The sequence below is a fragment of the Papaver somniferum genome, chromosome 5 (assembly GCF_003573695.1).
Source record: "Papaver somniferum cultivar HN1 chromosome 5, ASM357369v1, whole genome shotgun sequence".
NCBI classification, from domain to species: Eukaryota; Viridiplantae; Streptophyta; class Magnoliopsida; order Ranunculales; family Papaveraceae; genus Papaver; species Papaver somniferum.
This window is the reverse complement of record NC_039362.1, coordinates 117,838,352-117,910,440: the sequence shown is the minus strand read 5'-3', so window position 1 is coordinate 117,910,440 and position 72,089 is coordinate 117,838,352. Positions and strand designations below refer to the sequence as shown.

At 37.2% G+C, this 72,089-nt stretch overlaps 3 protein-coding genes and 1 long non-coding RNA gene across 4 annotated transcripts in view; 2 read left to right on the top strand and 2 right to left on the bottom strand.

Annotated features, from left to right (window-relative positions):
* Positions 1–20,278: 20,278 nt before the first annotated feature.
* LOC113282501 lies at positions 20,279–23,584 on the top strand. Its single transcript, XR_003326983.1, has 3 exons — positions 20,279–22,039; positions 22,732–22,813; positions 23,349–23,584. It is a non-coding gene; the product is annotated as an uncharacterized LOC113282501 (long non-coding RNA).
* An 11,560-nt stretch (positions 23,585–35,144) lies between these two features.
* On the top strand, positions 35,145–36,038 carry LOC113279509. The gene has a single exon (XM_026528205.1). It carries the CDS (start codon positions 35,145–35,147, stop codon positions 36,036–36,038), a length of 894 nt encoding a protein of 297 aa, XP_026383990.1.
* A 7,980-nt stretch (positions 36,039–44,018) lies between these two features.
* Positions 44,019–49,174, bottom strand: LOC113282500 (potassium transporter 6-like). Its single transcript, XM_026531523.1, has 8 exons — positions 48,571–49,174; positions 47,984–48,476; positions 47,841–47,894; positions 46,157–46,417; positions 46,008–46,060; positions 45,705–45,828; positions 45,364–45,618; positions 44,019–45,222 (listed from the first exon to the last, which is right to left on the bottom strand). The coding sequence occupies exons 1-8, from the start codon at positions 48,613–48,615 to the stop codon at positions 44,162–44,164; spliced, it is 2,346 nt and encodes a 781-aa protein (XP_026387308.1). The 5' UTR covers positions 48,616–49,174; the 3' UTR covers positions 44,019–44,161.
* Positions 49,175–66,406: 17,232 nt separating this feature from the next.
* Positions 66,407–72,089, bottom strand: part of LOC113279508 — a 17,105-nt gene continuing 11,422 nt past the window's right edge. The window contains exons 7-8 of the mRNA XM_026528204.1: positions 67,488–67,809; positions 66,407–67,176 (exon numbers count right to left, since the gene is read on the bottom strand). Coding sequence (XP_026383989.1) covers positions 66,407–67,176; positions 67,488–67,809 — 1,092 coding nt within the window. The remainder of the gene's footprint in view (positions 67,177–67,487; positions 67,810–72,089) is intronic.

Sequence of the window (72,089 nt, the reverse complement as noted above, 5' to 3'; positions counted from 1 at the left end):
CTTAGCACTTCTTGGGAGGTAACCCAATCTCATGCGACACGGTAATATCTTTCCTTAACTCTTTTGCTTCAAATGGTAACAGTTTCTCCTTGTTCATATGCTTTTAATTTTATCTTTAGAACATTGAGGACAATGTTAGATTTAAGTTTGGGGGATGGGAGAACTTTTTTGCACTTTTGAAACTTCTAGCGTCACATGGTATCCGGTTAGCTAAGTTTACATACTGTTTCTCACCGAAAAGATAGAAATTGGAATGCTAGAGATAACAACTTATTGAGACATTAGAGAAAAAGACATTGAGATCCTTGAAATTCAGGAGAGAACTTGTTCCTTTTAGAGGGTAACCGTGATGGACCTAACCATACATGATGGAAAGGAAAGTAGGTCATGGAAATGCCAGAAAGACAAAGCAACCTCACAATGTAGTCTTAGTTACTGGATTGCGACTCTCTCTCAGTAGAAACTTATCATCATTAACAAGCGGAGCGACATCAAAATCTATGAAGAAAGTTGAAGACGTTTTAGGTTTAGAAGCAACAATAGAAGTGAATAATTCAAAAATCAAAGTTGAAGTTAAGAGCAAATGATATAAGTTGTTAGAATCCATGATACCAAGACATCACAAGTTGCGAAGATCCAAGTTTTGAAAGTACTTCTCTCATGGCCATGTAAATTTTTGTCTTGTAATTTTTTGTTTTCATCAAAAAAAAAATGAAACATCATTACGTTCTTTTTGTTCAATAAGGCCATAGGGAAGAAGAAATTTATAAGTCAAGCAAGAAATCGAAGAGAAGAGTTAATTGTCAAGGTTCTATGAGGTTCGAGAGTTTATCATCAACAGTTGAAGACCGAAGAAGACGTTATTTCTACTGAGCACTGTGAGAGAGTCGAAGAAAGATGCATTTTGGTTGCTTTGTTAGTCTGCTTTCAATCTGGCACAAAATCTTTCTAGCACTGGTTTAACTCATCACACGTAATTAGTCCAGCTGTGTAGCAGATGTCCCTCTCATTTTTATCTCTCTCCTAATCTTATCCAGCTGTAAAGCAGCGGACGCATCTTACAATGTTTATCTAGCTGTGTAGCGGATATCTCTTTATCTAGCAGTGGTGTGGATGTGTCTCCCCTTTTCTTCAGTCAGCTTTAGAGCTGACACCTTTAATTTCTCTGGCATTCTACTTACTTGGAGATAGGTTGAGAATATGTATGTCCTCATAGCTCTTTGGATACTTGTGACCAATTAGGAGTAAAGTTTTGTGGGTACACCTCTGGTAAACCCTCCGGAGACAACACTCTGCCGCTAGGGCCACCTAGCGGTTTAACGGCCTGCTGCACGTGCTAAGTGTAGTCTTTTTATCTTTTCAAAAATAAATTTTGCTCGAGGACTAGCAATAATAAGTTTGGGGTATTTGATAGACACATTTTTGTGTTTAATTTGATCTCAATACTATATATTGTTGGCACTCGAGTTTGTACTAATTTTGGTGTTTTATGTGTTTGTAGGCACCTTTGGAATATAAACATTTTTTGGAAAATTCGGCTCGAAAAGTTGGTAAAAGCCCCGGAGGACACGTGTTATTCGGACTCTCACCGTTGGATAAGGGGCACCTCAATTACTAAGGGGCACCCCAGGTCACCCCAAAGGCAGCTGCTATTCGCACCCCAGTTCTGGTTAGGGGGGGACATCTTCTTCCCAAATTCAAAAACCAAAAATTGGCGGGAAAAAAATACTATCAACTGGCAGATGTTTTGTTGGAATTTTTGAACGTGTTCTAGGGCGATTCAATGGCTGATTTTTGGTAGGAAGTTGTGATATGTCCTAGCAAACACGTTTTGGGCTTTTGGTTCGATCAAATTTGGCCAGAATTAGCTGGATAATTCACGGAATGCAAAACAGGGAAACACGGGTTGGACACGGGATTGGAGAAGATTTGAGCGTGTTCTGCTCATGCATGAGGGCTCTAGCCAACATTGTGGGTCGTGTGTAAACATTTCTAGAGTGACCAGGATGGAAATCTACGCGTGAGAAGCTAAATCAGGGAAGAAAATATTCCCAGAATATTTTTTCATCAAACCGAGTTAAGAGAGAATTATCTCGAGTTATAGCGAGACTTCTTGATCCTGTGGAGTATATATAGAGTGTGGGGACTCATAGAAGAGGTGTCGAGAGTTTGGGGTCGATAGAGAGCTCAGGAGCGAGAAATCAAGAGTTGATGAAACTCTGTTTGCTGCTGCTGATGATGAAGAACACCAAGAACACGAAGACCAGACTCGCAAGGACAGTGGTTTATCAACAGTGTCTAAGACGCACAGCCGTGGGTCGCAGTGCAGTCTAAACAGCAGCAGCACTTGTGTTTTATCATTCATTCTGTGACGCTTTTTGTGCGTCGCAGATTACAGTTTTACACCATTTTCTCCTTTTCTCTCCATTGTAAACACCATTTGAGCTATAAAAATATATTTTGAGCGTGTTTTCATCATGAGGAGCTAAAACCCAAAACTGGGACGACGGAGGAGGCTGAATTTCATCCTTGGGGTAATTTTTTTTTTTATGACTTTTGCATTAATCTAAAATTGAAATATGATTTGAATTAATTGGTTGTTATTTAATTTGATGATGTATGCTTAGCTTAGTTGTTTTGATACATCATGCTTAGGACTTACAATCAATGTTTTAAGAATCTATCTTGGCAAAATCAGAGTCTATGTTAATTTTATTGAGTTTTATTTGTCAAAGAATATATGAATGAACCTTGTGTAGTGAATTCAGCCAAATCCTTAGTCCCAGTACCTCTCACCCATTGTTAATATTTTTGTATATATATTTTTATTAAATCTAAAAATTCCATTTCCTTCACAAGTCTGAAACGAATCTTTTTACCACTATCACTACAACAACTTTTAAAAAAAAATCGTACTCAGTTCTACCAAACACAAATTTCGGTTCTACCTCCAAGTGGCTACTAGGATCGATCACACTAGTTTCCATAAAATGGCTAACTAAGTACTAGGATCGGTTACCACTTATTTATGGTACTTACTTGTGATCAGTTGCACAAGTTATAGGATCGGTTACACCAATTATTAAAACTTTTTAACCTACTACAAGGATCGATTACACATCTTGTGATTAGTCCCACCAAGTTCTAGGATCGGTTACCCAATGACTAGGAATGGTCACACCAATTACAAATATCGATCATACCATCTCAGGTGATTACTTAAGATTGGTTTCACTAATAAAAGTCATACCGATACATAAGTCAGGCATTGTGAATAGTTTTACCAAGATACATAAACAAGTTATGAGCGGTTATACTAAACACACATATTGGTAATCCAAAGATTTGCAATGAATAACAATACCAATAAGCCTAGCAATTTCCCTTTCGATTCACAAAACAAGTTTATGAATTGTACTTCCTTTAAACGAATGTAAAATATTGTTTCCTAAGACTAAATCTTCACCCATACCCATACATAATCACAATAGCATTCATACGATTATATCGATGTCTTATATACGAAGTTCAAAAGATAGGCGTTATACTTCTTATTATAGTTCCTTAATACTACGTCTAACTAGAGTATAATCATTCATAGCTTCGCAGTTATGTTTTCAATATAGCACGACTTGAAAGATACGTTAGGAATGAAACAGTTCAAGTCAAAATATTACTAACCTCAAGAGGAAGGATGATATCGTCGATGTAGCTCTTTACTTCTTCACATTCTTCAAGTCTTCGAGTAATACTTGTAAGTCTGATATCCTTATAACTTTCTAGCTAACCTATACGAAGTTGACTCTAGTAAATAATTAAGTGACTCTTTAAATGAGTTTTGGTTCGCTAAAATATGACAATCAAACTTGACATACCAACGCTTGGTGGGTCCAACCGAGGAATGCTCTAACAATCTCCCCCTTTGTCAATTTTAGTGACAAAAATTTTACATCATGTGTATAAACAAATTACATGAATTTATTATACATACGCTTGATTCCAAGTTTCAACAACACAATAACCTGCATATATTCAATCCAAAAATGCCGATGTTGACATTATAATAACAAAGCTAATACTACCCCTAAAGGTGAGATAGGTAGATTTTCAATCTGCACATCTTTGTGTTTGTGGGTGGAAACTATTTCTGATGATTTTGGAAATTTTGGGTATGGAGGAGAAATGAATCTAAACCCTAAACAATGTACTGCACGGGAGTAATTTTGATTCGAGATATCAATCTGTACAATCCTGGACTAAACCAAGAAATGGTCGTTCCAGGCTTGCTTCGGTCACAAAGTGAAGGAGAAGGGTTGGTCTTAGGGAGGGAAGCGAAGAGAGTGTTGAGACCAGAATAGTTAATTCTGAAGATGTGGATTATTTTTATGACTTGTATCAGAAAGTGGAACTGGCTTGCAGAGTGAAAATCTGTCATTTCTTAGTGATTTCTGGATACTATGTTGTTGCCGACCAAAAAACTTATTCTTTGGTGGAAATAGGTGAAACCTATTTATACAAGTCGTAATAAAACGTACCCTGGTCTCGTAGGAAGTGGAAACGATTGAGTGGTGGAAGAATGGAGTAACGTGTAACCGTCAGAAATTATGCTTCCATGATGAAGGAAGTGGATCCGTTTACACCATTACTTCTTGCCATCACTAACCGTCCCGCTTCATGACACTTTCCTGTAATGGGCGTATTGCACGCTGCACGCTGTAAACCGCCAGACCAATATCCCGATGAGTATCCCCCAGTTTGTGACATGTTTGATGTCTCGAATGTTTTCTTGGAAAACATGTAGCACTTTGCTACGTGTGGCAAGTCAAAATCAAGAGACTTACCGCAGGAAAATAACATGTGATGATATTAAGCTCGTCTTGGCTGGTCGCCTAAAACTTGCCACAAGTCCGTCAGTTCGGTGGCGAACTTGGATGGCTGAGATTTCATCTCATGAGGAAGGGTAGCCGTTGATTATGGCTACCTTCTGTTGGCGCCTGGTAATGGCACAGTGCTGTTTTTGGTGTATGCCAGTGGTACTGCGACATGACTGGCATAACTTGTGCATACCAGTGGCACGGTGGTGTAAGTGGCGTCTGGGGTAGCCATGACCACTAGATTTAGGCGGTTGGTTGCCTAAAACTTGCCACAAGTCTGTCAGTTCGGTGGCGAACTTGGATGGCTGAGATTGCATCTCATGAGGAAGGGTAGCCGTTGATTATGGCTACCTTCTGTTGGCGCCTGATAATGGTATAGTGGCGTTTTTGGTGTATGCCAGTGGTACTCGGTTTTGGAGGAGTCGTTCCAGGTATTCACGCGTGATGAAGTTGGATGGATGGTCCCTTTCCCTTGGGCGTTCAGGAGCAACACGAGTTTCTTCATTCATGTGGGCCCGAGTGGAAACACATGTTCCAGGTGTATCGAAGGCATCCCTTGTTGGCTCCAGGGGTTGCCGTGGATCTTGTGGCAATCGTTCAGTTAAAGTTTTGAGGAAAGTGAGTACCTCTTTCTGAGTTGCTTCCATATCCGCTTGAGTCTTAGCAAGAACTTCCCTCCTCTCCATCAAATCTGCGATGGTAATGGGAGATGGTCCTCCTCTTGCTCCTCCAGCTCCTCGTCCTGATGAAGGAGTGGAAGTTGTTGCTCTGGTGACCGCCGGAGGCGTCGTACTTGAGGAGATGTCGGGATTCGCCGCTGCTCTGGCTCTGGTGATAGGAGGCTTTACACTTACTGGAATATCTCCTGCTCCGCTGACGTTGGTGGTAGAAGAGACGAATCCACGGGATGTATTGACCACAGTAGCTCTACTGACAGGTACATCGATACCGAGAGTGTTATCCATACTAGCTCCCTCAGAATTGATTGCTGATCCAGACCTAAGTGCTACCATCTTGAAATGGATTGATGATTGAATTGGACCTATGATCTATCCTTTTCGAAATTGACAAAATTGAATCATATTTTGAAGGAATTGACTTCACAACCGAGAGATTAATCTCCCACTGTGGTCGCCAATTGTTTATGGGTGAAAACTATTTCTGCCGGTTTTGGTAATTTGGGGTGTGTGGATGAGAAATGAATCTAAACCCTAAACAAATGCACTGCGCAGGAGTGCTTTTGATTCGAGAAATCAATCCGTACAATTCTGTCCTAAACCAAGAAATGGTCGTTCCAGACTTGCTTCGGTCACAAAGTGAAGGAGATGGGACTGATCTTAGGAAGGGAAGCGAAGAAGGTGTTGAGATTGTGAAGGTGTTGGCTATGTATGACTTGTATCATAAAGCTGAACTGGCTTGCAGAATGTAAGCTATCAGTTATGGTGTTGGAATACGTTGTATCCACACTTGATTTCTGTTTCGTCTCTTGTCTTGTGGAAATAGGGAGGAGAACCTATTTATACAATTCATTGAGCCTAACCCTCGTCTCTCGTGGGAAGTGGAGGAAGTGGAGTGATGGAGTAGTGGAGTCGTGCGTTAATGCCACACGACCAGTCTTGCCCACTTCTCCCATCATCACTAACCGTCCATGTCTTCCTGACACGTTCTTGTGATGGCGCGTTGCACGGTGCACGCTGTAAACCGCCAGACTAATACCCCAGTATGTATCCCCCAGTTTGTAACATGCTTGATGTATCGAATGTGTGGATCGTGGGACCCACAGAAAGTAGCATGTGATGCTAGATTAAATAACTAAGTTATTTAGGAAGTCGATATTTATGAAATATCGTGTGTATTCTATGCATGTAATGCATCGAATATATTCAGCATGTACAAAGCATCGCTGTTTTAAGCTTAACGGAGTAAGTCGCGGATTAAGCGTCTTGAAATAGCATCACATCCAGCCATCTTCGAGTGATCGTTTGGAGGTTGCATGGGCAAGCTACGCTTTGACCGATCACTCTATGTGGAAGAGTGGCGAACGGTGATTATTGTGATGCTTCATTGGTCTCCTAACTCCTGTCTTAGGTTGTCCGTCCAAGCTGGCGAAGTTGGACGGACGAGATGACTTGCGACCCACATCTGTGACCGTCGGATTAGGGTTTAGGAGGTTCGCAAGCACCTACTTTCAGCTTGGTCGAATCCATGCATGGGAGATGTTTTTGGCAAGACCGACCGGGCATGCGTGTAGACGGATTTGCCGGTGTACATGTATGTACCTCACTGTCCCATGGAGATGTGATCTAAGCCACTCAATTTTTCCGGCAAAGTTGAGTGGTCGAGATCGGTTTGCAATTGGAAACCGCGCGACCATGCCTAGTTTGGGCGCACGAATCGAGGCGTATAGCCATGGTAGGCCTTGGCCGATTGGTCACACACGTAGACGAGCCCACGGTGATTGTATTGACATGCATGGGACCCTTTGAATCTACATCTACACCCTCCATCTATGCCTGCGAAGATGGATGGTCGTGACTGATTTGCGACACATGTGATATGCCGCAAACCCTAATTAGGGTTTCGTGTGCACGCTACTTTGGCTGGACGAATTTTCAAGCTATGCTACTTGTCTGGGGTGGCCGACCATGTGGGTCCCACATTGGGCCGGTGGTGAACATGCCAATACCTGTCTGATGGCTATGGATCTGATTTAAGCCATCCAAACATGCCGGTGAAGTTAGATGGTCGTGATCGATTTAAGACCCTTAGTGGAATTTCCTGCGACCTTTAAAGCATCACGCCGACCGAACTTTGATCAAGCGTTCGCTCCTCCCTGGCTAGGTCGTGAGAAAGTCGGTCAGGTAAGGAAAGGGTGGGACCGCCGGTGTGCATGACAATGCTTGTCCAACCGGTCATGGGATGATCCACGCCGTCCAAACATGCCGGTGAAGTTGGACGGTCGTGGCTATTTTGAGACCGATATTGGCGGCCTTTATTCGTGGGAACCTTCTCCAAAACGGTTTCACCAGTTCGACCATCCTTTTCCAGGCTGGCGTTTGATGACTGTTTTGGAGGCATGACATGCGTCCGACCGACCAGAGCATAAACGGGCCCGCTGGTGGTCATTAAGGTGGTAGCCTGCTCCTGCTGAGGATCGTCTAGGCTGGTTAAATCATGCGGCCAACTTGCGTGGTCGTGATTATATCTGAGACTGACATGGATAGTCCAGATGCTCGATCGGGCTAGTATAACACACCAAGAGATGTATGCTTAATCGGGCTAGTATAACACACCGAGAGTTGTAGCCTGTACGGGTATTTCGTGCATGCCTCATTATTGACACTTGGAGATTCGTGTTACTCTGCTGAGAGCAACACTCAGTCGTCATTCCGCACCAATAATGAGAGTTCAGTGAGAACAACACAGGAAATACAAGGATAATCATGCATTAATTAATAACGCTATAAAGTCACAGAGTATATGGGATTTTTGCTACATGCTCCATCTTAGATAAATTTGTATATTTAATTCACAGAATACTGGGATTGTTGCCACATGCTCCATTCTAGGTGAATTAGTAAAATGAAGAAGTATTCATCACTTATCAGTGGCTTTCTCCTTTGCAGGATGTCAGTGTATAAGTTTGGTTTTACAATTTTAGCCCTGAACTAAAATCCACCATTAACAGGTCGAAATCTTCCGGAGCCATTGGGTGAAATAGATGAGTTGAGAGACGTTTCGTTGCCGATGTGTTGATATCAAGTCTTCAAGGACTTCGTTCCAAGCGACATCCTTTGAACCATCCTCTGAATCTTGGACTATTGCATGGAACGGTATGCAGTGAGCAGTCCCCAGTTATACTTCTGTTAGATACGATGGCGTGGACGGATATGTGAATGTATCTCTGTGGATTTCTTTTAGAGTCTTTGATGGTTGTCAGGATGGACTGCAGTGAGCAGTCCCCAGTCGCACTTCTCTTTAGTTTCTGAAGTTGTTTTTTACGAGCAGGCTTGGGATCCGCCGCGGCCTCGTAAAGTGTTGCAGGCGCCTTCTAGACAAAGAGGTGATGATATTCTTACGCTACACCCTTGAAGAGTAGATGACCTTGCCGTGGTTATGACTTTTGGGTTGACCACGTCTCCTGAGCTTTGATAATGAAGGGATTCCGTGTAGAGCCTTAGTCCCCAAGTTTGGGTGTACACGTTTCTATCTTGTATGGTCGGTGAGTTGACCATGATAAAAATACCATTTTGCATCCGTACTGGCGACTCTAATACTTCTTCCATGTGAAACTAAAATATGGAGAAGTATGGATTACCTTTGTAGTGGTTGTTGTTATGGTAAACCTCTGGCTGGTATCAACAAACGAGCAACAACAGTTCTTGGAAATAGACGTAATCCGAAGAGACTACATTGTCGTGGAAACAAAATAAGTTGGAAGGAATTGCATGGGCGTCCGTGGAAGCAAAGGGATTGGATGGATGCGTAAGCGAGTAACTGCCCACGACCACGAGCTTTGGAGAGATTGATCAAAAAGTGGCCACAACGAACCTTGGCTGGTTGTGATCACGGTCCTTGACAGGGAGGAGTGGCGACTTCTGGAGAGAATGTTGAAGCGGAGAGGCTTATCGAGAGAATGTTGAAGCGGCTTCTGGAGAGAAACGTTGAAGCGGAGCGACTTCTGGCTCTAGAAGCGGAACGGCTTCTCGAGATAATGTTGAAGCGGCTTCTGGAGCGAAACGTTGAAGCGGAGCGGCTTCTAGCTCTGGAAGCGGAGCGGATTCTCGAGAGAATGTTGAAGCGGATTCTGGAGAGAAACATTGAAGCAGACCGGCTTCTGGAGAAAATGTTGAAGCGACTTCTGGCTCTAGAAGCGGAGCGGCTTGTCAAGAGAATGTTGAAGCGGCTTCTGGAGCGAAACATTGAAGCGGAGCGGCTTCTGTAGAGAATGTTGAAGCGGAGCGGCTTCTGGAGAAAATGTTGAAGCGACTTCTGGAGCGAAACGTTGAAGCGGAGCGACTGCTGGCTCTGGAAGCAGAGCAGCTTCTCGAGAGAATGTTGAAGCGGCTTCTGGAGCGAAACATTGAAGCGGAGCGGCTTCTGGCTCTGGAAGCGGAGCGACTTCTCGAGATAATGTTGAAGCGGCTTCTGGAGCGAAACTTTGAAGCGGAGCGGCTTCTGGCTCTGGAAGCGGAGCGACTTCTCGAGAGAATGTTGAAGCGACTTATGGAGAGAAATGTTGAAGCGGAGCGGCTTCTCGAGAGAATGTTGAAGCGGCTTCTCGAGAGAATGTTGAAGCGACTTCTGGAGCGAATCATTGAAGCGGAGCAGCTTCTGGCTCTGGTAATAAGAGGCGTCACGTCATAGGGGATGCTTCTGGGATTGTTGGTGTCGGTGGTAGAGGATGTAACTCCATGGTGTTGGTCATTCCCTTTTTGCTCTCGTCCGATACGGCCACATACTCTATTCTCTTAGGGGTCTCTTCCACAAAACTGAATTTTCAGGTTGCAAATCCAAGTTTATTATGTGACGCAATCCTGGATGCGAGAAGTCCCAAGTCGTCCTTTATTGTCTGAGCAAATTACCTTCAGGTCACTTGTATCGGAAACTATCAAAAACAGCGTCATGGCTCGGTTTGGCATGTGCACTTGAGGAGGAGATTCGCCAGGTGAGTCGCAATACGATCTCTAGCAAGAACTTCCTGTCTTTCCATCAAATCAACAATGGTAATGGGGAATCGGCTTTCTCTGGCTCCTCTGGTCTCTCGTCCTGATGGTGGAGCAGCAACGACTCTGGTGACGGTTGGAGGTGTCACACTTGAAGAAACGTTGGGGGCGGAGGCTCTGGCTCTGGTGATCGGAGGTGTAACGCCTGAAGGAACATTTTCCACGCCGCTAGTGTTGACATGTGGCGTATTAATGCCACTGGAAGGAACGTTAATACCGAGTATGATTTCAGCGCTAGTGTTTTCAGGGTTTGTTGCTGATCCGGACCTGAGTTCTACCATCTTGAGATCGGGATTTAAAAAATAAAATTGGAAATTGATATTGTAACCGAGAGATTAATCTCCCACTGTGGTCACCAATTTTTTGTGGGTGGAAACTGTTTCTGCTGATATTGGTAATTTTGGGTGTGTGGAGGAGAAACGAATCTAAACCCTAAACAATGCACTGCACGGGAGTATTTTTGATTCGAGAGATCAATCTGTACAATCCTGGCCTAAACCAAAAAATGGCCGTTCCAGACTTGCTTCGGTCACAAAGTAAAGGAGAAGGGTTGGTCTTAGGGAGTGAAGCGAAGAGAGTGTTGAGACAAGAATGGTTAATTATGAAGATGTGTCTTGTTTTTATGACTTGTATCAGAAAGTTGAACTGGCTTGCAGAGTGAAAAGCTATCAGTTCTTGGTGATTTCTGGATACTATGTTGTTGCCGACCAAAAACTTGTTCTTTGGTGGAAATAGGTGAAACCTATTTATACAAGTCGTAATAAAACGTACCCTGGTCTCGTAGGAAGTGGAAACGATTGACTGGTGGAAGAGTGGAGTAACGTGTAACCGTCAGAAATTATGCTTCCATGTTGAGGAAGTGGATCCGTTTACACCATTACTTCTTGCCATCACTAACCGTCCCGCTTCATGACACTTTCCTGTAATGGGCGTATTGCACGCCGCACGCTGTAAACCGCCAGACCAATACCCTGATGAGTATCCCCCATTTTGTGACATGTTTGATGTCTCAAGTGTTTTCGTGGAAAACATGTAGCACTTTGCTACGTGTGGCAAGTCAAAATCAAGAGACTTTCCGCAGGAAAATAACATGTGATGTATTAAGCTCGTCTTGGCTGGTCGCCTAAAACTTGCCACAAGTCCGTCAGTTCGGTGGCGAACTTGGATGGCTGAGATTGCATCTCATGAGGAAGGGTAGCCGTTGATTATGGATACCTTCTATTGGCGCCTGGTAATGGCACAGTGGTGTTTTTGGTGTATGCCAGTGGTACTGCGGCATGACTGGCATAACTCGTGCATACCAGTGGCACGGTGGTGTAAGTGGCGCCTGGGGTAGACATGGCCACTAGATTTAGGCGGCTGGTTTCCTAAAACTTGCCACAAGTCTGTCAGTTCGGTGGCGAACTTGGATGGCTGAGATTGCATCTCATGAGGAAGGGTAGCCGTTGATTTATGACTACCTTCTGTTGGCGCCTGATAATGGTACAGTGGCGTTTTTGGTGTATGCCGGTGGTACTGCGGCATGACTGGCATAGCTCGTGCATACCAGTGGCACGGTGGTGTAAGTGGCGCCTGGCGTATCCATGGCCACTAGATTTAGGCGGCTGGTCGCCTAAAACTTGCCACAAGTCTGTCAGTTCGGTGGCGAACTTGGATGACTGAGATTGCATCTCATGAGGAAGGGTAGCCGTTGATTATGGCTACCTTCTGTTGGCGCCTGATAATGGTACAGTGGCACCTTTAGCGCATGACAGTGGTACTGCGGCATGGATGGCATAGTTCGTGCATGCCAGTGGCACGGTGGAATGGCTGGCATAGTTTGTGCATGCCAGCGGCACGATGTAGCGCCTGGCGTATCCATGGCCACTAAATTTTGGCGTATTGGTGTTAGACTCAAATGTGGTGTGGAAACATCAGTTTCAGTGGCCACATCAATCCCAATGCTCTGTGGAACATTGTTTTGGCTCGATTGGCGTAGCAACTTCGCCTAAATTAGGGTTTGGCATGCCGAAACCCTAATTAGCGCATAATGCATGCGACATGTGGCCGTGGATGGCATGTGCACTTGGCATGCCTGTTTGGCATGTGCGCCTGACATGCTCGTTTTGGCATGTTTGGCATGCCATGCGCCTTGCATGCTCGTTTTGTTATGTTTGGCATGCCGTTAGCATGTTGACGCGTTTTTGGGAAGCCATCTTAGTATGGCTACCTCTTGACATAATTTTCACTTCTTTTAAAGCTGTGGCAGGTTTAGAGCAACCTGATTGGTCAATAATTGGGCGTGGCCACTCTTTTGGTTCGCGTGGCAGGTTTAATGCGACCTGATTGGTCGATGAAAGTAGGGGGCCGGCCAAGCATGGGCGTGGTCACCCTTTTGGTGCGCATGGCAGGTTTAATGCGACCTGATTGGTCGATGAAAGTAGGGGGCCGTCCAAGCATGGGTGTGGACACCCTTTTGGTGCGCGTGTCAGGTTTAATGCGACTTGATTGGTCGATGGGAGTAGGGCCGACAAGTATGGGTCCAGCCACAACTCATGGACGTGTGGCGAGTTTAAAGCGACCTGATTGGTCGACAAAGGAACAAGGGCTGGTTAGGTAGCATGGGGCGTGGACAAGTGGCGTCGGCTAGCCTATGGCGTGGGCATGCTCCCTCTCATTGCTGCTCCTACTCCGCGGCTCCATTATTCTTTGCTTTCTGACTGAGTATTTCGTGCAAGGGACTTAACCTTGGTACTTGGAAATCCGTGCTACTCTGCTGCGAGTGAACACAAATCCGTCATGCCATACCGATATTAAGGATTCTGTCGGGGAACATAGCACAGGAAAAGTACTCAGTGAGTCTTACATTAATAAGTAATATATGCAAGGCGCCGAAATTTACAAAGCATCTGGGATTGTTGCTACATGCGCCAGTCTGGATAAATTTCATGAAAATATATTGAACGGCTCAATAAATGTGCCAGTGGAGAGATTGACACTCTTGGCTTCGTTTCCTCGCAGAGTGACTGTAAAGACCCTCAAGCTCGTCAACGCTAATTGACTGGTTTAACGATGATCAAGATACAATTAAGCCGATAGTGACTCGATTAGTTAATATAGAACTTAATTATTAGAAATTAATCAAACAACGATTTAGATACGAAACTAGTATCGTTAGATAGATCTCGAAAAGATACGTAGAATGAACTACTCGAACGTGTCATTCGGATTTATCACTGGAATAATACAAAGGGTAAAATTGTCATTTCTAGGATAAACACTTTTAATACAACTTAGAAACGTTGTGGCTTCCTTATCGAAGCAAGTGGGTGTCCTAGTTTTCACTCTGGTCTTATCGACACCAAACCGAGAAGATAAATCGTTATTCTTCTTCTTCATTCTTTTCTTTTCTTCTCTTCCTGCTTCTTTATTCTCTTTCCTTCTTCTCCTGTTCTTCTACTTCTGTGGGTTTGAGAGAATCAAATGGAAGTTCTGCGTTCGGCGGATTATAGAATCAACCTAATTGGATTAGTAAACTCTTAGTTATGTTAAATATAGAGAATGAGATACCATAATGGACTTAGAACTATTAGTTAGACGTGTATGAGCCTTGTATGAGCCTTTTGGCTAAACTCTCAGAGTGCTTCTTTGATTAACAGTTAGTTATTAACATCGATCGATTCAAAGGACGAACCAGTGGATCGTGGATCTCGAGGTAGGCGTCGCCTGTCATCGAAAGAGGTGGGAATACTTTTAACTCTTTTGAAACTATTGTTGTTTCTTTTACAAAAGTTTATGTTTAACAAACTCATGCATTGTCCGTTTGTGCATTCCATGTATTGTTTAGTTTGCATTACGAATGTTTTGTTGATTCTTTGAATCTTTCCACGATTTGGAAAGGACTTGTAATTTTTTGTTTGTCATTAAGAATTTTTATGGGAAATGAGAATTTCCACTTGTGGTATATTGGATACGCTCCTTCGAATTTTATATCTACATGAATTCAACTTTTATGCTTAAATTTGGTCATCATTAATGGGTGATAAAAATAGCTATTTGGTGTGGAACAACCCGACATCAATATTATACATTGTTTGAAGAAGGAGTTTGTCCATATACATGTTTGCGTATTTCCAGTGACTTAGTCACTTTGATGTTTGGGAATACATGTTTTGTTTTCCAAATCTTGCTCATGATTTCTTTAAAGTTAAATGTTATTCCTGCTGGGCACCCCTTCTAGGGATGATGTGCTCACCCATTCCCACTTTCAATTTCAGAGACAGATCAGAGTTGCGCAGCGAAAGCTTCGAGGAGTTGAGTCCGTTAGTTGGTTAACTTCTGATATGTTTATTATGCTGTATATTCTATTTGTAAACCGAATGACTATTGTATATGTATCATTTGTGAGAAGTTATTATACATAAATATTTCGGAGCGGGGCTGGTTTGGGTTAAGTTTTGTAGCAGATTTCTTAATGGAATGTTTAAGTAAACGATTTAGATTCTTAGTGCCTCTTTATTTAGTTAATCTCTTGGATTAGTCAGCTGCTAGTTAATCTCTTTATTTAGTTAATCTCTTGGATTAGTCAGCTTTTATGCTTAAATTTGGTCATCATTAATGGGTGATATCAATAGCTATTCGGTGTGGAACAACCCGTCATCAATATTATACATTGTTTGAAGAAGAAGTTTGTCCATATACATGTTTGAGTATTTCCAGTGACTTAGTCACTTTGATGTTTGGGAAAACATGTTTTTTTTCCAAATCTTGCTCATGATTTCTTTAAAGTTAAATGTTATTCCTTCTGGGCATCGCTTCTAGGGATGATGTGCTCATCCATTCCCACTTTCAGTTTCAGAGACAGATCAGAGTTGCGCAGCGAAAGCTTTGAGGAGTTGAGTCCGTTAGTTGGTTAACTTCTGATATGTTTATTATGCTGTATATTCTATTTGTAAACCGATTGACTATTGTATATGTATCATTTGTGAGAAGTTATTGTATATAAATATTTCTGAGCGGGGCAAGTTTGGGTTAAGTTTTGTAGCAGATTTCTTAATTGAATGTTTAAGTAAACGATTTAGGTTCTTAGTGCCTCTTTATTTAGTTAATCTCTTGGATTAGTCAGCTGCTAGTTAATCTCTTTATTTAATTAATCTCTTGGATTAGTCAGCTTTTATGCTTAAATTTGGTCATCATTAATGGGTGATATCAATAGCTATTCGGTGTGGAACAACCCGACATCAATATTATACATTGTTTGAAGAATGAGTTTGTCCATATACATGTTTGAGTATTTCCAGTGACTTAGTCACTTTGATGTTTGGGAAAACATGTTTTGTTTTCCAAATCTTGCTCATGATTTCTTTAAAGTTAAATGTTATTCCTGCTGGGCACCCCTTCTAGGGATGATGTCCTCACCCATTCCCACTTTCAGTTTCAGAGACAGATCAGAGTTGCGCAGCGAAAGCTTCGAGGAGTTGAGTCCGTTAGTTGGTTAACTTCTGATATGTTTATTATGTTGTATATTCTATTTGTAAACCGAATGACTATTGCATATGTATCATTCGTGAGAAGTTATTACATATAAATATTTCTGAGCGGGGCTAGTTTGGGTTAAGTTTTGTAGCAGATTTCTTAATTGAATGTTTAAGTAAACGATTTAGATTCTTAGTGCCTTTTTATTTAGTTAATCTCTTGGATTAGTCAGCTGCTAGCTTTGGGGGCGCTATAGTGTTGGTATCAGAGCTCACTATTAGATCTTATATGGGAAAGGATAGAAATAGCCAGTGCTAGTTAGAGAACTAGATTAGTTTAGAACTGGGTTGGGTTTGTGAGATAAATCTTTATCACTAAAAGCTATTAGTAACTAAAAATTTATTTGATTGATTGATTTGTTTGCTTGATTGATTGCTTGTTTATGTAATGAAGTAAAAATTGTAAGGTACACCAATAACTTTAGTTAATAAAGGTTAGGTAATAATCCGTAAATTAGGAATATTGATAAATCTTGAAAATCACTTAGAAACTTATTGGGTATGTTGACTTATATATAGAATCAACAGTTTATAATTACATAAATTTTAATAGTATTTTTGGGACTCAATAATATTTATAAGAGTTGTTAGAATAATAGTTCAACCGTCAGTGTTAACAATAAAAATAATTATTACGATTAAATTGCTATGGGAAATTATTAACGCTTATCTACGGTGACAAATTAGAAATATACGTTTTGCTTTTAAACTAGATAGTTAATATGATACTTATTAGGTGTTAGATTTAAGAAAGCGAGGATATAATGTATAAAATGAAAAAGACTCAACTTGTTGGTAATCTTGTACCTAAACTATCTTAGTCTAACCAATGATTCAGTCTGTCTCTAAAATGAGATATATATACATGAAATAGTAATAATAGCATTCAGATGCTTAATGTAATATTAGAATTACAAGAAAATAAATTCGTATATTAATAGGATACTTTACATTAATAACAAAATCTAAAGACTATTAGGATATATTCTAATTTTATGTAAACTAAAATTTAGATCATATTAAATTACCAACGCCAATATTTAACAACTTATAGAATACAAATTTAATATGAATAAACAAAATCTATTATATCAATCTTTACGTGAACGTATAATTATATTTAAAAGAAATTAAGACTTAGTGTACCAACTGGACTATTAACTTAAGAATAATGAGATAATAATACAGTTGATAATAGTATGCGAATAAATAGACTAGTAGGAAATTTAGAGTAGATTATATTTGGAAAATTTATATATATGGTAATACAGTAAAGTTAAAATTATAAAATATTACAAATTGACGTGAAATCGAATTTGAAATACTTATATTGATAAAATAAATAAATAAAAATAGAAGGAAATAAACTTTGATGCTTAAATTGCTTAGAATGATGGAAACTATTAATATATATTATATTATGATGTAAATTTATCATACTTACACCAATTACAATAGAAGTTAGAGAATAATTAATCTTAATAAATTAATAATTAGTTAATCCAGCACTGGGGAATAGTGAAGGTTGTGTTTTCTTTGTTCGTAGGAAGGCATTGTTGGGCTTAGCCAACCTTGACAGGGCAACTGCATTCAGAGATGACCGATCATAGAAGCTTGGTATAATTCTTTAGGAAACCGATAAATATAATTTCACTTAGAAAGACTCGTAGGATTCTTCCTTGAGATTAGAAACAAATATCTTATAAAATAGAAATTGATCTAAGAAAAAATTAGACTTCCTTATTTGATAGAATTTAAATCAGTATAGTTGAACCTAGAGCCACAAATTTTAGTCGTAGAAAACCATATAGGTTTGTGCTTTGTTTCTTGTTGTCTACGCTTAGACAAGTGGCAGAATCATTCTATAAGGTGGGGAGTTTTGAAGACTAGAAGGAGGGTTTGATTTTCGAGGACGACACTGAATAAGGTGGGGAGAATGTAAAGACCCTCAAGCTCGTCAACGCTAATTGAATGGTTTAGCGATGATTAAGATACGATTAAGCCGATAGTGACTCGATTAGTTAATATAGAACTTAATTATTAGAAATTAATCTAACAACGATTTAGATACGAAACTAGTATCGTTAGATAGATCTCGAAAAGATACGCAGAATGGACTACTCGAACGTATCATTCGGATACCATACAAATAAGATATCACTGGAATAGTACAAAGGGTAAAATTATCATTTCTCGGATAAACACTTTTAATTAGCAGCTGCACAGGAACCGTCCCGTCCCATGGAACCGTACCGGAACCGTAAGAATCGTACCGGTACCGTCCCGGAACCGCGGTCAGATGGGACAGGTACAAGTACCAAAACTGGTACCGTGCCATAGGGAGGTACGAGTAACGGTTCTATGCTATTCCCGTCCCGTAGTACCGAGGATCTCTATCCGTTGAAATTAGGGTTAAATCCTAGACGTTGATAGTAGGGGTTATACCCTTTATCCATCGTATTCTCCTCATTTCATGTTCCCTCTCTCAGCGACTCAGCCTTAGGTTTTCATTTTCCTCTCAGAGAAGAGAAGAGAAGAGGCCATCGTCGATGCACCAGTCCATCTTCTAAGTTCTAATCATCGATTGATCATCACCATCTTTTAAGTTCTAATCATCGATTCATCATCACCATCTACTAAGTTCTAATCATCGATTCGTTTTTTATTTACTGCAAGTCTGCAAGACTGCAACTGCAAGTCTGCAACAGGTAATAATATTTAGGGTTTCTGCTTTTGTCTTGTTATGGGAGTAGGCTTCTTGAATTGAATGAGAATTTGGATTATGATAGCCATGTGTTCGTAAGAAGACCTCAAGGTTTTGTTGTTGAATTTTTAAATCGATTGGTTATGAGAAATCAATGAAATCCGTGTCAAATTTGTTGTTACAAATGCTTAAACTTAGTTGTGAGATTATTTTGGTTGTATCTTTTTAATTGTGATATATTGAGCCAACCCATGTTCGATTCATTGTAAAATTTCATTATGTTTGATGTAGTAGCATTTTTCAGGAATTTGTGGTTCAATTAGTAGGTGTAGTACTGTTTTTTTTTAAATGGAAGATACAATGAAGAAGCTTACAAAAATAATGATATCATTTGATTCATGATATTATAGTATAGGGTTTAATTTAGTAGGAATTCAATCCATTTCATTCGTGTTGATGCATATCAGTTGAGCTCTCATCCGTTTTTTGTGCCTTATTATGTCCATGTCTACCTCTGTCACATATAGTTCGATTGACCAACTAAATCTGTGTCGCATAACATAACTACCTTTGTCCCTTTTTTTCATTTCAGATGGATGCAAATACAACTCAAAGTCGAGATGCAACTGAAGTTGGTTCCTCTATTTACCCTACATTTGTACCTGCACCTTCTGCTGACGCTCAGTAAGCTGCACAAGGAGATCCAACTGAAGATAGAACTACTGCCGGTAATGCATCTAATTACAGTCAGGAAAGGTGTATAATGGCTCTTGCTATGTTTATCATTCTTGATGAGGTGCCATTCAGAATGGTTGAAGGTGAAGGGTTTAGGGTCTTAATGCAAGTGTTGGAGCCTAGATTCAAAGTCCCGAGTCGTATGACCATTTATAGGGATTTGTCAAAGCTGGTTGCGAAGACTCATTAAGAGGTCTTGGATGTTTGATGCTTAGAGATGAAGTTCGTTTCTTGTTGAAGCAAATTTATGGAAGTGGTCAAGTGCCAAAGCCGAACTGCCGAAGTGCTGTTTTTTTTGCTTTGCTTTCTGTTTTTTCTACTTAAGTGTTAAACAGTTGAGTTGAACTTAGAACTTTGAAGATATGTATTCAGGTCAAATGCCAAATGCATTTTAAACTTATGCGTATGAAGTATGGATTTAGGTGTTAACAGTTGAAGTGGTTGAACTTAGAACTTTGAAGATTTTTTTGCTTTGTTTTTTTCTTATAATTTTACATATGCTACAGGTAAAGAACCGGTCCCGTCCCGTTCCCGTACCGAGTTAAACAGGTACAGGTCCCGTCCCGTCCCGTACTGCACAGGTACAGGTACAAGTATAAGGTACAAGTACCGGTCATAGGGAGGTACAGGTGAGTTAGCCAAAAACCCGTACCGTCCCGTCCCATGTGCAGCCCTACTTTTAATACAACTGAGACACGGTGTGGCTGCCTTATCGAAGCAAGTGGGTGTCCTAGTTTTCTCTCTGGTCTTATCGACACCAAACCGAGAAGATAAATCGTTATTCTTCTTCCTTCTTCTCTCTTCTTTTCTTCCTTCTTCTCTCTTCTCTTTCCTTCTTCTCCTGTTCTTATACTTCTGTGGGTTTGAGAGAATCAAATGGAAGTTCTGCGTTCGGCGGAAGGTGGAGAAGATATTTTAGTGGTTGGTGATGATGGTGATGGTGTTTGTTCTTGATTCAAATTCGAATATGAGATGAATTAGAAGTTAGGGTTTCTCTGTAAATCAAAGAAATCGATGATGACGATGAAGAATTTGGTCGTGGTGGTGTTTCTAATATGAGTAGTAAATATGAATCGAAAAGATACAGTGATAGAAGAATTGAAATTCAATTGAGGAGTTAGGGTTTCTGCTGATGAAGTTAAAATTCAATTTGGTGATGATTAGGAAGAAATTGAAGAATGGGTTTTGAAGATTGTGAGATGAATAAGAAGTTAACGATGTTAGTTTGAAGATTTAGTACTGAGAAGGTAAGGTTTGAGAAATTAGAGTTTCATACTGATTCTGAGGAGTGGAAATAGAAGGTTTATTGAGTTACAAATAGATGAAGAACAAAAGAACTATTGTTTAATTAAGGTTGTGGAGCTGTTTTGGTGGTGAATTGAAGAATTGGGGTTCGATTCTATTTTAGTGAAGATTATTGAGAATTGGCAGTAATGATGAAGTTTGTTGAGTAATGGTGAAGATTCAAAGAAAAAGATTAATGAGTTTGTATGAGGAAATTGATATGATTTCTAAGTCAGGACAGAGTAAAGAGAAATCTAATTCAATTGCTTGAGTTGGATTGGTTTGAGATGTTGTTTGAATGAAGATTACACATAGTGGTGGTGTTATTGTTGCTGCTGTGTGACGGGTTGAAGATGTAGTATTAGTCTGTGATAAGAGGAATTGGATTGCAGGTGAAGTCTGTGGTGTTATGTTGAGTTGCAGTTGATGAATTAAATGGATGTGTGGTATGTGAGCTTATATTTGTGATTGAATTAGTGATCATAGTGCTTGGAGGAGGCCTTAGATATGATGATAGAGTTCAACTTGGTGGTGTTGTTGGATGCAGGGAGAAGGCTTGAGTTGGATGTTTTGTCATGAGAATATATTGATGCTGTGAGTGATGATATGGGTTTAGTTACGGAGGTTTGTATTAGATTTTAGTGAAACTAAAAAAGAGAATGGTGTTGCGTTGTATGTCTGAGAAGATAGAGGTAATGTAATAAAGATTGAAGCTATAGTTATGAATTGGGTTTGTGTCTGTATTACCAAGGGAATTGATATAGATTGAGGTAATACAGGGTTTGAGATGTGAGAACTAGTATTGGTTTGTATTGCAAGAAGTGCAAGTGGGAATGAATAGAAATGGTTTGTTGGAGGCTGCTGTGGTAAACAAGGTGGCTGGGGTTATCTTAATGATAGTTGTTATGTGTGTCTCAGATTGGAGAAAATGGTATGTACTGGTGTTGTAGATTGTTGTGGTGATGTTGTTGTTGAATCTGGTAAAGACATGGCAGGTGGTAACATTGAAGGGTAACCGAAGTTTATATGTGACACACGAGTGGAGTCTGGTAATATTGCTGCTGCTGTGGAAGCTGTTGGGAATGCTGTGTTTGTAATGGTTAGTTGTAGTTTTGGTGTTTCTGAAGTTCAGTTTGTGAAGAATGATGATAAAGAATTGTAGATAATAGTTGTTGTGAAAACTTGGAAAAGCTGCATTTGCAGGTAAGCTTAGTTTGTATTTGTAATTGGTATTCAAAGTTTGTTTAAGAATAAATGTATAATTTTAGTTTAGTAAATTTGAAGTGTTAATGAAGTAGAGTTAGAAATGAAGCTAGGGCAGGGAGGAATGTTGCTCAGTTTGAGCTTAGTTAGTGTGTTGAGTCTGGTGATGGTGCAGTTCAGCTTTTGGCCCTTGCAAAAGCTTTGGCCTTGAGTTGGTTTAGCTGACTCGGCTTTCTGACTGAGTTGAATCAGTTTAACTCAGTTGACCCGACTTGACTCGGTGGATTTTGACTCGTTGACCATTAACCCTGGACCTTGACCTGACCTTTGACGTTGATTGTTAGGGACCCGTTGACTGTTAGTTTGACAGTTAGTGACCGTTAGTTTATCCAATTAGACTGGGCCTTAGTTTAATGGGCCTGTTTAGTGTACTTGGGCTTAGGTTTAGTGTTCATATTTGCTGTAATGGACCTTTAGTGTCTGAATCAGCATTTGTTTCTTTCTACAATGTTGTAGATATTCATAAGACTTGGCTACGGATTATAGATCAACCTAATTGGATTAGTAAACTCTTAGTTATGTTAAATATAGAGAATGAGATACCATAATGGACTTAGAACCATTAGTTAAACGTGTACGAGCCTTGTATGAGCCTTTTGGCTAAACTCTCATAGTGCTTCTTTGATTAACAGTTAGTTATTAACAACGATCGATTCAAAGGACGAACCAGTGGATCGTGGATCTCGAGGTAGGCGTGGCCTGTCATCAAAAGAGGTGGGAATACTTTTAACTCTTTTGAAACCATTGTTGTTTCTTTTACAAAAGTTTATGTTTAACAAACTCATGCATTGTCCGTTTGTGCGTTCAATTTATTGTTTAGTTTGCATTACGAATGTTTTGTTGATTGTTTGAATCTTTCCACGATTTGGAAAGGACTTGTAATGTTTTGTTTGTCATTATGAATTGTTATGGGAAATGAGAATTTCCACTTGTGATATATTGGATACGCTCCTTCATATTTATATCTACATGAATTCAGCTTTTATGCTTAAATTTGGTCATCATTAATGGGTGATATCAATAGCTATTCGGTGTGGAACAACCCGGCATCAATATTATACATTGTTTGAAGAAGGAGTTTGTCCATATACATGTTTGAGTATTTCCAGTGACTTAGTCACTTTGATGTTTGGGAAAACATGTTTTGTTTTCCAAATCTTGCTCATGATTTCTTTAAAGTTAAATGTTATTCCTGCTGGGCACCCCTTCTAGGGATGATGTGCTCACCCATTCCCACTTTCAATTTCAGAGACAGATCAGAGTTGCGTAGCGAAAGCTTCGAGGAGTTGAGTCCATTAGTTGGTTAACTTCTGATATGTTTATTATGTTGTATATTCTATTTGTAAACCGAATGACTATTGTATATGTATCATTTGTGAGAAGTTATTGTATATAAATATTTCTGAGCGGGGCTAGTTTGGGTTAAGTTTTGTAGCAGATTTCTTAATTGAATGTTTAAATAAACGATTTAGATTCTTAGTGCCTCTTTATATAGTTAATCTCTTGGATTAGTCAGCTGCTAGCTTTGGGGGCGCTACAGTGACGTCACATTAGATGCAAGGTTTTATAAATTTAACCCTGAGCTAAAAACCACCATCAACACTTTGTTATTCCCTTTGTAGTTAAGATAACCACAAGTATCTATATGATATGTTACTCCCCCTTAGTCTATGCTCAACCTTTTCGTTAGATATCACGTTTATGCACTATTGTCCTTTCCTTTGTGATACCAAATCACTTGTTTACTCCATATATTTCTCTCCCTTTTTGTCACAAAATGACAACGGTACGAGCAAATGTAGGACAAACCGAAAAGATCTTACAAATCTTAAAAGACTTGCAACCTATAAGAGTTAAGCACGAGGGTTCCACATACCATTTTAGATAACCAATATCAAAACCGAAACTACAAAGTAATTTTATTTTGATATGTTATCAAGGAAAAAATTGCCCGAAGCAATTTTCCCTAATAGTTTAGCAAATTAAAAATTTCCTAAGCACCTTAGTTCTTTTGCTAAACGGATTGCACAAATACAATCGCTTGTTTGATAAGACCAAAATAAAGATCAGAATTAACTCTATTTTTCTCATCAGGTTTTAATTATTCGAACAATAATTAGACCTTTCACTTTAAACAAGACAAGTACTAGGTTAGTTAACTAGTATTTCTTGTTAAGGAATTTGATTAGACTTGAATAACCGAATCCTCCACTTTGATAAGTCTAACTAAGATCATAATTAACTTAGTTTCTCTTATCCGGAATCGAATTGGACTAAACAATTGATCCCGAAAACCTTTTTGTTAAGCCATAAACAATTCATACAAACCAAATAAATCAACTTGCATAATTATTTATCTTAACCGGAAGCAATTGAAACAAACATGGACATTAAAACACCGCAATTGCACCGAAATTTCGTTAAGACTAAACAATTGATACCAAACAATAAAGCAAGATAACAATAGTTTTTCTCAATCGGAAACAATTGAATCACACACACATCCATACACAAATAATTGAATAAACATCAATTGTACCGAAATTTTGTTAAGCAAAAGCAAAATATATGCAATAAAATCAGGCTTTTCTTAAACAGGAAAACGATTAACTAACAAATTTGTTACCTCAAGTTCCGCATCCTCTTCACCCTTTTCTTTGCATCTTTCCGGGGAGGAATATCATTGTGTTGTCATCCTCTTGCAAGACAAAAGAACAACAATAAAAACCAACCTTTACCAGAGAAAGGTTGAAAATCGGTTTTAACTAATGCGATGCAAAAGTTGAAAACCCGAAACACATATGTTTTTATGCTAAATCAAAAACGATTCAACATATTGTGACTTTTTCACACATGAGTTTCAATCGGAACCTCTTATGATCTTTTGATAAAGCCTACGATCATGGGATAGAACTCAATCCCGCTAAATCAAAAAGTCACCCAAACCATAAGGGTTCACACCATATGAGATCGAATATTAAGGTTATGAAAACCGAAATCAAACATCCCATAAACACAATTTGCAATACACCCTAAATATTCAACAGAAAATCACGCATTTCTATTACCTCAATCTTGTAGGGAATTGAATTACGAAACCAACACAAAAAGAATGAGGTCATTCCGAGTTCGGACGAAGAAGTTATAGGTAAAAAAGTTTTACACTTCTTCGTATGAACCAATCACTAGGACCGGTTATCGTACCAGGTTATGATACCAGGTCATACCAACTAGGTTATGATACCAGGTCATACCAATCACCAAGACCGGTTACAACATGATCCATACACGAAACCTTTTTAGACATAACATTTGCATACGATGTCCGAATTCAGTGATTTTTGGCTCGTTTTAACCATGTAAACACGAGCTACACATATATGATCAGTAGATATCAACACTATACAGTAAAAATTACCATTTCTATCAAACGTTCAAATATAGATGGAGAAGGTATGAGTATAGAAGAGAATAAATCTCCCTAAAGATGTTAATTAGTCATATAATAACTGAGAGATCATGTGCTCAGTTTCACGTGCTTCCTCACCCTTCATAAGATTTAGCACAAAGGTGAGCATGCACATTCCAACACAACTAGGTTGTGTTGAGTTGATCCTTGTCTTGTTCATCACGAGTGACTAAGACAGAATCATCATTCTTGACCTCTTGCTTGGTTTGTTTTCTCTTGTTACATCTCTTGTTTTTCTTCTTTGACTTGTGATGAAGAGTGTCATTATCACAACGTTCACTAGTACAAGAGATTTCAGACATGATGTCTTTCTTTAGTCTTTCAAGAAAACTCTTGTAATTATTGTCACCAACAATTAACAGCTAAGAGTCATTCTTGTGACTAACTTTTGGTCCCTTTTTGGCTATGGAGGATTTTGGGACCCATTTAGAGGAGGGTTTCGGAGGAGCAGCTTTCTCCTTCATACAATTATGATCATTTCCCTTTTGGATATTTTGCGAAACATTCTTTCTCTAATTTGGAACATCGGATCTTGTATTCGTATTTGCAAAGTCATCTCTTTTCTTATAGTAGGGTCTTTTATGAGATGTCCTTGACGAGCGATGGGCAACACTTGAACTATCATTATAATAATTCTTTTGCCTAAAATTTGGACAATAGCGATCCGAGTTCCTTTGGGGAGCAATCTTAGCCAATTCGTTTGATACAAAAGAAAGTGCATCTTGCATCTTCCGAACTTTGCATCCCCATTGCAAGTGTCCGTTATTACCACAATAATAATAATGTTTAACATACGAAGACTGAGTTTTAATGTTACCTTTTTGTGGATCCTCTTGCATTGGATCTTGACGATTTTTTTTCCTTCTTCTTCTTCTTCTTCTTCTTCTTCAACATTGTTGGTTTCTTGACATTAACAGAACTGCTCTCTTTGATTGTTGCTGGTTAAACACAATTCTTAGACTTGTCAGGCTTTATTTATTTACACGAAATAATATCATTTTTGACATCAGTGGAAGCCTCTGATTGAGAAGAATTTGTAGCTTTGACAAATTTTATCTCATTGTTATCGTTGGAAGCACTTGATTCCTTATATCCCAATCCACGTGTATCATCATGATATCTTCCTGCTTCTAACAATGAGGATAAGTTTTTGTGCTATCATTGGACTTTTTCAAGTACAAATTTTCTTCTTCCAACGTCTTGATTTTATCAAGAGCACCAGTTAGATCAGCCTCAAGGAGTTTTTCTCGTGAGAGATATTTACCTTCCTTCTCTTCAAAATTCTTTTGTTGAGAATTAACCCTTGCTTCAGATTCAACAAGTTTCTTTTCCGACAAAAAGAGATCTCTTCGAAGATTTTCATATTCTAATTTCTTAGAATTTAGGTCGTCTGTACGATCTTTAAGAAGAGAATCACTGGTTCGGTAACCAATATAATATCTTTGAAAAACCTTCTTCAGTCTCGTGTTCTCACGACAAAGAGGAGTCATAACACCAAGAAATTCCGAAGTTCTCAGTTTCTTATTTTTCAAAGGATCCAGTAGTTTAGAGTATTCTGAGATATCCTCTTCTACGTCTCATTCAAAATCTGAGTCATCATCATCGGAAATTTCATCCATCCTTTCTTGTAGACATATTTTCCAGTTGTCATTGGTTTCTACATCATTAACAAGATTAACTTGTCTAGTAGAATCTCTCGAGATGATTTCATGATGATCTTCACATATTGATTCGTAGATGCCATCATTAAGTGTTAATTCAAAACTCTTGATACCTTGCTTTACGTTAACTGAATCATTATCAGGTTCTATAAATACCATTTTTAGATTCCAGTCTTATAGGTTGGATCGCACCAAACACAGATTGTTAGATCTTTTTGTGTTTGCCTGCTCTGATACCAATTGAAAAGACGAGGGTACCCAAATATACCTCAATCTAAAACTTTTCCACCTATAAGTCCTTTCTCCGAAAGTGATCGTTTATGGATACGAGATCGAGACAATCCAACGTATTAGTTCACACTTCGTGTGATCGTTTATGGATACAAGATCGAGACAATATGACAACAAGATAACTTGCGTGATTGACTATGGATACAAGACCGAGACAATACAACAACAAAGTATGATTACTTGATAATAGGTTCGGACTTAACCGAACACTATACGATTGCTAATAATAAACTGCAATTATCTAGTTTCCCACCAACGGTACTCGTAGAGCTTCTCAATCCCAAAGAAGTCTTTAAAACGAGCGATTGCAAGAGATTTCGCCTAATTAGGGTACTTTCCTCTCCGAATAGACAGCTCCACCAGTAACAACACAACTAGGTAGTTTTGCTGGCTCTGAGGATTAGCTTGCTTGGAATGCAAACTTCAATATTTATAGACCAAGGAAGTTTGGACACGAAGGAATTCCCAAAACTGAATATTCTCAAAGATATGCAATAAAGCCAAAATCGGTTTTCATAAATACTGACCAAAATCTCAGTAGAAAATCTCCAATTAGTAAATGCACATTACCAATTTATATTTTCTAAAGATATCCATTTAATTGATGGAAATTAAAAGCATATAAAACTAAAAACCTTAATTAAAAGATTCTCAATTTATTTCGATCTGGGATTCTCCTTTAGTTATTAAGGAATATTTTTGAACAATAATAGATAAAAATTACTGCACATGTTCAAAGTATGTCTACTTTGTAAATCCTTTTACATATTTACAATCTTGGAACCGATTTTCCACACTTCCAAACGAGTTTAGAATTGATTCATCTAATTTTCAAGAATTATGTGATTGATCAAAAACATTCAATCACCATTGATGGGTTTAACGGTTCTACCAAACCCAAAGTTCGGTTCTACCTCCAAGTGGATACTAGGATCGGTCACACTAGTTTCCATAAAATGGCTAACTAAGTACTAGGACCGGTTACCACTTATTTATGGTACTTACTTGTGATCGGTTGCACAAGTTATAGGATCGGTTATACCAATTACTAAAATTTGTTAACCTACTATAAGGATCGATTGCACATCTTTTGATTAGTCCCACCAAATTCTAGGATCGGTTACCCAATGACTAGGAATGGTCACACCAATTACAAATATCGATTATACCATCTCAGGTGATTACTTAAGATTGGTTTCACTAATGAAAGTCATGTCGATACATAAGTCAGGCATTGTGAATAGTTTTACCAAGATACATAAACAAGCTACGAGCGGTTATACTTAACACACATATTCGTAATCCAAAGATTTGCAATGAATAACAATACCAATAAGCCTAGCAATTTCCCTTTCGATTCACAAAACAAGTTTATGAATTGTACTTCCTTTAAGCGAATGTAAAATATTGTTTCCTAGGAAGAAATATTTACCCATACCCATATATAATCACAATAACATTCATACTATTATGTCGATGTCTTATATACGAAGTTCAAAAGATAGGCGTTATACTTCGTATTATAATTCCTTAATACTACATCTAACTAGAGTATAATCATTCACAACTTAGCAGTTTTGTTTTCAATATAGCACGAATTGAAAGATACGTTAGGAATGAAATAGTTCAAGTCAAAATATTACTAACCTCAAGAGGAAGGATGATGTCGTCGATGTAGCTCTTTACTTCTTCACATTCTTCAAGTCTTCGAGTAATACTTGTAAGTCTCATATCCTAATAACTTTTTAGCTAACCTATACGAAGTTGACTCTAGTAAATAATTAAGCGACTCTTTAAATGAGTTTTGGTTCACTAAAATATGACAACCAATCTTGACATACCAACGCTTGGTGGGTTCAACCGAGCAATGCTCTAACAACCATCGATGCTGCAACTCATTGCAGCTGCCTATGTATCCTACAGAGAAGGAATCAAACACTGACCGTAGTTCATCCTCGTCAGGATAACCTAATGAAAGGTATCCCAGTGCCCTAAAAACAAAGATGAAAGCAATCAAAAAATATGTGAGAGAACTGGTGTCAATTCTTAACGTTATATATCGGCAAACTAAAAGCGGTGCTTCACACGAAGATTTGGTAAGTTCTACCGTTTTATTAAGTTTTTCTGTTTGGTGATAATAGTAATTAACTTATTATTTTTAACATAATATTTCAGATACGAGAGGCTGGGGAGAAATATCATAATCAAATAGCGCTACCATTCAAAAATGATGCTTGTTATGAAATATTGAGAGAGAAAGTCCTTGGATTTGATTATCAACTTACTGTTACACAAAACAGTGTCATGTTTGACAACCATCATAATTTTGTACCGGTCAAAGATGAGATAGAATTGTTGCGTAACGGAGAGACTCGTTGGAATTACAAATATCAGGCGAGGCCTATATGCGAGGTTCTACCGGCACCATAAAGGTAATTGAGTCGTCATCGGAGAAGATCCTAATTGTCCTGAAGAAGAACAACTACTTGCAATGAAACAAAAACAAGTTGACAAACTCTGCAAAATATTCAAACTTTAAAGGAAAGCTGGAGTTTGAATGCAAAAAAGGGATTGGATGCGAAACCCATGGTTGTAACTTTTTTATATAAATGCACCAGTCTATAGCAAAGAAAACATATGGAAAACGTTTCTGAAAATGTCCTGGATGTCAGTTAGCGGAATGGACTGATTAGGTGTTGTATATGTTTTAGTTTAATCAAGAGTTTGTACGTGAACTGATGTAACGTGATTTTTGAATAATTAGTACGTATTGTTGTTGTTATTTTAGGACTTGGGTTTGATGAATATAATGTAATGTGCTTTTTAAATAATTGATACTAGTTATTTTCACTTTCGTAGGAATCACGATTACACTGAGGATGTGCAACAAGACTTTAAACCATTAGGCGACCCAATTGGACGAGTTGTGTCTCGTGAGGGTTTACAAAGAGATATACGCACAAAACCTATCATTATCTTACATGTTCAGTTTTCATCTGAATCTTCAGAATCAACATCTTGTGTGGGTTCCGGGTTGTACTCATGGAAGTTGCTTTTCAACATTAAATAGCAGTAATAAAACCGAAATTTCTTTCTGAACTTTCATTATAACTTAATTTAGCCAGATCCTCCTACAACGAAGGAAAAAAATATCAATTTACAATTCAATAATTCAACAATTTAGTACAAACTGTTTGTAGGTAACCGGTAAGTCGCTTACGATTACGGGAGTGCAAGGTGGCCTGAAGAGGTATAATACTTTTTGTAGCGATACATGCTCTCTCACAGCTGAAGTGATTATGCACAATCGTTTTTTTGAAGATAACTAATCGTTTGTTGGTTGGGATTCCCTGTTGTTGTAATAAACCTTTGCAGCATTCGGTCCCAAATCGTTGTGGTATTTCTTACTTCAAGTCCTTCTTCATTCTCTAGAAAAACATCGATCCATAAAATAACAATGACTTCATCTTCTTCCTGAGTATAATCCACCATAATTTTGAAAGGAAGTTGTTGTTTTGTAAATAACAATTAAGACAACAAAAGTGTTTCTTATCGTAGCTGGAGAAGAAAGTTGGTCAAACTGATGTGCTCATGGTTGAACGATATGTGATATATTTATACAACATAAATTATTTACTATTTCGACTATAAAACATATCCATTTACTGTAGAAAGAGATTAAGAGAAGTGGTCATACGACTGCAGATATTGTAGAAAGAGATTGAGAGAAGTGACCATACGACTGCAGATATTGTAGAAAGAGATTGAGAGAAGTGACCATATGACTGCAGATATGATGAGTGCTAAAAAGTGCATATTTCTATATATTTTTCTTGGCATTTAACTCATTTTTTGTGCATTAATTCTACATTTTATCCCATATTCTGTATTTTCATTGTTTTCAAGAATAAATATTTTTATTAATTAATTTTGCATTTTTAGGTTGTAAATAAAGTTTGGATGAATTGCGGAACGAAAAGAGCAGAAAAGTAGTGAAAATCCGGGAGGAATTACACAAGGAAGCCGCGAAGAATGTTGTGCACAAGACCAAAAGGCTAGAAGTGGGATTGAAGAAGAAGAATTGTCCTTAAAGAAGATATGGGCTTGGCATACCCAAGGCCCAAAACCCTTACTCAAACACATTTCCACTATCCAAGCCCGTCTCGGATTTCAGCCGTCAGATCGAAGCATTTCAGCATCCTACGGTCGCTCCATCATCGCACATCAAACTCCGAAGACCCCGCTTTACATCGCAACTCCCATCTCCATCTTGGGTCGTCCGTTTTGCTACATCCCTTCATCCGACGGTCGCTCCACGCTTACCTCCGTATCGCCGTTGGATCCACCTACCATCTTCCCATCCATCGCTCCTTGTCACAGATCATCAAACCTCGCTGAACCCGCCTAACACCCAAGTATCGAACACCTATACCCATCTCCAAACACACCCTTCTCCCAAAACCATCGAATCCATCTTCTTCCCCTCTCCGTCTGCAGAACTCGTACGCCATCACCACCACCTGCTCCTTCTGCCACCACCACATCCACCACCAAAGCCATCATGGCTCCTACCAACTAAACCCATCCCCTATATCACGTCCTATATCCCTCTCAGCGACTAATTTCACCCATTTTCACACCTCTAATCCCTAGCTGTGGAGTTGGTGAAATAAGTTGATGAGATGGATGTAATTGAAGCATGGGAAGGAGCAGAAGACGTTGAGGAAGCATGGGTCGAGACTATTGGGAAGAAATCAGAGCTGTTAGGTGAGTAATTTCGATTCCTATTTCTCAACAGGAAACCCTAATTTTACAAATTGGGGATTCTTAAGAATTGATGATTACAACTAGAAATAGAGGCATGGGTGAGTGTTATTGAGTAGATTCAGTGACATTAGGTAGGATTATTTTGATTTAATTTTGATTTTCACCAAACCCTAATTTTGTAATTTGGGGGAAAACCCAAATTGGGTCTGTGGGTATAAATAGAACTGATGTAAGTGTTGTTGGGTATGCCTGGATTAGCCAGTGTGTCACCCAAGAGCACTGGAATAGCCAGTGTCTCAAGGGTTAGTGTTTAATTTGCAACTATCTTTATGTTTATTCCATTACTCTTATTTAGTTTCAATTCAGTTCATGTTTTTGTTTTATGTCTTCTGTGTTTGTTTATGATCAGTTCAATGCTCTGTTTAGTAATTGTTTTGTTTTTGTTGCTGTTATGTGAGCTCACATTTGTATGTGTATAGCTAGGCTGAGATGATGCCTTAAGTCACTGTTAGTGGTGGAATGCTAGGTTATAATTCATGTAAATTGAGTTGATTGAGTAATGGAGGAATTTAGTGCTCAACTGTGCTTGTGATTGATTGTGCTGTCAAAAGACAGTCAATGCTAGGAGTAAACAGTTGAGCAAGCTTCTTCTCATTCCATTCCATTTATGTATGCCCTGGAACATAGGCAGGCTTGAACCTTCACCTAGCTCCATTAGGGACAGGGATTTAACATAGAATTACACTATCTGGCTAGGTCACAAGGTGGATTCATAACCTAGTTGTGTTGTTTCTCTGTTTTGTATTTGTAATTTTGCTCCCCTGCCATTGCCCTTGGCTTAGGCCTTGGTTTATTACACTGTCATTTTATTGTCTTTGCTTCACTGTTTATCTTCATTGCTGTTTTCTCAATTGTTCACTGTTAAACTTTCACTGTCACCTTCTCACTTTCACTTTGTTCCATTTTGTTTTGCTTTTGTTCTCTGTTTAGTTTCATTGTTCTGTCACCTTCTCATAATACTTTTGTTCATTGTTTTGCTTTTGATGTGTTCACTGTCACCTTCTCACACACTTTTGTTACTTCAGTTTCAAGATCTGTCACTTAAAAGCCCATTTGTTCTCTTGCTTGGCTAAAGCCTAGTTCATAGCTCAGAAGCCTGGCTAATCTAAAGGCCCATCCAACTGATCCCAAGGTTCAGTTCATTCCAAAAATCAAAGGTCCAGTCCACTGTGGACTTAATCAAAGCCTAAGGGAAAAGCTAAGGCCCAGTTCACTGTTACCAAGCCCAGTTCACATCAAAAGACCAAAAGCCCATAAGTTCACAGTCAATCCAAAAGCCCACTGAGCCCAAAAACTATTTCATTGTTACAAACAAACCCACTAAGCCCAAAGCACAATTAGAAGCCCAATAGCAATTTAGAGCCCAAATAGTTAGAAACTCCAAACACACCCAGTCTCTGTGGATCGACCCGTACTTGAACGAGCTACAACCGACGACCGTGCACTTGCGGTATTACTGTAGGCCCGCGTTTTTATTTCGCTTCAATTTTATACGCTTTCCCGGGCCCACCAAGATACCGTAGAAAGAGATTGAGAGAAGTGACCATACGACCACAACTACTATATAATTAGACTGAGAGAAGTGACCACATGACTGCAACTATTATAGATTGAAATAAGTAACTAAATATCATAATTGTAAACCACATGCCCATCAAATTAAAACACATTCATTATCAAATCTAAAAAAACCGAAAAATAACTACAACTCATTCAAACTTCTACCTGGTGCAACGATTATAGTGAAAACTTTCATTCATCCTCCTCATCCTCATCCTCATCTCCATCATGTTTATGTTATTCCTTTACATATCCGTCTTCATAAACATGTTCACCTGCATGCTAAAAGTCATCCGGAATTTGGTCATTGTATTCTTCATAATAATCAGATGCACCATTCTCGTTTTGACTAGGAACAACTTCTTCATCTAAGTATGTATCATCATGTTCTCCATCTAGTTAATCAATTTAGTCCTTCAATGGTGTGGATAGTTGAACCAAAAGTTTTTTGTGAAGCTTTTTTCTGCAAAAAGTTAAATCTTCCTGGTATGAAAAGTATGGTGATCCACAATTTTGTCTCAAATAAAAAAAGGAAATATCAGGTTATTTTGGAATAAAAGTTTACCAACTCTTACAGTAGTTTCAATGTCTAGTCAAATTATCACAGTTGATATTGGTGGTACTTTAATCTCTGGTGTGCATGCTCATGTGGGAATAGTTCAAAGAAGATTCCTATGGTCTGAAATGGAACTCACTAGTGGCTTGAAGCAACCATGGTTGCTCATTGGTGATTTTAATGCTCTAATTTCAGAAGAAGAAAAGATTGGTGGTAAAAGCCCAAATAGAAGATCAATGACAGAGTTCAATGAATGTTTAAATTAATTGAATTGTTGCAAGCTCCAAAAACAGGTACTCAATTCTCTTGGTCCAATTGCCAGCATGGAAATAAAAGGGTTCTATGTAATCTTGATAGAGTTGTTTTTAATGATTTATGGATTCAAAAATTTCCTGATTGGGTTTATAAAGTTGGATTAAGAGTTGCTTCAGATCATGCTCCTCTCATGGGTGGATGTGTAAATATTCCAAAACCAACCAATGCTACATTCAAGTTTCAAAAGATGTGGTTATCTCATTCAGAATTCCTAAAAGTAGTGGAGGAAAGTTGGTCAAAATATATTAATGGTGATCCTGCTTTTGTACTTCAAAGTAAATTAAAATTCTTAAAGATTGGAATTGGAGGGTGTTTGGTAATGTTCATGTGCAAATAAAAAATGCTGAAATAAAAGTTCAAGAAGCAATGGTTAATTCAGATAACAATCCATTCAATGCTGAGTGTTTGGATAACCTGGTTGAAGCTCAAAATGAATATAATTCTAGAGAAATGCAACTTAATACATTAATGAAGCAGAAATCAAGAATCATATGGGTTAAAGAAGAAGCAGCCAACACCGACTTTTTTCATACTAATCTCAAGATAAGACAAGTTAGCAACTGTATAAGTGAACTTGCTGATGACCATGGTGATATCATTTCTGATCAGAAGAAAATAGTTGATATCTTGGTTCAATACTTCCAGAAGAAATTTGAAGTTAAACAAAATGAGAATGTGGATAAATTACTTGATGTCATTCCATTTGTCATTTCTCTTGAAGATCAAAATATGTTAGATAAGATTCCAGATGAACAAGAAATCAAAGACATTCTTTTTAATATGGATCCAGAGAGTTCTCCAGGGCCTGATGGCTTTACAGGTTGTTTTTACAGAGCATGCTGGCATATTATTCATCTTGATGTAGTTATAACAATTCACTTTTGTTGGGAGAGAAGATTTATACCAAATGGTCTCAACTCCAATTTCCTTGTCTTACTCCGTAAAGTACAAGGTGACAAATCTCCAAACCAATTTAGACCTATTGGTTTGAGTAATGTAAGTTTCAAAATCTTTACTAAGATTATCACCACAAGAATGAGTTCATTAATGTCAAAATTAATCTCTCATCAGCAAGTTGCTTATATCAAGGGCAGATGTATACAAGAGCAGATTATGTTGGCTTCTGAAATGGTTAATGAGATGCAAAAGAAAATAAGAGGTGGTAATGTAGGGCTTAAGCTTGACATCTCTCAGGCATATGATTCAGTAAGCTGGGATTTCTTGTTGAAAGTACTAAGTAAATATGGTGTTAGAGCATAGCTCGGTTGAACCCACCAAGCGTTGGTATGTCAAGTTTGGTTGTCATATTTTAGTGAATCAAAACACATGTTAAGAGTCGCTTGATTATGTACTAGAGTCAACTTCATATAGGTTAGCTTGAAAGTATTAGGATTTGAGACTTTACAAGTATTGTGAAGACTTGAAGATGTGAAGAATCAAGGAGATACAACGACAACAATCATCATTCCACTTGAGGTTAGTGATATTTGACTTGAACTGTTTCATTCCCAACGTATCTTTCAAGTCCTGCATATTGAAAACAAAACTGCGAAGCATATTTGAACTCTAGATAGACATAGTATTAAGGAATTCAATACGAGGTTTATTGCTTAACCATTAAACTTTGTAGATAAGACATCGCCATAATCATTTGAATGCTATTGTGATTATGTATGGGTATGAGGTGAGGATTTCATCCTAGGGAACAATGTTTTACATGTGTTCTAAGGAAGTAAGTTCATAAACTTGTTTGTGAATCGAAAAAGAAATCGGCAGGCGTTATTGGTTTTGTTATTCATTGCATATATTATGAACAACCAATATGTGTGATTGAGTATAACCGTTCACGACTTGTTTGTGTTTTTGGTAGAACTATTCACAAAGGCCTGACTTATGTATTGGTATGAATTTTATTAGTGAAACCGATCTTAAGTAATCACCTGAGATGGTATGATCCGGTTTGTGATTTTATGTCTGACCAAATATGGGAAAGGGGAACCAATCCTAGTAAGAGGTGCAGTACATCACAAAGGGGAACCGATCCTTGTATGAGGTGCATCAAGGTTTATAGCAGAAAGGGGAACCAACCCTATGAACATATGCAACACGTTTTTAGGCAAAGCGGAACCGATCCTATGGACATGTGAAACACATATAAGTTAGATACCATATATATGTGGGGAACCGATCCCAGTACCTTGTCAACCTAATTTTGGAAAGCTAGTGTGACTATGCACAATACTCACATGGAAGGTAGAACCGAAACTTGTTTTGGTAGAACCGTTAAACCCATGATTGTGATTGAATGTTATTTGATCAATCGCATAGTTCTTGAAAGTCAGATGAACCAATTCTAAACTTGTTTGGAAGTGTGGAAAATCGGTTTCAAGGTTGTAAGTGTGATAGAGAACTTGCAAAGTTACGATGTCGACATACTTTGAACACGTGCTATGAATGTTTATTTCTTTAATTATTCAAAGTTATTCCTTAATAGCTAAGGGAAGAGAATCCCAGGATTGAAACATAAATAAGTTAAGAATCTTTTAATTAAGGTAATTAACTTCGTTTTTAGGAAAATAAGAATTAGTAATGTGCATTTACTAATTAGAGATTTTCTGAGAGATTTCGATCATTATTTTTGGACAGAGCATTTCCAGGAATTATGAAAACCGAATTTGTGCTTTAATGAATATCTTGAGAATATTTTCGGTTTTGGAAATTCCTTGGTGTCCAAACTTCATTGTCTATAAATACTTGTTGAATCTTACCATGTCTGGAACCTCCAATGTCTGATTGAAATCTTGTACAATCGTATTCAACTTTGGATAGATACCGTCGACTAAGAAATAACCCATCTTGTATTGGTGACTGTTGATGACATAATTGCATGGAGGTACTACACCCTTTAGCATGTTAACGAAAAGGGGTGAGTATGCCAACACATTCAAATTGTTATTTAACCCAGGCATTCAAAAAAACAAAAACGTTTCTAAACTATAAATCATATGATGCCACCGCCTCTAACACCATACAATTGTGTTTTCCTTTACCTTGATAAGTTCGTTTCCAAGCTCCCGGAAAATTCTTCCATGGCCAATACATACAATCAATACTACATCGCATTCCTGGAAATCTTCAGGAGTAAGTTGGCGCAAGTATATTTCTCCAAAAGTCATGCAAATTATGTGGCAAAATCTTTTTAGATAATTGTATATTGTTGTCGCCTCCATACGAGTGTAGTCATTGACACTATCCACTCATGTACTTTTGCACAAACATGTCATCAGGGAAACTAATTTCATATGTGGAGAGTGCCCAATAACACCAGTTGCATCCGGACGTTTACTCCAAGTAATTTTCCTAATAATTTCTCGAATAAATCTTTCTTCATGCCTAGACGTTGTTTGAAATGTCTTGAGGTATAACCAATTCCAAGTGTGAAATAATCATTCATCATTTTGGCATCATGCCACACTCGATCTCGGGTAATTACACTCCGTGTCTGCACCTCCCTAGGCATCGGTTGCCGAATAATACGCAGACGTTCTTCCTAACATAATTGTGTAAACATTAACAGAGCTTTTTCTTCTTCATCACTTGAAGTATCCAAATAGATTCCGTGTTTAAGTCTCACATAAGCACGCAGTAGACTCATATTGTACCTTCGCAAACGATAATTATAGCTTCAATTTCTCTATACCGTACATTAAATACAAGTCAATCAACATTAAACATCAATCAAATAGTTTTTAATGATTTCATTGAACATAAATCAAGAGAAACGTCACAAAACAAGATAATCATGGATTTTTCACTATATCTATGTCTTAATGTTGTTATTGGCTCACATATAACATACCTAGTCAACCTAATATCAACAATTTCATGATTATCAAAAAATAATTTAACTTCAAACCCTAACATTAGAATGACTTACCTTTGTTGATTTTGTGGATGAAATTCGAAATTGAAGCATGCAATAGAATCACCTTTGAGTACGGATCATACCCTTTAAGTTTCCACCAAAAAATCATACAAAATCACCATGAAAATAGAAAGGGGATAAAAAAAGGATTGAGAGGATTTAAAGATAAAAACATAAAAAATATTTTGAAAAATGCTTGACTCAAGGTTTTGGTTCTGGCACTTTGGCTTTCACGACGTTTGGGGAACTCGTTGAGGATTTTGTGGATCATTTGAAGAGGCTGCACAATCACTTGTCTAGGCTTGATGTTTGTAGTTGGATGGTGGGCTCGAACTACTAAATTAAAGATTTTCTTTTTTATAAAATCCAACGAAAACCTTTAACGCCTGAACTTTCTCTTGCTCAGATTTGTTCCTTTGGAGTAGATCTGAGCAAGACCTCACTCTCTCAATCTCTAACTATCTTTTCCTTCCTCTCTTATAGGTTTTCTTTTTTATAAGATCTTTGTAGGTTTTCTTTTTTATAAGATCTTTGTAGATCTAAGTTTTTCTTCATTAGATTTGAAGATCCTTTTTCTTCTCTCTTTTCTAGATTGGTTTAATTGTTTTACCTTCTTTCTGGATATATTTCTCAACTGGGTTTTTGTTTTTGATGAAGTTCGTCATCATTAATGGGAGGGTTCAATCCAGTAGAACAAAAACAGTAGCAACAACTTCTTCAAAGACACCAGAAGCATCAACAACAACCAAGACACTAACAGACACAACAACAACAAAGCCACCAGAAGAGAGCTACAAGACACCGATTCCGACGAAGATACCGACCGATTCCGACCGATTCAGGCAAGAAAAAACGTATCTTGATGATCCTTGTTACATTTGTTACTCTAGTAAAGAGGAAACAAACCTTGAGAAATGGTTGTGTCCTTTGTGGATCTTAACATCTCTGTATATTGCAGATTTGTTACTGAGTTTGGAAAGATTAGCAATCCAAATCAATCATTTAACCCCCTATGTTAATATAATGATGAAGAAACAAACCTTGAGAAGTGATTGGGTCCTTGTGGATCCTAGCATCTCTTTATTTTGCAGATTTGTTAATTGGTTTGAAAGATTAGTGATCCAAACCTGGCCATTTAACCTAGTTACGCTACTAATGAATCACTCACTTGGAATGGACAAGACTCTTCTAGGGAATCTGGATTGTAATTTTCAGTTTGGTGATATATGTGTTGTTATTGTTGTTAGTCTAAAGATGTTTGAATATTTCTATCACAGTAACTCTTGTAACCGATCCCGGTCTTTCGGGTTATTATAAATCTATATTCTAATTTTCTGAAAAAAAAAGGTTTGATGTGAGCGCAAAGAAATGTAATTTCTTTTTCACAGATTATGTATTGTCATACAGAAGGATGTTGGCGCCAGCTGGTGACAAGGATTCCTGCCAGTTATTTGAAAATACCTTATCATTTAATAAACTTTCTTTAAAAAAATAAGAAAAAAACGAGAAAAAAAGAAGAGAGTGAAGAAAGATTTACTGGAAGTTTATACTCCAGAAATGGAAACTGAGTACCTGTTTTGGTCAAGTCAACACATTGACCTAAATGGATACTCATCTGTGCGACACTATTTACATGACCAAGAGATAAATCACCGCCAAATAAGGAATAGCTAAAGAAAATCCTTCACCATACTTCAGTCACTCCAAAAATTCTGAATTTTTGTGGAGATGATTATCATAATGTCTTCTAGACTCGATTAAAAGGACTAACCCAAATTCATAATGAGTTAGGAGATAAGCATAAATCTCTGCACACCTACAATAATTGTGTCTACAGAAAAATTCAGCAACGTGACTGAACTTTGTAAAATCTCAGAAAAATATTTCAGTCACTCCAAAAATTCTGAATTTCTGTAGACATGATTATCAGTATGTCTTCTAGACTCGGTTCAAAAGACTAACCCAAATTCATTGTGAGTTAGGAGATAAGCATAAATCTCTGCACAACTACAATCTGACCCATTTGAGACTTTCTGTTCACCCTATTTGGCTATCATCTCACAGTCCACCTGTTTTAACGACTTATCAGCTAATCCTCTATTTAGTGGTAAAACCCTACAACTAATCTCAGGGGAAACAACATACTAAGCTTGATGTTGGTGACCATAAAATCCGTAACCAGAAGGGTTCAGGGTTTTTGACAGAGACTGGAAGAATAGGGTTTTGATTGTTTATAAACACCAAAAACTGATATGAAAAACAATCAAAATAGTACAAAACAATCAAAAACTGATATGAAAAACAATCAAAATAGTACACAAAACAAATTATAAACAATAAAATCAAACAATCATGGAGACCAAAGAAGAAAAAAGATGAGAAAAAAAGCATACTCGAAAGGTGAAGCGTTTCCTCTTCTTTCTCCTATTTTTTTCTCTGACCAAACTCCCTCCCAAATCTCTACTCTTTTGAGAGATTTGTGGAGAGGTAAAAATACACTATCAACTCTTCAGAACTCCCCAAAACAAGCAACTCCCTAGCATTCTAGGGTTTTAAGACTAACAGGGAGTTCAAGGGTTTCTTTCTCCCCCACGACTAACAGGTGTTTTGTAGGGAGTTTGGGAGACTCTTCTAAACTCTCCCACGACTAATGGGGATTTTGAGAGACTCCCCAGAACTCCCTCACGACTAACGGGTAAAACCCAACTACACTCAACTCCCCACAAATCACTCGAGGACTAACCCCCTGTACATTGATGTTTATGCTTATCATCCTCCAAACGGTTCTGGGATGATCACAAGTGATTTAAGAGATAATACAGGAATTTTTCGTATTGCCACATTCGCTGCAGTGAATTTCCATCACTGTTAAATTGAGCTAGACGAGAATCAGCACTAACAATCTCGTCCCAGTAAGATATATTTGAACAAAAGATTTTTAAAGTGGAAATTGAATTATTGTCCCTCCTTTTCATGGGTCTACACAATTATCCTTTAGAAACTTTATAAATGTCCCTAATGGCATAATTGAAATTTTTAGTAAAAACACAATTTTTATAATTCCACTAGGGGCCTTCTTCTTCTTCGTGTTTTTCTTTCTTCCTTTACACTCTCTGAAGTTGAGAGAGAAAGAAAACCCCTCACCGTCGCCTGCACCACTACCAACACCTTCACCAGCTCCGCCACCTCCACCAAATTTTTCATCAGATCCGGCAACACCCGACTCGTATCGATTGAATCAGGAATCAGAGAGAAACAAAAAAACGTCTCCTGCACCACTACCAACACCTTCACCAGCTCCGCCACCTCCAACAAATTTATCATCAGATCCGGCAGCATCTGATTCGTATCGATTGAATCAAGAATCAGTGAGAACCTAATCTCCAAATCTCAAACTTGATCATCAGAAATATTAGATTCATTTTGATTTCAATATTTGAGTTCAGTTTGAAGAACCTAAAATCGATGATAACGGTGTTTGTTCAATTGAGGTTTTTGACTACTTTGAGAAACAAATGCGTTGATCGAATTTAATGTTTTTCCTTTGTATATGTTGGTATACAATGAACTTTTTTAATTTTTGGATGTTGCAGTTGGTGGCTATTGTTGTGGTGGTGGTATTTATTGATATGATGATGGATGATGTTGTAGTGGAGATGATAATTGTGGTGGTGGTGGTTGTGAAGGTGATGATGATAACAGTGGTGTTCCAGTTATAGCAATTGTCCTTTTAGTAAACCTACTTACTTCAATTTTTACGGGATCAACTACTGTTGTTGATCCAATTTTTTATGGGATCAACTATTGTTGATTGTGGTAGTGACACTATGATAACTGTTGTATTGTATTTGCATGTTTTTGATGGTGGAGGAAGGTATAGTTGTAGCGATGGCAGTGGTGGTGGTTGTTTGCGTTTGCAGCAGTGATGGTGGATGTTCCAACATAGTGTTGGTGCTTGTTGCTATGGTGGTGGTGGTGGATTTTGTTGCGGTGGAGGTGATAGTAGTGGATCAACTACTGTTGTTGATCCCCTAAATTGGATCAACTTCTACTGTTGATCCTTTTTTTTTTGGATCAACTACTGTTGTTGATCCTTTCAACTTCTACTGTTGACAACATTTCCTTGGATAAGTATAATTATGCTTGTAGTTTAAATCATGCTTGTAGTTTAAATTGTGTAAATTTCTTCCAATGTTGAACTTGTGGCGCAATGGTAGCATGACTGATTCCATGTCAGACGATGCGTGTTCGACTCACGCCAAGTTCACTCCATTTACATGGATCAACTTTCATTGTTGATCCAATTTAGGGGATCAACTACCATTGTTGATTCCCTAAATTGGATCAACTTCTACTGTTGATCCTTTTTTTTGGATCAACTTCTACTGTTGGTTATATTTTTATTTGGATCAACTACTGTTGTTGATACAAAAATATTTGAACCAGTGGTGGCGGCGGCGACTGTGGCGGTGGTGGCGGCGACGGAGGACTAGTGGCGGTGGCGACGACAGACTAGTGGTGGTGGAGGACTGTTGGTGGTGTAATGCTGGTGGTGAAGGAGTGGTGGTGGAATATTAGTGGTGGTGGCGGTTGGTAGGTGGTGGTTATGGAATGGTAGTTGAATGTTGGTGGTGCTAGTGGTGGTGGTGAAGTGGTAGAAAAAAGAATTTATTCCATTTTGAAATAAAGAAAAATATTATATGAGTGAGGGTATTAAGGTAATCTAATATTAAATGGATAAGATTATTAATAAGTAGAAACATATTTATTGTTGTATAAAGATATATTTATTGGGTGTTAAAAATATGGACATATAAATAATGTACCCATTTTTAAATGCTTGCTACTTGTATTCTTCTCTTCCGTACTAAAAATCCTTTTCCCCTTCGTCCTGTATTATTGATCAAGGTATAAGCTGCATGTGGCTATTTTCACTGAGCAGAATTGGTGTCCAACGTTCAGCATACTAAACACTGCCAGTATTATTAACATGTATACATGTATATTATCTTCAGAAGGTGATATATGATTGGTGGGGTTACCCTTTGATTTGCTCTTAGTTTGATAAACAATGGCCTAGTCATATACATGATTTTTACTTCGCTGGGATTCATCTCAGCCGCCATGTACTAAGGTAGCCATTTATTATGGTGATTGGTACGATGAGAGTAAAGAGTTATAAAGACCATACTGTACATCATCCTTTCATAAATCATGTTAATTAATTAGTATGTATTTACCATTTTTGGAACTGTCTGGTTTTAAAATGCTTTTGCTGTAAATTTTCTTTTCAGTTCAAAATTAAGAGTTTCTAGTTTCGGAACTTCTGTAGGTTGATTTCATCTATCAATCAGAATGTGTGTGATGAAGTTTGATAATTCACATACAAACTATACATACTGGACACAATTTTTATACGGTATAGTAAACCATTTCTAACTACATAGCAATAACACTATTAAACATGGTAGACCATACCAACCTCAAGTGTAGATGCATGTGGAACACTCCATGCATAACTAGGTCCTCTACAGTTCCTTCTCAAGAAATCATACCCATAGTTTATAACAAGTTTCTTCATAAAACTCGAACCACGTTTCGCTCTTACGTAAGAATGTCCTAATATGAATGCCATCCCGGCTTCCCTAGCTTCCATTAAATCCTGCAACTCTTCCCTTGCATCCCTATCAATCTTCGGGCTTTCTGGCAATACAAACCTCACTCTTTTCCTCGGAACCATTGGGGATTGAATCTCTCTCAGTTCTGATGTCCCTGCAGTTTCACCTGGGTCATCATCATCATTGTCACACATCCGTATCCCTTCATTGAAGCTTGAAGAGGTCCCTATGACAGCCATTTTTTCATCCTCTTTCTCAAACTCTTCCATTCCACCACAATTATAGTCCGAATTTCCTGAACGAATAAATTCAGCTATACTACAAACCAGATCCCTTTCGAACTCCATGTCATCTTTATGGACATCGTGGTAGCCATATCTTACAATACACCTATAAAGACGGTACTCTTTTGGCCCAATTCTACCTACAAGGAACCTTTCTTCAGGCTGAACGTATGGGACAGGGACAGATTTGATGCATAGGAAGACCAAAACTTGGTGGAATGCCGGAAGGTTGGTGACGAAGTGAGAGAAGATGGCAGGGATACCTGAGACAAGTTCTGTGTGAATTAGACCAATTCCTCGAACACGAACGATGCCTAGACTGGGGCCAAGGCTGAGTAGCCAATTGATGGAGACTTTATTTTGCACATCAAACTCGTATTTCTTGACTGTACCGTAGTGCCAAACATACATGACAACCATGAAAGTGAAAGCAAGGGCAATCGGAACCCATGCCCCTTCAAGGAACTTGATGAGGGAGGCTGAGAAATAGAGTGCTTCAATAGATCCGAACAATAATATGAAACCAATGGCTAGGAAAATACTCTGGTTCCAGCATATGACCATGACAAGGGACATCAAGCAGGTTGTGACCAGCATGACGGTTATAACTGCCAACCCTATTTCAGAATAAAGCATAAGCGTTGAGTCACGGATTAATATATTTTGATAAGTTTGTAAACCAAGTGGCAAAAGCCTAAAATTCTTGAATATCATTTTATTTTGATAGGAATTCTTTTTCGTTCTGGTTGTGGTCATACCTGCTGCATTACCCATACGTTTTGTGTCTCTGAATCCGATTGTAACAGCCAAGCATAGTAACATTAAAGTCCAGTTGATCTCTGGTATGTAAATTTGACCATGTATCTTTGACGATGTGTGGACTATTTTGACTCTTGGGAAACAACCCAAAGCAGAGCACTGTTTGATAATTGAGAAGGTTCCTGTTATAATGGCTTGGCTTCCCACCACTGCTGCAAGTATAGCTATTGCAAGTACTGGCCATCTTATTTTCTCTGTCTTGTTGAGAAATGACTCACATTTCAGCTAAATGCAGCAACTCTATTATCGTAAAGGGGAACTGATATAGAGAAATAATTACCTGGAACAGATACATAGAAACCAATTTTGTATTCACTCTCAATGATGTGATGCTTAGATAAGTAAGCAGCTTGTCCCATATATGCGAGAATCAAAGAGGGGTACACAACAGAGGTGAAGGCAATCTGCAGAGAGGTGGTTATTCTTTTTGGTATTTGTGAGATGAGCAAAACTAATGATGTGGTAACTGTTCTGACTAGTAGATAAAGGTAGGTTTAGCATGCTTATTTGAAACGAAATTATACTAATCAAATTTAAACGTACAGTGAAGCATACAGAAATCCATAAACCAAAAACACCATACCTTGATTGATAGCTGCGAGAAATGTCCTACATCAGCAAACATAGCTTCTGAACCTGCAAAAACAGAAGAAAAACATTAAAGAAGAGGTGCTTAATAAGTATAGCACAAAATGCTACACTTAACAACCAAATGCTATAGAACTCACATACCTGTTATGCACAATAGTATTCCACCTAATGACATCCAACCTTGAAGTCGAGTTTTCTTCAAAAATTTGTACATATAATACGGAGATAAAGCTTGATACACGTGCGGATTCCAATGGATTATATTGTACACACCAATTGCACTGATGCAGAAAAGCCATGTTATGGTAATTGGTGCAAACAAGAATCCTACTCGATGGGTGCCATAGTGTTGGAGAGCAAACAAGCATACCAAGACGAAACATGCAACTGGAACCTCTACATCTGCAAAGAGTTTGAATATGAAGAGCCATATTGTTGAATGCTCATTGTAGAATGTACAATTAACGCAACTCTAGTTCAGGTACATTTCACATTAATGGATGTTTGAAATAATCAATGTTGTCATCTAAAAGATTCAGTAATGGTGAAATTAAATTATGGCATAGGACCGAAAATCTTAGAGTGCTACATTTGCAACCAGTCAAGTGGTCACGCATATGGATAAACTTATCTCCAGGACTCACATGTATCAAGGAGCCGGAAATGTTTGTAATTTGGATGTTTCCTAAGCTAAATTTATTCAATCTGGGTCCAATTTTGGTTTGCAGTATCGGAATCAGATATCATTTCAGACTACTAAAAAAAAGAATTGTGAGCACCTACAGGCAACTAAAATATAAGTTAATGATACATACACAGACAATATAAAACAATAGACATGTGTAAGACCACCTGGTAGAGTCACATGTGGCTGTTCATGGCAGGTTTCAATGGGATAAATACCAACAAGAAACATGAAAGTAAGGATGCGACAGGTTCAAACCATAACGAATTTGCTCTTTGACAACTAGGTAAGGTTAATTCATCCATAGAAATAGAGATGTAATAACCCTATCGTCTTTTCAGAAAGAACATGAACTTTAGGTGAGAAGAAATTATATGTGAGACGTATACAGCCGTGCTTAACTTTATAACTAGCAAAGATGTGGATGCCACTTCGTACTTGAAATGATCCAAGTAAATTCAGCATTATAACCCATCAACAGTACTCCAATTCTAACTTCACTCTTTTTAACTGCTAACCCGGAAATTTGTGGCACAGTTGACGTTTATGGTGAGGTTCAATCAGCACATCTTTAATTAGTGCAGAGAAATTATACGATTGGCAGTATCAGATCGAAATATGCCTTCATTAGCTTTAACCTCCTAATTCTATCCGATCTATTCTACGTCAAATCTATATTAACCCTTGCCCGAAAAATTACAGCATTTCTTGTGCAACTAGTATTTCACATTGTTGTGGTGTAGATAAACAACATGTTCTTGATATCCCTTGACCAAAATCACACATGAGAAGATTTCGAAATCCCCTAACTTTTGTTCTTTCAACAGTCATTTTCACGTGTAAATTAATATCTTTTATATGAATCATGAGTGTTGTTGGTAAGATTCCAAAAAAAAAAAAAAAAGACCCTTCACTAAATTATGGATTCCTAACTCAAAGATTAGATCCCCAATGGCCCTATACTACCAAAAGTTAAGAAACATACAAAAGAAGTTGTCATCTTTCCACAAACAACACAATTAGCCACATATGTCAACAAGAGAAAGTGTTATCATCAGTTAAATTGATTCTTACCACAAAAACTAAATACCCACTAAAGGTAAATGAACAAGTATAATAGCATAAAAAGAGAAATCTCACATTTGTGATGTTCCTTTGACATCGATAGCTCGAGACCGGAAACCGCAGAAAAAACTGTATGGGAAAAAAAACACCAATAATCCAATGAGTAAAATACATCAAGAAAATCTAAATTTTAAGTGAACACAAACAACCAAAGTTACCTGATATCGCCGGAGTTAGGACCCCATCACCAATAACCATACAAGTCCCAATTAAAGCTAAAAGAAGCAACATCTTCTGCAAAACTTTATGTTTCTCTAACATTGATTTCATTCTGAACCCAATATTTATGACCGGAGGACCAACGGAATCTTTCTTCTTATAAGCTGATAATTCTTCATCAGCTACTTGGCAATTAGGCAAAAAGCTCATTTTTGTATGGCGACATAGTAATGAATACAAAGCAAATGTTCCTCCTTCACCATTATCATCAGCTCTAAGTACTATAAATACATATTTAAGTAATGGAATTAATGTAAGAGTCCAGAATATAAATGATAAAACACCATAAATTTCTTCATTTGTTTCTGAATGATGAATATCTTCAGCAAAAGTACTTTTGTATACGTATAGTGGCGATGTGCTTAAATCTCCATAAACAACACCTAAACTTTGAAAAGCTAAAGTTAATACAGTTCTCCATGATTCCTTCTTCTGTAAAATCAAAATTCAAAACACCTATTACTGATCAGAAACCTCCAAACTCACAATCTAAATCACAAAATGAAACTTGAAAACCCAAACACACCTTGATAGTACTGCTTTTGTAATCCTCAGCAACTTCCAGATCCATGTCTGGGCCAATCTCAAAAAACCATTTTTACTTCGAATTTAACACAAATAAACAAACCCCACAACCAGAAATGAGTTATTTCAGTATAATAAGTAATCAAAAGAAGTTGTTTTGGTTTCTTTTTCAAAGAAACAGTTGAGCAACCATTAATGGTGATATGATATGATATGATATGATAGTATATCTCAGTACAGAAGAGGGAACTAAACACGAAAACTCCACCAAAGGAATATAAAAATAAAGAAGAAATGGCTTAGACGTGGAGGGATTAGTTGGAATAAGTACCGCACGTAGAAAGATGATTAGAATACTATGCGTGTGTCTTTGTGTGTTGAGAGGGAGAGAGAGAGTTTGTTTTCTAGTTGGTGGTGGGTACTAAAATGATCTAGTATCTAACACTGGTTTTGTTTTGGTTTGATGAGATTATATTGGAGAAGAAGTTGTACTGCTTGTTTGGAGTTTCTTCTGTAAAAGAATGGTCGAACTGAAGTACGATACCACTGATGTGCCTTTCTCTGTCTAAGTTTTTGAGAGAGAGAGAGACTAGAACGTGCTGGGGAATAATAACTGAAACTTGGTAGTAACTGAATCAGAATGAATGACACCATTTTTCTTAATCCAAGTAAAAAGAAGCGTGATTAGTTTTTTTTTTTTTTTTTTTTTTTTTTTTTTTTGAAGGAACAGGAGCAAATGCTCCCAATTTCATATATTAATAGGAGTGTTTACAAGGATCGAATACATCATAAGTGAAACACATGAACATATACAAAATCTATGTATTTTAAAATACAACAAAAATATTAAATTCATGTAATTCGTTGAGGAAATCGATGCTATTTGAGGGATGGTGTGAAGTTTCTGATTCCACCATTTGAATTGTTGTTCTTCATCAAGAACAAAGTTATCTTCTTCTTTAAGATTTGATGCTCCTACGGAGGAGTAATATGCGTTGTATATCGAAAACACGATCATATCTTGTAGCCATGGATCTTCACAGCAATGTCGATCAACGTCAAACCAATATGATTCGCCCTCGAAGATGTATTTGAAACGATTGAAACAATCGATAGAATCGCCTTGAAAGCTATATGAAACTGTTATACAAACATATAATAAGAAATCAAGATAGCATACATAAGCCATCTGATTGATAAAAAAAAAAGGAAAATAAAAAGAACCCTAAAAATTGTTGGAACAACAATTTGTTTTATTGAAACTGTACAAACTAAGAAGACTAACCTTGATCTGCCCAAAAGATCTGAAAAATCAGATCAAATCTGGGCAAATCAAAAGAAAAACTAAGAAGAATAGAGGAAGTTTTTTTTTTTCTTTTTCAGTTACTGGAAAGAGGGAGAGAAGAGTTGTGTGGCAATCCCAGTGATTAGTAATAATTACGTATATCCAACGAGGAGGATTCTCACTCACCTTACCACGTAACTTCGATAGAATCTAACCAATATTGTAATAAATTTGAATCCAACTTTTTGGTCATATTTTCAACGTGTGTTTTTTTTTTTGAAGGAAAGATGAGCTTGAACAACCCATAGATTAATAAATTACCTCATTAAAATTGAGGTTTGAAGGGATACACATAATGGTGGAGAATCACCGTTCCAGGAATCAATATAACATTAATATCAATTACATCAATTGGAAACAGAAAGAAACAACTAGTACTAAGTTTATAGATTTCGGAATATAAACAAACAGAAAACCGAAATTGTACTAATTTACATTCTGTCGACGAAATTGACACCCTTCTAATGGTTATTGATTCAAACCATTTTGATTCATGATCCTTTGATTCTTCATCATCAACATCATATATGTTAAATGCTTCCACTGTAGAGAAGTAATAATCCCAAATAGACACTATCACGATCAATATCGGTATTAATTTCCGAAGTAGATCTTTGTCTTTCATAACATACATAATAACGATACAGCAACTCCACCAATAAATGCGGCATGAAGAAGCCATCAGATCAATAAGAAAAATAAATATAAATATATAAAAAACCTAAGAATTGTTGCCTGGAACAACAATTTGTTTTATTTAATTATCTAATAATACAAACTAACTACTAATTGTATCCAAATCTATCCGGAAGACCTAAAAGATTCAGACCAAATCCAGTAGATTTGAAATTCAATGGAAAAGATTAGATAAAATTTGGGAAGTTTGAGATTTTTTTCTCGGAGAGAAGGGAAAAACGGTTGTTGGAGAGAGGATCAGCCGGTCAGTCTGCGATCCTATTAATTATTATCTAATAATATATTCAACATTTAGTACTCTACGGTCTACTAATCCTATTAATTATTGGCATAATTTAAATACTAAATCTCGCCATAATTTAAATTTAACCGTTAAGTTTTGATAACTAATTGTTAAATGACAAGGTATGTAATTTTTGGATTGTATTCATTTTCTTTTTATGAATGTAGAACAACGTAAGAAGGACATATTACTAAAAAAGAAATATTATATTCACTTACTTAGTTTTTTACGAAGATTTGGTGGTAAAATTGTGAAAAACGGTGAAAATAACTATGTCAACGGATCCTTCTAAGTAGTAATTTTATCGGACCGGAAATGATCATTAAGAAGGAAAATTCACTTGTTGAATTAACAACTAAACTATTTACTTTTATGTCTCCTCAAAAGTGTAGACAATATTTCCAATATATTATAATTAGTTTATTGCTTATAGAGCCGGTATTCATATCTCAAACACTATCGTCCACCCACTAAATTCTGGTCGGGAAGCAAAAACTTTTTCGGGAAATGATGGGTCCTATGTTAAAATAATTTCAAACAATCAGTAAATGCAACAAAAGCGTATGGAACGACGTAGGCTATAGTTATGGCTACTGTTGGACCACTGCTCGGTCAAACTCGCATGCGTTGCTATCTCAAGCATGTTTGTCAATGTTAGTGATCAAAACTATAAGTCTTGATTTCTAGTCTCTTATAGCTAAATCTCGGACTAGGATAATAAGTGTAGTTGAGCTCAAGGACTTCATGGTGATTCATCATACAAGTATAAGATCTACTCAAGGAACCAGTGGAACTTCTCGACAAAAAGGTATGTGGAGACTTGAACTTATCTGTCACTCAAAAGTCTATCTATTTTATCTCCTACTCTTTGAGACAAAAGTCGTATGTTATATATATTGACTAGATCATACACATTTGATATTCCGAGCCGAGTATACCTCGCCTATGTATATCTCGAAATATGTGTTGGTAAGCTTTTCGCTTCGACCAAGTTTATCTTTACCTAGTGACGGTCATGAATGTTTCAATCACTTTGAAAATTGCTTTGACGAGAAATAGTGTAACAACTATATAACGTCCTCTAAGAATGTTTCAATGATTGGAATGAGAGTTTAGATTACATAACCAATGGATTCCTTGAACCGAATTTTTCGAACTTTGTTGATCAAGAGAACCGGAAGTATGACAAGTGCCAAGTCCGCGAACTGCCGAAGTTCTCAAACCCGAGAATTTCTACTGGAGTTGACAAACTACTTGTGTGAGCCCAGTCCGCGAACTCAGTCCGCGAACCGGCGTAGTTCTCGAACTCGAGAATTTCTGCTAGAGTTTGTAAACTCTATCCGGTGTCTTAAGTCCGCGAACCTAGTCTGCGAACTTGAGAAGGTTATATATCTAAAGATGATTTCTGAACTTAATCTTAAAAGACTAAGGAATGCATTTGCAAACCGTGGCTATTAAAGTTGATGAACCGATTCGAGTGAATCAAATCATCTTAGCTTCAATTGTGTCTTGTGTAGTTACATAAGATTTCCTTGCAATTGAACAACTCTCTTAACTAATTCATTTGAGTCAATTGAACATGGTTGGTATGAAACGCTCATATGGCCTCTTTGGTTAGACTATTGTTGAACCAACAATGTACACGTTTGGGTGCGGTTAACAAACCTAGAAGCGTACAGTCATTTGTATATGACAAGATAAGTTTTCGATCTAACGGTTGAGAAATATTAGCTTGAATCTAAATCAGGTTTTCATCTAACGGTGAATATTGATTGCTTTGTAACCAAGGCAAAACCATGATTTGAAAGGCTATATAAAGGAGACATCTAGTATTGTGCAAACTAATCCCCACACCTTACGTGTGATGCTAGTTTGCGTACTAGAATCGTTTCTCCTTTAACCTTGGGTTTTCTTCTTCTAAAACCAGGTTAACGACTTAAAGACTTCATTGGGATTGTGAAGCCATACCGATACTACTTTTATCGTAGTTGTGTGATCTGATCTTGCATCTTCTATCGTAATAGTATAATCATATTGATTAGCTAGAGATCGTGAGAGTTCTCCGATAGGCAAGATATAAAAAGTAATCACAAACACTTTCGTCTCATTGTTTGTGATTCCGCAACATCTTGTTTCGCTACCATACGATTAAGATTGTTGTGAGGTGATTGATTAATCTAGGCTGTTCTTCGGGAATATAAGACCGGATTATCAATTGGTTCATGTTCACCTTGATTATTATCAAAAGACGGAACAAATTTTTTTAGGGTTTTTCTGTGGGAGACAGATTGATCCTTTGATAGACTTGTCTGTGTGAGACAGATTTGTTTATTGTTAAAGCTTGCGATTTTGGTTCGTAGCAACTCTTAGTTGTGGGTGAGATCAGCTAAGGGAATAAAGTGCGCAGTATCCTGCTGGGATCAGAGGCGTAGGGAGTACAACTGTACCTTGGATCTGTGGGAGATTGATTCGGGTCCAACTATAGTCCAGTCCGAAGTTAGCTTGGAGTAGGCTAGTGTATGTAGCGGCTTAATACAGTGTGTGTTCAATCTGTACTAGATCCCGGGGTTTTTCTGCATTTGCGGTTTCCTCGTTAACAAAATTATGGTGTCTGTGTTATTTCTATTTCCGTATTATATTTGTTTATATAATTGAAATAATACAAGTTGTGCATTTGAATCAATCAATTGGAAATCCGACCTTTGGTTGTTGATTGATATTGATTGATCCTTGGACATTGGTCTTTGGTACCGTCCAAGTTATTCCTTGTGTTTGATTAGAACTCGCAGGATCTGCTTGAGTAAATCAAATCAAGAGAGAGATATAAACTCGTTGATATACTTTTAATTGATTGAGTCTTGTTGATTCTCTTGAAAGTATATTCGAGTTTGTCCATACAGATTGCTAAGCGAAATATTGGGTGGTGTTGTTAGACCCCCGCTTTTTCAGCTACAAATAATGTTTTTTGTTGTTTCCGACACGTACTTTTTCTTTTAGGTATGTGTCACTACTCTAGATTGTGAGTGCATATAAGGCGTTTGGACGTTGCTGGTCCCCAGCTGGTTCTGGATGGCCTCGTCCTTGTTTTGCTGGAGCACCTGATCGGTTCTTTCTGGATTATCAGAAAAATTTCGCAAGACACTGTTTTTTGGTCAGCGTAGAACAAGGAAAATCAAAGAATATGCACACTAAAATAAATAACAATATAACAATATTACAAGATATTACGTGGTGTAGAAAATTTCCTAATGTTCGCAAAAGCCTGCTATAAACTCTTTATTGTGGAACTTCTTGTAGAAAATTAAACACTCAAAGATTGGCGAATCAATTAACAGAGAATATGAACAATATGATGTTGACCATAAACACTCACAATAGCTCTCCTAGAACAAAACCTTTTATTTTTTTCTAAAATCTATTTTTCGACTTAAACATAATTCTAAGATTGATATCTTCACGACTTTTATAGATTTTTATAAAGGTCACAAGCTTTCTCTAAATATCTCCCTTATAAAGAAAAAACCTAAATAAGCTCGCCTAGTTTGAAACTATCATTTCCTCTTCAAAGTTCGACAATATCAACAATACTCGACTTTATCGATGTTTCTACAAAACCGAACTGATCTTCAAACAAACTATCTGTAACGTCTTATGGCTACAACGACAAGTAGTGTTGATCAAGCCGAGACACCTCTCGAAGTTGACCTTCGGTACGACTTTTGTCTACGTATCCTTGTGTCATCTTTGATACCAATATTTAATACAATAACTTCACTATTACCATCCATTTCTCGAACTTCATGATAATGGTCATCAATATATTTGTTGCGCACACGTAAAACTTGGACTTTTGCTAGATGATAGTGCTTTGATTATTAAAGTTCACAACGATACTTCTTTGCATAATTTATCGGTATTCAAGCAACAAAATATTTCTTAAAAACTTTAAAAATAACGAGTACTGTAGCAAGCTAGTTTTGTTCCGACAAAATATGACTTCAACAATTTTAGTTTCGAAACGCTTATTTCCGCCAATATCACTATAACAAGAATAATTAATAATATCATATAATGAATACAAGCAACCGTAAAACAATCACATCATGTCTCCTTAAGAGATTCAAAATATCAATAGCATTTTTTGTGTATGTTGGAAAAATCGCATTAATGATTTTCAATTCAGCAAGTAAATCATATGCGTCGAGATCAGAAAACGTTTCATACTTAAAAAGGGTCTTAAGATGAGTACATCATGCTTCCAAACGACTATCATTATTTGAATTCAAGTTTTACTATATGAACAAAAATTCAAAAATATTTTTGTATTCCCTGCAGTACCCAAACCTTATCCCTAATGAGATGATAGTCTGATTAACACTATGGATGAGGTATTCAATACTAAAATTTTCTTTAATTGGTTGTACTAGTTCGTTTTCATTATCGTCATTCATATCAAAATGTCTTCTTCTAAGGACTTTTCGTCGCGAGACATAAAACTCGGGATTAATGCACATCTCGGTATAAATTGATTTAGCTATAATCACGGCATTCTGAAACCAAATTTCTCGATACTAGTTGAATAATATAATAAACCCTTACATTTATTCAATAACAACATACATAAGCATGATGTTAAATTGTAAAGTTTTGCTAACTATTGTTGATGGGGCAAAACGATTTGCTGGTTTTTTTGAAAGTGGAGAGACGACCGTACGGACGAAGACTCCTCGACCGAGCAAACTGCCTAACCTCAAACAGATGCACTGCATGGGAGTGCTTTGAGTTCGACAGATCAATCTGTAGGATTGCGGCCTAAACCAAGAAATGGTCGTTCCAGAGTCAATTCGGTCACAAAGAGGGAAGAGGGTTGATCTGCAGGAGGGAAGCTGAGAAGTGTGTGAGATCAATGGTGATCAAGGATTGTGAATGTGTTGTAGGTTTCTGCAAATTAACTAATAAGTTTGAATTTTTCTCAATTGAGAGATTGTTGCTTACACGATGATTCTTGGTTAGACGATATATGTTGTTTGTCCTCTTTCAATCGTAGACTCGGAGACTTATTTATATTGCAAGAATGTAGACACAATGATCCACCTCTCGAAAAACCTTTCCTAAGAAGATAGGTGGTTAGTTTTTCGAACCAGGCGCGAGGTGCTTGTTTTAATCCGTACAATGCCTTTCTGAGCCTAAAGATATGATCAAGAAAATCTGAACTTTCAAATCCTTTAGGTTGAGCAACATATACCTATTCCTTTAAACATTCATTTAAGAATGCGGATTTTACGTCCATTTAAAATAGATTAATCTTGAGAAAACAAGCATGAGCTAATAATAATCTAATTGACTCAAGACGTGTGAAAAAGTGGGGGTATAACAACCACACCCAATAATTCGTTAGGTAATCTGTATGGACTAAACTCCAATATAATTATGAGAGCACCAACTTAAAAGTGAGACTCAATCAAGAAATATATCAAAGAGCTTTATCTCTATTTCTCAACACAATCAGCAAATCGAACATACAGAAATCCGTGAGCCTGATTGATATGAGAAATAACTTGGACGGTACCAAAGACCAATGCCCAAGTGTCAATCAAGTTATATCCAACAACCAAGGTCAGATTTAGCAACTGATTGAACTACGCACAACCTGTGATATTTCAATCATATAAACAAATATAATGCGGAAAAGAAATAACACAGACACCAGAAATTTTGTTAACAAGGAAACCGCAAATGTAGAAAAACCCCGGTACCTAGTCCAGCTTTGAACACCACACTTTATTAAGCCGCTACAGACACTAGCCTACTACAAGTTAACTTCGGACTGGAATGTAGTTGAGACCTAACCAAGTCTCACACCGATTAAAGTACAATCGCGTTCCTTATGCCTCTAGAACCACGTCGGATTTTGCGCACTTGATTCCCTTAGTTGTTCTCACCCACAACTAAGAGTTGCCACGACCCAAAGTCGAAGACTTATAAACAAATCTGTCTCCCACAGATCTGTTTATTCTTTATTTGGTTTTCTTTTCATCTTTTGATACAAAGATCAAGGTAAACATGAACCAACTAATAATCCGGTCTTATACTCCCGAAGAGTAGCCTAGAAATATCAGTCACCTAACAATAACCTAACTGATTAACAGAAGAAGTTATTGCGGAATCACAAGAGTCTGAGACGAAGAACTATTGTAATTACTTTTTATATCTTACCTATCAAAGATAAATCTCAAGTAAATCTTAGAGAAGATAAAACTCAATACGATAGAAAAAGTAAGATCAGAATACACAACTACAGATAAAATAGTTGGATATGGCTTCACGAATCCCAAATGAAGTCTTCAAGTCGTTAACCTAATAATGGTTTTGGAAAAACCTAGGTTAAAGGAGAATCAACTCTAGTTTGCAACTAGGACATAGAAAAGTTCTGGGATTAGATTTTCCAGTTGCTAGAGTTCTCCCTTATGTAGCCTTTCAAATCAGGGTTGCTTACAATCAAAGCTAAGATAGCTTAATAACAAAGCATTCAACATTCACCATTAGATGAACTCTAGATTTAAGATTCAAGCTAAGTCTGCTCAGAAATTAAGCAATCAATCTCCACTGTTAGATGGTCTTAGATAGTTACGCACAAATGAAATATACTTATATTTAGATACGGGTAACCGTACCTAAACGTGTATATTGAGTTGGCGCAATAACAGTTAACTGAAGTTAGCCATGTGAACATTTTTATCTTAACCACATTCATTTAACACCTTTAGATCAAATATGATGATCAATCAATCATAAAATATAAGCAAATGAATCTAATTGTGTTTCAAATAGAGTTGTTCAATTGTTCACTATCTCATAGAAATATATATGAACAAATTAAAACAAAATCGGATTGATTCGCAATCGTACAAAGTACTTATACAAGAATCAATTTATGAACATTAAGCCACGGTTTGCAAAGTTAACTTGCATTTCTTAAATCATAATTGTTTTAGTTCATGAGTATGAGAGTCATACATAACCAATTTTTGAACTTAACCATTGAGTTCGCAATATGCGAATAGCAGCTCCGGACCTTGGCCTAGTCAATCTGTCGCAAACTCGGTTCGCGAACAACCGTTCTGGACCCAACTCAGGTAAACCCGTTTGTATACTAGGTACGCATGCAAGAGTTCCGGACCTTCTCAGGTAAATTCGTTTGCATACTAGGTACGCAAACAAGAGTTCCGGTCCTGAATCATTACAATACAGTTCACATACTAGGTATGCATACCGTGTTGTATCCAGATATACGTAATTGTTCTAAACTCTCATTTCAATCATTGCAACATCCTTGGAAGATGACAATGGTAATCTCACACATACCATTAGCTTCAAGTAATTTTCAAGTGATTGAGTGATCAATACGAAACTTCCCAAGTTAACATCAAATGACTGTCTCACACAAATCATGTAAGATGTTCAAGGTAATGTTCACATGATTTTTGACTTAATATTTAGTTTCCAACAAATAGATTGTTTCCAACTAAACTCGTCAAGAATATGATGAACATAGTTAAAGCAAAAAGCCTCCAACACATATTTTGAGAAAAATATAAGCGAGATAAACTCGGCTCAAAATATTAAATGTGTATAATGTAAAAATCAATATAGCTATACGACTCAGTCTCATTAAAAGATAGAATATAATATACTTCTGGGTGATAGAAAAGTTTTAGTCTCCACATACCTTTTGTTGATGAAATTCCTCCAAGCTCCTCAGTAGATCTTCGTCTTCAATTGGTGAGCGCAGTGAAGTCTAAAGCTCCACTACACATTCTATCCTAATCTGAGACATAGATAGTAGACTAGAAATCAAGTATATAGTTTTGATCAACTAAACTTGACAAACAAGCTTGAGGTAGCAACGCTTGCGAGTTCGACCGAGCAGTGCTCTAACAATCTCCCCCTTTGTCAATTTTAGTGACAAAACTGTCAATACATATGGATTACAAAATAAATAAACTTTATAGCTTCTCATCCATCATGCTTGATTTCCTTGGCTCTTCAACATTCCTTGAATTCTTCACTACTTCAAGTACTCCAGCGGTTCAGAACGTGTTCAATTCCGCATCATTGTTGTTGAAGATCCGTAGCCATAACAATAAGAAAACAAATGTTCTCAATCATTGTTATACAGTGTCATAGTATTATCATACATAATCAAAGTCTAATTGCATCACAACTTTGAAATATTACCACAGTGATATGTATCACTCCCCTTAGTCAATACTTCCATCTTACAATTTAAACCACTCCCCATTACATAATGATCCGTAAACCATATGTACGTAGTATGAACTACCAAATAATTCTCCCCATTTTTGTCAATATAAATTTGCAAAGGTACGAAAACTACGGGATCATAATGAAATTCTCAAAGAGATAATTCATGACTAAAAGAGAACATATCAACTTTTTTTCGATGATTTCACATAGTCGAAACTTAGTGTATTCATCAAGGAGTTTATAAAGATACATGATAACTCCTACAATATTCCACAACCGTACTCCCCATAAATATATGACAATTAAGCACAAGTTCAATTAAGAACTCTCCCCTATTTGATGTCATTCCCAAGAGAACAACATGAGCGACCTTACAAGAAAAGAAGGATTTCTTTGGATATTAACAAATCACATGGATATGTATCCAGTAAACTCGAATAAATTAACCACAAGGAGACCTTATTGATTAATTTAATCAGAAACACTCAACATAAGAAAACTTACGGAGCCATACAGTACTTTCACATAAAAGTGGATCAGGGAAAGATCAATACTGCGGAATTTTCAAAAGTTCATTCTATCTTTTATCAATATTTGCATAAAGACATAATATACTTAACTTTTGAGCAATTATGAGATACTAGCACAGTTCACGAACGTAAAGGCATACATCTCATAAGAAATTGCAATATATAAAATCAAAAAGATTAAATACTACAAAAATCTTCTTCCAAAAAACTTTAGATAAATCTAAAAACATTGCAAGATTAAAATCGATGAAATATCTTTGTGTAATCATAATAATTGCTATTCCAAACCCTAGTTATCCTTCTTAAACATAAGAATAAATTCTCATAAGAATTTTCCTAGACAAAATGAAACCTAAAACCATACTGAAAATATTATACATAGTCAGCAATTAGAGATCGAACACTAGCAAGATCCTCTGTTGCTTTCTTCAATTCAGTCATCAGAAAAACAAGATTCTTTGTTGCAATTTTAAGTTGATCACGAACAACTTCAAAATCTCGGAGAAGATTTCCTACCAAATCAGTTGACATCCGAACAGGTCTATTGCCTTCATGATCGCAAGCATAGTAATAGGTTATGCTGAGAGGATTCTCATGAAACTCAATAACCTTTCCATCTTCAATTTTGTCTTCCTTTTTGCATACATTCATCGTGCAGTTCATGAAATCACAAGAGGGTTTCTTGAGGTTATTGAACGTACATATATCTAAGAAACTAAGAAAGCAAATATATATATATATATATATATATATATGTGTGTGTGTGTGTGTGTGTGTGTGTGTTTTTCAAAGGAATAAACCCTAGGGTCACATATAGATCTTTTCAAACACGACGGTGTTGGAACCCTACGTCCGATCATGGAACTAGTACACGGACCGTTCGTGGACATGAATAAAATTCAGTACCAAGGAACCAATGGAGTCTATCCCAAAAAAAAGTTTTGAACAGATTATCAAAACAGGTTTTTCACTTTAGACAAAAAAACTTAACTCAATAAATAAATTTAGAGCACAAGAGTTTTGTTGATAAACAACAAATTAACTATCATAAAGAAAAGATTTATTGAAGCTTCTCAATGCTAGCAACAAAGAGTATTATTTCAAGAGATACTGATCATCCATATTACCAAGTGTAACAATTAACCGGAGCAAGACTCAACAATAAGAAGATCGTCATTTTAAAAAAAAATAATAACACAAATACAATAAAGACCACTTTGTCAAGAAGAAGATGTCTTCTTGAGAATCTTGTGCATCCTCACACGGTCTTGATGAGGAGGCACAATAAGATGCAGTCAAGTTGTAATATGACGAGCTTTTTGCTCATAAAGGGTGTTGACATTCTCTTCCTTTCTTTCTTGAAAATCTTCAGAGAAGTACAAGAGATACCTGATGCTGTTGCTGCCTTCTTTGCCTTCCTAATGCTGCGCTCGAGTCTATTGATACTGGTCTTGAGTTTCGAAACACGATTATTGATGTGAATGTATTCAGGAATGATTGAGCCTTTCGATTCAAAGATTCTTCAACCATGGAAGAAGAGTTTGAAAGATTTTTCTTTTGAAGAAACGTCTTTATTCACAATGGAACACGAAGACAGTCTTCTGTCCTTATAACATTATCCCTTTGACAATTGTTATAATATTGAAAAGGTTTTGTATTTCCATTACAAACAAAGGTTGGCTCATCACAACACTTTCTTTGTTTAAAAGTTGGACAACTAACATCAGTAGTATGAGATACAGGCTTGATCACTTTATTAGACATCCAAACAAGAATGTTATGAAGTTTCTCATTCCGCAAATGGAAACGACATCTCCTTTCAAGATGACCCTTGTTTCCACAGAAATGACAACTGAGTGGAATGCAATTATTTGATCTAATATGAGATGTTTTTGGAGGTTGACGAACATTGTTCTTTGGAATTACAGTTGCTGAAGGTAGAATTTCACTTTTTTCCATTAGTGAGATTCTTCTGCTGGAGATTGCTATTAGCATGACCAAAACTAATCTTACCAATACTTGGAGTGTATATTCCTTCATAGCCTAAACCTCGTGTATCACGAATTTTTTTTACATGCTCCCAACATAATGGATAATTTAGTTGAGCTAAAGTTAAACCTTTTAAAGTTTTCTTCCAACAATTTGACCTTATCATGAGCAGCAGTTAGGTCAGCCTCTAATTGTTTTTCTCGAGAGAGAAAAGCGTTTTCTATGTCACTGAAACAACTTTATTGAGAGTTACATCTTGCTTCCGATTCTGCAAGTTCCTCTTTCAGCACAAAGAGATTTCGACGAAGATTTTCACATTTTAGATTTTTTTGAACGTACATCTTCTTCACGATCTTTAAGAAGAGACTGTAAGAGATTATATCCACAATCATGACCCTTAAATAGTTTTCTCAATTTCTTGTTTTCTTGACAGATTTGAGTCATAAACTTAGTCAAACAAGAAGTTGACTTATTTTTCCTTATAAGGTGATCAAAAAGCTTGATATATTGCGAGACTTCCTCATCAACATCTTTTTCAACATCTTAATCACTTTCATCTGAAAGTTCATCAAACTGTTCCTCCAGGCGAGTTTTCCTGTTATAAACAGTTTCAGGCAATGATAATGATGTGATAGATTCCTCAAGTGAAACCAAGCTTTGATCCAAGTCAGAATGTTTCTAAACTGGTGACGCGTCGTTTGAGATAGCACTTCTGTCCATAGAGTCAGATTGCTACAAACACAAACTTATGAGGTCTTGGCGTGTTTGCCTGCTCTGATACCAATAGAAAAAGAGAAGGTATAACAACCACACCCAATAATTCGTTCGACAATATGTATGGACTAAACTCCAATATAATTCCGAAAGCACCAACTTAAAAATGAGACTAAATCAAGAAATATATCAAAGAGCTTTATCTCTATTTCTCAACACAATCAGCAAATCGAACAGATAGAAATCCGTGAGCCTGATTGATATGAGAAATAACTTGGACGATACCAAAGACCAATGCCCAAGTGTCAATCAAGTTATATCCAACAATCAAGGTTGGATTTATCAACTGATTGAACTATGCACAACCTGTGATATTTCAATCATATAAACAAATATAATGCAGAAAAGAAATAACACAGACACCAGAAATTTTGTTAACGAGGAAACCGCAAATGTAGAAAAACCCCGGAACCTAGTCCAGCTTTGAACACCACACTGTATTAAGCCGCTACAGATACTAGCCTATTATAAGTTAACTTCGGACTGGAATGTAGTTGAGCCCTAACCAAGTCACACACCGATTAAGGTACAACCGCGTTCCTTATGCCTCTAGAACCACGCCGGCTTCTGCGCACTTGATTCCGTTAGCTGATCTCATCCACAACTAAGAGTTACTATGACCCAAAATCGAAGACTTATAAACAAATCTGTCTCCCATAGATATGTTTATTCTTATTCGGTTTTTGTTCCGTCTTTTGATACAAATATCAAGGTGAACACGAACCAACTAATAATCCGGTCTTATACTCCCGAAGAGAAGCCTAGAAATATCAGTCACCTCATAATAACCTAACTGATTAACAGAAGAAGTTATTGCGGAATCACAAGAGTCTGAGACGAAGAACTGCTATGATTACTTTTTATATCTTACCTATCGGAGATAAATCTCGAGTAAATCTTAGGGAAGATAATACTCAATACGATAGAACAAGCAAGATCAGAATACACAACTACAGAGAAAATAGTTGGATCTGGCTTCACGAACCCAAATGAAGTCTTCAAGTCGTTAACCTAATAATGGTTTTGGAAAAACCTAGGTTAAAGGAGAATCGACTCTAGTTTACAACTAGGACACAAGAAATTGTCGGTATTAGATTTTCCATTTACTAGAGTTTACCCTTATATAGCCTTTCAAATCAGGGTTACGTACAATCAAAGCTAAGATAGCTTAGTAACAATGTATTCAATATTCACAGTTAGATGAACTTTTGATTTAAGATTCAAGCTAAGTCTGATTAGAAATTAAGAAATCAATGTCCACCGTTAGATGGTCTTAGCTTGTTACACACAAATGAGATATACTTTTATTTAGATACGGGTAACCGCACCTAAATGTGTATATTGAGTTGGCTCAATAACAGTTAACCGAAGTTAGCCATATGAACACTTTTGTCTTAACCATATTCATCTAACATTTCTAGATCAAATATGATGATCAATCAATCATGAAATATAATCAAATGAATTTAATAGTGTTTCAAATAGAGTTTTTCAACTATTTACTATCTCATAGAAATATATATATATATATATATATATATATGAACAAATTGAAACAAAATCGGATTGATTCGTAATCGTACAAAGTACTTATACAAGAATCAATTCATGAACATTAACCCACGGTTTGCAATGTTAACTTGCATTCCTTAAATCATAAATGTTTTAGTTCATGAGTATAAGAATCATACATAACCGATTTTAGAACTTAACCACTGAGTTCGCAAACTGGGTACGCGAACAGCAGCTGCGGACCTTGGCCTAGTCAAGCCGGTCGCAAACCCGGTTCACGAACAACCGTTCCGAACCCAACTCAGGTAAACCCGTTCGCATACTAGGTACGCAAACAAGAGTTCTGGACCTTATCAGGTAAATCCGTTTGCATACTAGGTACGCAAACAATAGTTCAGAACCTGAATCATCACAATACAGTTCGCATACTAGGTATGCATACCATGTTGTATCCATGCATAGTTAATCGTTCTAAACTTTCATTTCAACCATTGAAACATCCTTGGAAGACGACAATGGTAATCTCACACATACCATTAGCTTCAAGTAATTTTCGAGTGATTTAATAATCAATACGAAACTTCCCAAGCTAACATCAAATGACTGTCTCACATAAATCATGTAAGATGTTCAAGGTAATTTTCACATGATCATCTTTTGACTTAATATTTAGTTTCCAACAAATAGATTGTTTCCAACTAAACTCGTCAGGAATATGATGAACATAGTTAAAGCAAAAAGCTTCCAATACATATTTCTAGTAAAAGATAAGCGAGATAAACTCGGCTCGAAATATCAAATGTGTATAATGTAAAAGTCTGTATAGTTATACGACTTAGTATCATAAGAAGATAGAATAGAATAGACTTCTGAGTGATAGCTAAGTTTTAGTCTCCACATACCTTTTATTGATGAAGTTCCTCCAAGTTCCTCGGTAGATCTTCGTCTTCAATTGGTGAACGTCGTGAAGTCTAAAGCTCAACTATACATTCTATCCTAATCCGAGACATAGCTATAACTTGACTAGAAATCATGTATACAGTTTTGATCAACTAAACTTGACAAACAAGCTTGAGATAACAACGATTACGAGTTCGACCGAGCAGTGCTCTAAAAGCGTGCCACAGGAGCAAAGGTATCGTCAAAGTCGATACCTTTAATCTGTGAATAACCTTGAGTGACAAGTCTAGCTTTGTTTCTGACAATAGTGCCAAATTCATCTGACTTGTTCTTGAATATCCATTTAGTACCAACAATATTTACATTAGAGGGACAAGGTACGAGTTACCATACATCTTGTCTTTGGAATTGATTTAACTCTTCATGCATTGCATTCACCCAGAAGGGATCGCTAAGAGCTTCATCAATATTTTTTGGTTCCATTGCGATAGATAACATCCAAAGCTGCAAATATTTTGAAGTTGTCCTCTCGTCTTACCAGTGGATTCTTTTCCTCCAATAATAATGTTAGTATCATGATTCCTTTGAACCCTGATATGCCGCGGTGGTGCACGTTCAACAGGAGTTTCCTGACTGGGATTTTTATCCTCGTCACTAGAAAGGTCAGGATCTGCAATAGTTGGTACAACTTCTACTGATTCTGAGATTTCTTTGACTTTCACAATTATCTCCGTTGGAGGCAATTCAGCAGGAGAGTCATCATGACGGAAATCGCTCAGATTGTGAATGATAACATTTGTTGATTCCATCATAACACGAGTTCTGAGATTGCATACTCGAAAACCACGACTGTTAGATGTATAACCAACAAAAATACCTTCATCGCTCTTGGAATCAAATTTCCCTTTCTGTTCTCGATCTTTCAGAATGTATGTTAGAGCATTGCTCGTTCGAACTCGCATGCGTTGCTATCTCAAGCATGTTTATCAAGTTTAGTTGTCAAAACTATATGTCTTGATTTCTAGACTACTTATAACTAAGTCTCGGTTTAGGACAGTTTAGTGTAGTTGAGCTCCAAACTCCATGGCGATCATCTTACGAAGACGAAGAACTACTCAAGGAACCAGTGGAACTTCATCCGACTAAAAGGTATGTGGAGACTTGAACTTATCTATCACTCAAAAGTCTATCTACTCTATCTCCTACTCTTGAGACAAAGTCGTATAAGTATGATAGTTTTCATACATACACATTTGCTATTTGGAGCCGAGTTTACTCGCCTATCTTTTTCTTGAAATATGTGTTGGTAAGCTTTCGCTTTAACCACTTTTCATCTTTACTCGTGACGAAAGTCATGATGACGTTTCAATTTTGAAAATAGCTTTGATGACGATAGTTGTGAATAACGACTGTTATAACATTATATTTTTATTTTATTTTCTGAATCACATATTATATTAGAATGAAAAATAAGATTTTTAAAGATTACAAGATAAAAATTCAAACAAAAGAGAGTACAACCAACATAGGCTTGAAGAAACTAGCACATTCTGTAATATGCTATGTCAGGCAATTCTATCCTTGATAAAAAAAAACTTGGTCTTCCATAGTAGATCTCTCTTTGACCTGCTGCCAGTAGAGCTCCCTTTTTTGCAGCTGTATCTGCAGAAAAGTTGGTTTCCCTGAAATTTTTCCTGAACTGGAGAGAGTGAATCTTAGCAATTGCTTTGTTCCATATCATTCTGACAAACCATGGCATTTTGTTTCCTGCAAATTCAGTCACCACTGTTTTGGAATCTGAGTTGAGAATTACTTCTTGAATCTGCCATTCCACAGCTAACTCAACTACACAGATGATTTCATATACCTCTGCAATGTAATTTGTTGCAATGCCAATTCCTCCTGAGATAACTCCCAATACTTGACATAAATGATCTCTTATTACCACACCAAAACCAGCTGCTTCTGGATTTCCAAATGATGCCCCATCACAACAAAACATGACAACTCCAGTTCTTGGTGGAATCCAATAACAAGGTTTTATGTATTGATATTTAAGATTTCTTGGTTTCAATTTAAAAAAGAGGATTACCTGGTCATCAATTTCAGCACTCCATTTGTGACCTTTTATTTTGACTCCTCCCTCAAGGGTTGTCCTTTTAATTCTTCTCTTGAAACTTTGAATGTTTGGCTTCACTTGCTCAAAAATCATCTTATTCTTTTGAAACCACATATCTCTTAAGATTGCACAAGCAGTGATGCCCCAACATTCTTTAATGAATAGACTCTTGCCTTTAGCATTATTCCACACTTCTTTAAAGGAATTAGTATTTTAACTTTAAAAACAGGGCATATCCAACTCCATATTTCTTTACTGAATCTGCACTCCCACAACAAGTGATGCATGTTGTCTTGATATGATTCACAAATGCAGCATCTAGAAGCAAGTTCAAACCCCCTTTCAACCAGTATAGTATCATCTACATAAACTCCCTGAACAAGTTTCTAGATGTTGCTTGCTATAGAAGGATGAAGATATGAATTCCAAATTTTCTTGTGACAATGCAAATGTTGTTCTTTATTTCTGATTAAATTTATGGCAGAGGAAGTTGTGAAATTACCTTTGATGTCACCTGTCCAAATTAGATCATCATTTCCAATACCAATTTCAGGCAGAGTGAAATCAGAAAGAATGATTTTAAGCTGATCAGGTAAATCCCATTTGCCTTTCTTGAGTAAGTCTGACACCTTCATGCTGATGTGAGCTTTAACATAATAAGTAAATCCAATATTCTCAATGATGGGAGAATTTCCAATCCAAGAATCAAACCAAATGGATATTTTTTGACCATTTCCTGTGCACCACCTTATATTTTCTTTTAAGTAATTCCAATCATATTTCAGACCTGGCCAGATTGATGAAAGTTGCCAATTATTCTTCCACTGTCCATGTTTATCTTGATATTTAGCTTTAATGAACATAACCCATTGAGAAAGCGGGGGTCTAACAACACCACCCAATATTTCGCTTAACAATCTGTATGGACTAACTCCGAAATACTTTGCTAGAGAATCAACTAGACAGTCAGACTCAATCTAGATAAAAGTATCTCAAGGAATTAATATCTCTCTCTTGATTTGATTTTTTACTCGAGTCTTTATCAAATACAAGGAATAACTTGGACGGTACCAAAGACCAATGTCCAAGTGTTAATCAATGAAATCAACAACCACAAGGTCAGATCTCTAATCGATTAAACTTTAACGCACAACTTGTATTATTTCAATTATAAAGATAAACAATATAATGCGGAAAATGAAATAACACAGACACCAGAAGTTTTGTTAATAAGGAAACCGCAAATGCGGAAAAACCCCGGGACCTAGTCCAGATTGAATACACACTGTATTAAGCCGCTACAGACACTAGCCTACTCCAAGGTAACTTCGGACTGGACTATAGTTGAACCCAATCAGTCTCCCACTAATTCAAGGTAGAGTTGTACTCCTACGCCTCTGATCCCAGCAGGATACTGCGCACTTGATTCCCTTAGCTGATCTCACCCACAACCAAGAGTTGTTGCAACCCAAAATCGCAGACTTGATAATAAACAAATCTGTCTCACACAGAAAAGTCTATCAAGGGATAAATCTGTCTCCCACAGAAAAACCCTAGGTTTTTGTTCCGTCTTAAGATATGAAATCAAGGTGAATAGGAACCAATTGATAATCCGGTCTTATATTCCCGAAGAACAGCCTAGATTAATCAATCACCTCTTAACAGTCTTACTTGAATACACAAGAGGACGTCGAGGAATCACAAACAGTGAGGCGAAGATGTTTGTGACTTCTTTATCTTGCCTATTGGAGAACTCTCACGATCTCAAGCCAATCAAAGATTGTACTCGTACGATAGAAGATGCAAGATCAGATCACACAACTACGATAAAAGTGGTATCGGTATGGCTTCACAATCCCAAGGAAGTCTTTAAGTCGTTAATCTGGTTTTAGAGAAGAAAACCAAAGGTTAAAGGAGAAGACTCTAGCGAGCGCACTAGTATTACACAGATGTGTGGGGATTAGTTTTGCCCAATGCTAGATGTCTCCTATATATAGTCTTCAAATCAGGGTTTTGCCTTAGTTACAAAGCAATCAATATTCACTGTTAGATAAAAACCTGATTTAGATTCAAGCTTCTCAACCGTTAGATCAAAAACTTAGCTTGTCACACACACTTGAGATATACGTTTACTGGGTTTGTGAAAACCGTGCCCAAACGTGTACGTGTATGTTGGTCCAACATAGTAACCCAAAAGGTTAACCATATGAGCATTCCATATTAACCTTGTTCTTCTTCACCATAACTAGTTCAATTGACTCAAATGAACTAGTTAGAGAGTTGTTCAATTGCTATGAGATCTTATGTAACTACACAAGACACAATTGAAACAAAGATGATTCGATTCGATTGAATCGGCTCATGAACTTTATAGCCACGGTTTGCATACTGCATTCCTTAATAATTTAAGTTTCATGTTCAGAGCACATATTTAAATCCTAACCCACTCAAGTACGCAAGCAAGTTCGCGGACTTAAGACAACCGGCAGAGTTTTCCAAACTCAGCAGAAAATCTCGGCAAGGAGACTTCCGCCAGTTTGCGGACTAAACACGCAAACGAGTTTTTGGAAAATACCAGCAGAAACTCTCGGAAAGAGAACTTCCGTCAGTTCCCGAACTGAGTTCACGGACTTGGCAAAGCCAATTCTTCCGGTTTCTCTCAATCAACAAAGTTCGCAAACTTCGGATTAAGGAATAGGACTTATGCACATATGTGTTTCCACACAATGCTTATATCCATCATTGGTTATATAGACCTAAACTCTCATTCCAACCATTGAAACATTCTTAGAGGACGTTATATAGTTGTTACACTATTTCTCGTCAAAACGATTTTCAAAGTGATTGAAACATTATGACTTTCGTCATTAGGTGAAGATAAACCTGATCAAAGCGAAACGCTTTACCAACACATGATTTCGAGATATAGATAGGCGAGATATACTCGGCTCGAAATATCAAATGTGTATGATCCAGTCTATATAACATACGACTTTTGTCTCATAAGAAGTAGGAGATAGAAGAGATAGACTTTTGAGTGATAGATAAGTTCAAGTCTCCACATACCTTTTTGTTGATGAAGTTCCACGGTTCCTTGAGTAGATATTCGTCGTTGTATGATGAATCGCCATGAAGTCCTTGAGCTCAACTACACTTTTATATCCTAGTCCGAGACTTAGCTATGTAGACTAGAAATCAAGACTCATAGTTTTGATCACTAACATTGACAAACATGCTTGATATAGCAATGCATGCGAGGTCGACCGAGCTATGCTCTAACAATCTTCCCCTTTGTCAATTTTAGTGACAAAACTATTAATACATATGGAATACAAAAAATATATACTTTAGTGGCTCCTATTCCATAGTCTAATCTTCAATGCTCCCTGAAATCTCCGTCCTTCCAAGTACTCCAATGATCCCAAAGGTTGTAAGTTTAGCATCACCGTTGTTGAAGATCCGTAGATATAACAATGAGAGAAATCAAGATTCTCGATCATCATTATACAGTAACATAGTATTATTATGTAACATCAAAGTCCAATTGCATCACGACTTTAACAATAATACTACGGTGATATGTATCACTCCCCCTTAGTCAATACTCCATCTCACATGGAAACCACTCCCCCTTACACAATGATCCGAAAACCTTTGGGATCATTGTTATGCAATTGGACTTTCTACGACTCCTCCAGAGGGAGCACTTCCAAAATTTGATCGTTGTCGTTTGCGTCAAAAATAATTTCACTTTCCTAAAGTATATGATAAGAAAGAGTTCGTTTCCACAGAGTGGCAATTGTAGTTATTATGTATTCAATTTCCTAAAGTAACCAATTGGGGGGGGGGGATTTCTGATTTTTATGTAAGCAATAAAAGTAAATCACAAGCAAAGTAAATTAGAGAAATAATCAATGAGAGAAAGATATTGGTCAAGGAATTCATCTTAAATCTTAAACATGTGCCTGCTTACATGATTAAAATTACAATTTAATCTCTTTTATTATCAAAAGCCTAGAGAATCAAGAGAGCAAGATAATCTATTAATTTTCTAAGTTCATCAACACACACATTAGAGCTGCGTATGTGAATTCTACCTAAAGAATAACCTAACTCCTTACGCTAATTAAGTTCAATTCCCAAGAGCATTAAGTTTTGGAAATAGACTAATCTATGCAATATTCATACATTGCGCATGACAATTCGGACACTGGTCAAACTCTACATATGATCACAAGAGTGTATCACTACAAACCGTAATCATATCATGCTACTTGTATGTTGGGTTATCGCTCGATGAAAACCCTAAAATATCTATGGACAAGGATGCAAGTTGAATTGATTGTCCACTCAACTAAACAAACATCTAAATCCTATCACAATATATCAATCATGTGATATTAAAAACAGTAGAGATTTGAACGATAATCAAGAGATAAAACTAATGCATTAGTCAAGCACAAGTTTTAGAAATAGGACTACATCCTTAACCAATAATATAAGATTTAGCTACTCATAGCTATGGAGTTCATCATAATCAATAATCAAATAAAGAAGATGAAAAATAAATACGAAAGCAAACCCTAGTTGCGGCTATCTCCAAAACTCCAAGTAGAATACGTGATATGAGATGATATATCTTTTACATAACCGAATACCTTTTTATAGGTTTACATTGCTTGGCTTCCAAGTATTTTGTTAGGTTTAAGAACCCGACCCGAAAATATGACCTAACGACTCCAAACGTGCCCTTAGGACTTCCAAGGTGTGAATACACGTTCCCCATTTGATAAGTTTGCATACCCAGTCCGCAAACTTCAAATTCCAGCAGATATTTTCGGAAATAAGTCTTCGAACTCAGTTCGCAAACCCAGTTCGCGGACTTCACTGCCTTCGGTATTCAATGAAAACTTTTTTGGCCACAATTTCTTCATACGAACTCGGAATGACCTCATTCTTTTTGCATTCTATTTATATTTCAATTCTCTTAAAGATGATGATGAGAAATCCTTAATTTTACTGAGTTAAGATTGGTCTTTGGTCTGTGTCTTGATTATGAGCGTTTTGCTCCTTTTCTTCGCACTTCTTCCACTTCTCTTGGACT

Excerpts from the sequence above, each read along its gene's own strand:
- LOC113279509 (XM_026528205.1), top strand. The coding sequence starts at position 35,145 with ATGGTTAATTCAGATAACAATCCATTCAATGCTGAGTGTTTGGATAAC.
- LOC113282500 (XM_026531523.1), bottom strand. The coding sequence starts at position 48,615 with ATGGATCTGGAAGTTGCTGAGGATTACAAAAGCAGTACTATCAAG. Across the intron at positions 48,477-48,570 it reads ACAAAAGCAGTACTATCAAG|AAGAAGGAATCATGGAGAAC; the intron begins GTGTGTTTGGGT and ends TTGATTTTACAG. Across the intron at positions 45,619-45,704 it reads TTTCTATGTATCTGTTCCAG|AGAAAATAAGATGGCCAGTA; the intron begins GTAATTATTTCT and ends TCAACAAGACAG.